We start from the raw sequence: 71,287 nt of genomic DNA on the forward strand, positions 1-71,287 counted from the left end.
GGACAGTCTCAGTTGCATCCTTGCTCTTGATGGCTGGAGAAATCCAACTGCTCTGCTCAGTGATACCATCTAGCTTTGGTAATTTGCTTTTCTTTTATTTATGCTTATTCACACTATCACAACTTCCAACAATCAAATCAGATTAACTGGGTTCAAACAATGCAGATTTCCACAGATCTTTTAAAAAGTGCTTCAAATTAAATAAAATGAATATTCAGTTTTCAACTACATGAGATTAATTTCTGTGTAAGCACCCTCATATCTGCAGTAATGGAGGGGAACTTGCAGAGAGAATAAATGGCAGAAAATCCTCAAGAGTTTTAGATAAGTTTTGGGATGCTGGTATATGTGTAAGAAGAGTGCAGAAACAAGGATGGAAGAGCTGGGAGGAGAGAAAAAGCTGTTTTGAAATCAACCAGTATCTTACAAGCTGCACCAGCCTAAACCATTCTGCAAAAAGGAAAGAGAGAGTCCTTGAGAGAGCTGCAAAAATGTCAGACTTTCACCTTTGGAGGTCCCATGGGGAGAAGCACATTTCCTCTGCTGCATATTTACTCTCTCTTCTGCAGCTCTTCTGTCCTCAAGGGAAGCTACCACCAATAGAAAGAACTTGTCAGAGGGAGCTGCATGCAATGAGGAGTGCATTGATCATGGAGGTGATGAGAAGAGAGAACATGTAGCAATTACTGATCTGTCAAATGCTTGCCTCTGCTCAGGAGAAGTGTGGGAGTGGGCTTGCAGGGGTGGGAGTAATCAAGACTGAAAAACTTGGACAGAACTGGTAGGAAGTGACAACTTTGTGCCTGTGGAATATTGGTCCTTCAGATGTGCTTTTATGGTGAAACTAAGACGCTCATAAGTTCTGAGGAGAGCCCCATGAGCCCATTCTTTTCTTTTAGCCATGCCCTTCTCCTTAACCACAAACAGCTGGGAATTTGCACATAACAGCAACAGTAGGAAGGAACTCACTTCAATGGAACGTCTGTGCTGCAGATTGGCAGAATGAGGCTGAAAATACAGAAAAGCCAGGTTGTCCAGATTGACCTCTGGTCATCAGGCTTCCTATGTGGTGCATTTCAGCATGAGATCACCCTGTACCAATGCTCACTGCCCCTGAAAAACAAGAACCTTTTCTAGTGCCTTCAGTTAGGCTCACTATGTACTATGGTATGTTGAAAAGTGGCAAGCAGTGCTTTCTGTGGTTTTCATAGGCATGACTTCAACAGCCCTGAATAAGCACATATGAAGGTTCAGATGTGGTGGTTGAAATGGAAAATTCTGATATGTACCACCAAAAGCTCACTCATAGGCAACAGATTTTTCTAATACAAGGACAAAAAAGTTCATCCCTGTGAAATGTGAGGTTTTGCCCATTTGAAACAGGATTGTTTATGATTCTGTTTTCAGATACTAGCTGAAATGGTTGTAGGGTGCATGATTTGTGGACCATTTGTGGGTAGCCTATTGTGGTTGGTTGAAGGCATAGTCTAAAACTACCACACCTATAGACCATTAACCTCCAGAGCACTGCTACATTACAAGAAACCTGAGGGATGCTCAGCCAAAGATTTTGCTTTAATGTAGAATCAATTTGGGAAAGAAAGGAGAAGTAATATGTCCAAGTGTTGTAACAGCCTCTGCAGGTATGAGCTTGTGGTGACAGCAGCAGTAACTATGGTTATATAAGATTTTCAAGACATATAATAGTATTAAATATTTATAAGATATCTAAAACTCCCTGTTGCAGTCTTACTATTCAAAACACTTGCAGTAGTATAAATATTCATGTTGTTTACCTCCTCAAATTGTCATATGAGGTAATCAGCAAAATACTGGCAAGAACTGAATACTGTTGCCAGACTTTATTTTGAAGGCATGTGACATGGTGAATTAAGACTCTCTAGGTTTAAGTTCTTTTACCAGAGATTTTTTCCCCCATAATTTTACCAAATGAAAAACTAAATGTAATAATATGAGCTGAAATTTTTCCATGCTATACCTCTGCAGGAAAAGCTTCAGTTTTTGAGATACTGTAGCTTCTGAAATGAGTGTTCATTTACAAGGTCTAGAGCTTCATCCTCTGGAACTGGATGATGAAAGTTAGCAGGAACACAGCTCTAATTTTGTCTTAGACAGCCCTGTGAATGCTTGCCTAATTTAAACAAGGTATAAGGCTTTGGGGGAAAGTGAAATACATTCTTATGGACAACCTGGAAGGAAAACTTGCCAAGTTCAGACCTCCAAAGACGCTTTCCTGCATTGCACAGACTCAGTTCCTTCACAAGAACCAACCTACAGCAAAATCCTGAAGGCTTCATCCTTACAGATGTTTCCAAATATAGTCAAGCCCTGCATAACTGCAACTTTGTTTCCTCAAAGATGTGGTGGCTCTAGGAGTTGGGAAGCTACTTTCCAAGGTCTCAGCATTCCCCTGCCCAGCCTGTTTAGATAAACACTTAGAGCTCATTTCATAGAATCATAGAATCAACCAGGTTGGAAGAGACCTCAAAGATCATCCAGTCCAACCTATCACCCAGCCTTATCCAATCAACCAGACCATGGCACCAAGTGCCTCATCAAGTCTCCTCTTGAACACCTCCAGGGTCAGCGACTCCACCACCTCCCTGGGCAGCACATCCCAATGGCAAATCTCTCTCTGTGAAGAACTTCCTCCTAACACCCAGCCTAGACCTCCCCTGGCACAACTTGAGACTGTGTCCCCTCCTTCTGCTGCTGGTTGCCTGGGAGAAGAGACCAACCCCCACCTGGCTGCAACCTTCCTTCAGGTAGTTGTAGACAGCAATGAGGTCTCCCCTGAGCCTCCTCTTCTCCAGGCTAAACACCCCCAGCTCCCTCAGCCTCTCCTCATAGGGTTTGTGTTCCAGAGCCTTCCCCAGCTCTGCTGCCCTTCTCTGGACACATTCCAGTACCTCAACATCTCTCTTGAACTGAGGAGCCCAGAACTGGACACAGGACTCAAGGTGTGGCCTGACCAGTGCTGATACACTGGTTTGATACAACTGCAAAAAGACTGAGCTGGGAAGATGAACAAAAAGAATTGTCAGGGGTGGAAACAGTGCTGTAGGGTGAACCTTTGTGGGAGGATGGGAGCTGAGGTTAAGAACTGATTTTTGAGGAATGTTGAGATATGAGAATAGAAGAGTGAAAAATAGTGTTTTAAAGATGTGCCACATCCTGCAGCTCTGATTTTGCAATAGTAACGTTCTGCCAATGTTGATACGAAATTCAAAGTCTTTCAAGATAGTATAACTTGACAGACAAGAATTCACACGTCCACAGCATGGCTGGAGTATAGAATCATAGAATCATAAAATCAGTCAGGGCTGGAAGGGACCACAAGGATCACCCAGTTCCAACCCCCCTGCCATGGGCAGGGACACCTCACACCACAGCAGGCTGGCCAGAGCCTCATCCAGCCTGGCCTTAAACACCTCCAGGGATGGGGCCTCAACCACCTCCCTGGACAACCCATTCCAGGCTCTCACCACTCTCATGGTGAAGAACTTCTTCCTCACATCCAGTCTGAATCTCCCTACTTCCAGCTTCATTCCATTCCCCCTAGTCCTATCACTACTTGATATCCTAAAAAGTCCCTCCCCAGTTTTCTTGTAGCCCCCTTCAGATACTGGAAGATGATTTTTATGATGTCTTGCTATTAGACATTTAGTTCAGAGTGAGATTAGGTATTTCCAGAGTGGGATTCATCTTGCCTGTTGGTAAAACTTAAGATGTAAGGAAATAAACTGAATGTAGATATTTCCACACTTTGACTAAGGAGTTTGGCTTGTTCAGATTGAGGCACTGACATTTCAGAAGTCTCAAGCAAAGTAAGAACAGTCTCTGGTGAATTTTGCCTTCAAACCAATTTGCAATAGGTACCCAGCAGAATTTGTGTTCACCTGCCTGTGAGTAGGTTTTGATCCTGCATTTTCAAATGCAGTACCATGGTCATTTATGCTTCATACAAACACATCCTCACACTGAAACCACACTACAAAATGTATTTTATTAGGATAAATCAGCATTAACATGAGCTGTTAAGAGAGGGTTTCTCTTGTGCCAGCCATTTTGCTTTAATACAGGATTAGCAACATTTAGTGTTGACCTTCCCTCCTAAAATCATTTTGCATTATAAAGAAGGCAATAGGGGTCGTGACAGGAAGTGCAGGAGTAATTTTGGGATCACTCACTCATTTCATCCAGGCTAGTCTGGAGCGTGCAACAAAGTCCAAAAGGTGGAGAAGAGGGTTAAATAGAGCTTAGAGAGTTGTTAATATTTATTTCCCACTGTACTGCTACGTCACATCTATGCAAAAAGATAAATGCTTCAAATCAGCAACTGACAGGAGAAGAGGGAGTCAAAAAGCAGGTGAAAGGTGTAGGGAAAGGCTGAGTGAAGTCTGGCTCTTGCTTAGCAACATGAACTCTAGTCTTTTACACCACTGTGCTCTGTACACCCTGAGTCTGGCAGTGCTTGTAAGTAATTGCATGAAAAAAAAAAAGCTTTTACTTCATTGTTTTTCAATAATTGTTCTTCTTTTTTTCTTGGAGCAGCTGGTCATATGCAGCTTTACTTTTTGCATGAGCCTCTTTATTTGGTTTGGATGCTATAAGAAGTGGTAGAAGGGACACACATTGCAGGATCTCTGTATCAATGCATTTCACTGCTTTCTTACCACTCACTCACTAAGGAGAAACAACATAACTGGCAGAATCCCAACCCCCCACCCCCCTTTTATTTTTCTCTGTGTTTAGCTTTAAAAGAAGAAAGTGGAGGAGAGCTGTTGTATCAGAGCAGCTGGGTTTTGATAGCTTTCTTAACTTTCACATAGTCTTATCAGTTACAATTCCATCTGCCTTGTTGGTAGCATTAATATTGTTTAATATGCGAGCAGCTGAGATGCTGCTGGTAACAACTGAGCTGAACCAGCAGGGATGCTTATGGCAGAGTTAGAAACAGCCAAATCCATTGCAAATCCTGGAGGTCTGGCTCATGTTTTTCTTTGGACAATGATTAGTAAACCAGCATTCAGGATCATGCAGATATCAGGAAAGGTCTTTGAAAAGGGAGGAGAGGATATTTTCTTTACTTTCGAGAGTAATTACATTTTCAGCACCTTCCATTTGTGACCCTTCTGCTATATTCTTTCCTCTCCTCTGGGAATCTCTACTCTGATGAAGCATTTCATCAGCTTGGTTTTTGTGGGTCAAGAGAAATAAGACAGTGTCGAATGACTGAAAATACTTGATGTGAAGCTATCAGTATTGGTGTCATCCATGTGACAAATTCCACTTTCCTTTACTGGGAAAAGGTAAAGATGATTTTGAATAAGTAGAGTACCAGGATGCAGTGCTAATACTTAAAAATTTTATTGGAGGAACTTTTCCCATTTACTTAAGAGAAATACCACTTAATTCTATAAAGCTGGGTTGGTTATCATATGATTATGCACTGATTACAAATGAGCTTATGTGTCAGTGTACAATAAATGATGTGTTGCTCATTTTATTAGACTAAAGGATAGGTAAAAAACTGTTTCTGGAATGGAAAATGGTTAAAAATCAGCCATCTGTTTTCTTTGGTGGTGTAACTTGATATCATACTTTCCCTGGAAAGGCTGAACTTAACTTTTGGAGGAGTTTTAAATGCTTAAGAGGCCAACTGTCAGCTTCCATAAAACAGATTTTTTGGCTGTCATTTCTTGCATGATGCCATTGTAATGTGAAAAGCTCTCCAGCTCCTGAGGCTGAGGCAATGGCTAGCCTCTGCTCCATCCACTCATAGTTACCTTCCTTTCACATACACCAAACTTCATTCAGCCTTGCACATGGGGTCCTCTTTTGCATTGCTACCTTAAACTCATCCATGACACTGCTATCTGTCAATTTGGCAGGAAAACTGCATCCTCCTAAAAGTGCAGGAAATGGAAAGACTACCTCCTTCTAGGGCATATATGTGGGTTTTCAACTGCCAGGGTCCAAACTCCAGAACAGCAAAAGCTATGCAATTAATTAATTCAGTATTCTCCAGCAGCCAGACAGCCCCAAGTTGATAGCCCATATGCAATTCAAATGCTCTGCAGATCCCCAAGGAAAGGAAACACCATCTTGTTGGAATGGATCTGTCCTCTGAATGAACTGAAAACCAGCTATTAATTTTCCAGATTCCCTGAATATTAATCTTCCCTGGGTGGAACAAAACTGAGCCATATGCCAGCCACCTGTTCCCCATGTGAGTCTCACCCTGAGTTTATTTTCTGTTGTGCACATCTGTGTCTTTTTATCTATCTTCACACATACAGAGCACACTGGCTCCTGTGGCCAGGGTGTAGAGCTAAGATGACAATGTCTCTGATGACAACTGACAGTCTGGGACTGGGAACAATGGATGTTGTTGGCCAAGGCATATATTGCTTTCTTAATGCAAAAGAGACATGTGTGCTTCAGGAAGCACAGGCAGTGCATCCACAGCAGTCGTGATATACAACAGCCTCTTGCAGATTCTGTTCTTTGGTGGCCAAGGTACTCTGGGTACCCTCTAATTCTGTTGTGGTGCCCATGAAAGCAAAAATCTAAATAAGGACTAAAAAAACTAAAGGTTCCTGTTGTTAGGACACTGGATGACTTTTGGTTTTTGTTTTGTTTTGTTTTGTTTTGTTTTGTTTTGTTTTTTACACTAACATACCAAACCAACAAATGCTTTCGAGCAGATGGTTTTGGTTTGGTTTGGTTTGTTTTTTTTTTTTTTTTTCCAGAGAAAGGAGTTTTGCCTCCCACCTTGTGTAAAGAAAGGCAGATGTCAGAAGAGAGAGAGCAGAGTCATTCCTTTTGGAGTGAAGAGCTCATGAAGACAGTTTTCAGTAATTGTATGTGGTTTCAAGTTGCTGTTTCTTTGGAGGTTGGCACAGGCATGTCTGTGCTGAGGAGCAAGTGGGCTCTGCAGCATGCCGTGATGTGCTGGGCCCTTCACTGTGAAGAAAAGGAGCTTGTCCAGGTGCAATCCACCTCCCTGGGCTCAGATGCAGCAAAGGCTGAAGCTAAGGTGGAAATGAGTCCTGCATTCAAACCCTGGCTCTAGCAAAGAGTTTTTAAATTATGAACATAGCCAGAGAAATCTTACAAACTTTTTGTTAGAAAGCTCTAGCTACCATCTTCCAACAGCTATATTGATGATCCACTCAATTGCCTTTGACAGGGACCAGCTGAGTTCATCTGCCAAAGGTATTTCAGCTTCTACAGTGATGGTGTCACCCTTTGACTGCTAAACCCCAAGCTGTTGTTCTGTGTCCTTAACCCAGCCATGTTAGTTGTAAAAGGAGATCTGGACTTAATGGATCATGAGATCCTACCCAACCTCTTCTTGCTAGTGATCAGAAACTCCTCTCCTTGTAGGTTGCTGGAATAGTCCATCCAGAATGTGATTTTATGACAGAGCTGAAGAAGAACGAGGCTGAGTGTCTGGAGGACTCAGAAGAGCGTGGAAACACAACTCCAGCAGGTATCTATGTGTGTGAAGTGAAATGAGTGAAAGAGAAGGAACACTTGAGCAGAATCAGAACACACCCATGCTGCCAATGGGTATGTTTCAGTGGTTTATTTATAGTCCCATATCCCAGTTCTCTGATCGACTCCTTTTCCATCTTATCCTTTAATTTCTTTTTATCACCACATTGAAATATGGATAGTTAACCTATCTGAAATCTGGATAGTTAATCTGTCTGAAATCTGGATAGTTAATGTGTCTGAAACATGGATAATTAATCTATCTGAGTGAATCCCTGTGTCCCTGGCTTGTTCTTTCCCCAACAGAATGCTGTTATGGTGTCGTGCTTGTTATGTGGGAATGTGTTCACCTTTAACAGGAAATTAAACTGGTGAAGGATCTGGAGAACAAGTCTTATGGGTAGCAGATGAGGAAATTAGGATTGTTTAGTCTCAGAAGAGGAGGCTCTCTACCTGAAAGGAGGTTGTAGTGAGATGGGAGTCCGTCTGTTCTTCCTAGCATCAAGTGATAGAATGAGAAGAACTGGCCTTAAATTTTCCAGGGGAGGTTTGGATTGGATATTAGGAAAAATTTCTTTACTGAAGGAGTGGTCAGGCATTGTGAAAGGCTGCCCAGGGAGGTGGAGAAGCCACTGTCCCTGGAGGTGTTTGAAAACCATGTAGATGTGGCACTCTATGATGTGGTTTAATGGCCATGGTGGAGTTAAGTTGATGGTTGGACTCAATCATCTTAGAGGTCTTTTCCAACTGAAACAATTATATGGTAACCCCTTAACAAGTATCATAAACTGATCTTCCTTTCAGAACTGGGTCTCCCTCCCATTCCACAATGTATCTTTTATTTATTGCATTGTGACTGAAACCCACCCTAGTTTAAAGATTAAATAGTCCTCTGGAGGTGTTTATTCCTCACTACAGAATAAAAAATATGGCTAAACTCCCTTTATAAGATATGTAGGGTGTGGAGTGGTAAAGTTTACAAAGATTTATTTCTTTTATTTTGCTCAAATACAGTTATGCTTAGAAACATATTTTACTTTCTGTCTGAGGTTGCAAGAGATCTTGGGACAAATTACTGTGCTGGCCAGAGGCAGATGCTGGAGAGACTCTTGCCTTGCCATGTCCAAACATCCTCTTTCACTTCATGAAGAAGCCAGGTGATACACTATCATGGTTTTACTCTCATTGTTGTGTTGCATGTCTGCAAAGAGCTTATGTAGAAATGGAAGGTGAAGACAGAACATTGCAAGTTCTTGCTCTCTACTTGGATCAGAGCATCACTACAGAGATTTCAGTAGGACCTAAGAGAGCTTAGCAGTTCTCTTCATCTTTTGAGCATTATTTATAACTCAATATAATCCCATACATAGCTGTAACAGTGTGAGAACTGAAATCTTCCTCCCACACCAACAATGACCAGGCTAGCTCAGTCTGGAAGCAAATGCAAGCTATATTTACAAGCAAATCTACAATCTCTGATGAAATGCAATGAATATGTACAAATAGACACAATTCACAACATTTACAAATATGTACAATCAACAAAAAAGCACAACCAAGCTCCCTTTGCTTCCCCCAAGAGGCCTCCCCCCCCAGCCAGAAGGAATCCCCCCAGAGCCCTTTGGAAGAAGGCAGAGAGTCAAGAAGCAGAGAGGCTGTTAGAGTTAGCTTGTCAAGGTCAGTGTAGTATCTTCAGCCAGAAAAGAAGAAGCAGCAGCCAGATAGACCAGCAAGCAAGCTGAGTCAGACTCAGACTGCCCGAACTCTGTTTTGAGATTCTTAAACATTTCTACCTCTCCAATGGAAGTGTTTAGAACAATCATTATTTTGCTTTCTTACACCCAACAGTGATTTATTTACATTCTTTCACTTTGTCTGCTTGAACTTTGTGAAGAAAAATAAAAAAGGCAGTTTTAAAAACATCACAATAGCCTATGATGAGGCCCTGAGCCAAAGAACACTGAAATCAATACAATGATTTCCAGTGGTTTCCACAAGCCTTGGGATCAGCTTGTGTGAGTTTTCTATGGAGCTTGAGTATGGGTTGTCTAGGTCAGAACTTAAGCGTGGAGTTTTATTAGATTTATGCTCTGATTAGTGTGGATTGAAATAAAAGGCAGAGGAATGAATAATGTAATTGTTCTTTAAATCCAGGCTGGACATACAGAGCAGAATTTTTGTCCTTGAAGTAGCATATGTGTTGGGTCAAAGGTAAGATCACGCAGACTAATGTCTTTGTGACTGCTTACTCTCTGGATGAATATGGCTAGGAATAAATTGAAAGTCCATAAAGAGGAAACACTCTTCCAGGAAAGACCTAGATTTGGCAGGTCCACAAGTAAAAGATACTGCAAAGCCCAACCTTTGCCTCACCCAACACATGCTAGTAATAAATGAGGCATAAGGAAAATCCTTTTCATCTGGGCAGATTCATTTCCTGCTCTGGGATTCTCTTACTTATCCTTCATCTGAATCAAAAATCTTTTTATGAAACAACCTGCTTCTTCCAGCCTGTGATCTGCAAAGACAGGGTAAACCTCAAGGAAGGTGAGTGTGTTGGTGTGAGCTGAAATTCCCCCCACCAACAATAACCAGGCTAGCTCAGTCTGGAAGCAAATGAAGGCTGTATTTACAAGCAGAGTCTAAAATCTACAATGAAATGCAACGAATATGTACAAATATACAAAATTCACAACATTCACAAATATATACAATCAACAGAAAAGCACAACCGATCTCCCTTTGCTTCCCCCCAAGGGGACCCTCCCAAAGGGGCCTCTCTCTCTCCCAAGAGCTTCCCCCCCAGACCCCCCTGGACAGAGAAGCAGAGTTAGTTAAGCAGAAAGTTGTTAACTTAGCTGCCAAGGTCAGTACGTGTTATCTTCAGCCAGAAGAGAAGAAGAAACAGCAGCCAGACAGCCCAGCAACTGCCCCCACTGCAGAATGCAGAATGTGCAGAATGCCTACTTTGTTTTGGGTAATAGTTCTTAAACATTTCTATCTATCCAATGGAAGTCTTTAGAACAATCAGTATTCTGCTTTCTTACACCCAATAGTGACTTATTTACATTCTTTCACTTTCTCTGTTCTGAACTTTGCAAGGAAAAATTAAAAAGACAGTTTCAAACCATCACAGTCCACCCCTTCTAAACAATTCCATTGGCTGCTACTATCATTTATCTAATCTTAACTAATATCTACAACACTAGGTGAATAAAGATCATAGTCCATTCCAGCTATCTCAGATGTAGATGATTCAAAAGAGTCAAATCACAGGAAAAACAGCAAACAGCTTGTTTCCTCGCAGATGGAGTGAAGGAAGGAACAGGGACTCTCAGGTGACTCAGGGCTCTCAGGGTTCGTGCACTGTAGATCTCATGGACTCTCCTCTTGGGCGCGATGCTATATCTGCGCAACACTCTGAATTTAACCTCTCTCAGCCAAAGTTAGATTTCTTTCTGGAATACACTGAATTTCACCATTTTCTTGCATCACCCAATAGGTGTGACCAGGACCTTCAGCACAAACCACCCCTCGGACAGGTTTGGCCTCTCCTGAAGGAGAAAATACCCAAACAGTTTTGCCTAACAGATTCTTTTCTCTGATAACAGGAACTCTATCACCTTCCTCCTTTCGCAACAAATCTGATTGGGCAGGTCCAGCTCGATTCACTGAACCTCTACTATTCACCAACCAGGTTGCTTGTGCTAAATGTTTCTCCCAGTTTTTCAAAGATCCACCCCCCATGGCTTTGAGAGTGGTTTTCAGCAAACCGTTGTAGCGTTCGATCTTCCCTGCAGCTGGGGCATAGTAGGGAATGTGGAATATCCACTCGATGCCGTGCTCTTTGGCCCAGTTGTTTACAAGATTGTTCTTGAAGTGAGTTCCATTGTCCGACTCAGTCCTCTCTGGAGTTCCATGTCTCCACAGGATTTGTCTTTCCAGACCAAGAATGGTGTTACGTGCAGTTGCATGAGGAACTGGATAAGTTTCCAGCCATCCAGTGCTCGCCTCTACCATAGTCAGCACATACTGCTTACCAGATCAAGAACGAGGTAGAGTGATGTAGTCAATCTGCCAGGCTTCACCATACTTGTACTTGGACCATCGGTCACCGTACCACAAGGGCTTGATCCGCTTTGCCTGCTCAATAGCAGCACAAATGTCACAGTCATGGATGACTTGTGTGATAGCATCCATGGAAATGTCAATGGATCTGTCACGAGCCCATCAGTAGGTTGCATCTCTGCCTTGATGTCCTGATGAGTCATGGGCCCACCGAGCTAAGAACAGCTCACCTCGGTGTTTCCAGTCAAGATCAGGATCGGGATCAGAGTTTGTGTCCACCTGGGAAACTCTTGCAGCTAGATCTGCCTGATGGTTGTGGTGTTGTTCCTCAGTAGCTCTGCTCTTAGGAATGTGAGCATCGATGTGTCTCACTTTCACTGGGATTCTCTCAATGCGAGCAGCAATGTCTTGCCACAGATCTGCAGCCCAGATTGGCTTTCCTTTCCTCTGCCAGCCATTCTTTTTCCAGTCTTTCAGCCAACCCCACAAGGCATTGGCTACCATCCATGAGTCGGTATAGAGATAAAGCTTTGGCCATCTCTCACGTTCACCTATGTTAAGAGCTAGCTGGACAGCTTTTACCTCTGCAAATTGACTGGATTCTCCTTCTCCATCTCTCACTTCTGCAACTCTGCGTGTTGGACTCCACACTGCAAATTTCCATCTCCGCTTGTTCCCAACAAGACGACAGGAACCGTCTGTGAACAAAGCATATCTCTTTTCATCATCAGACAGATCACTGTAAGGAGGAGCTTCCTCAGCACGAGTTACTCTCTCCTCTGGAGGTTTTGCACAGCTTGTGCCTTCTGGCCAGTTTGCGATCACCTTCACCAAACCAGGCCTTTCGAGATTTCCCATTCGAGCTCTCTGTGTTATTAGAGCCATCTACCTAGACCAGGTAGCATCTGTTGCATGATGTGGTGAAGAACCTTTGCCCTTGAACATCCAATTCAGAACTGGCAATCTAGGAGCTAGAAGAAGTTGTGACTCAGTTCCGATCACTTCAGAAGCAGCTTTCACTCCTTCATAAGCAGCTAAAATCTCTTTCTCTGTTGGAGTGTAGTTTGCCTCTGAGCCTCTGTAGCCACGACCCCAGAAACCAAGAGGACGTCCTCGTGTCTCCCCTGGAGCTCTTTGCCATAAGCACCAGGTTGGACCATTGTCACTCGCGGCCGTGTACAGAATGTTCTTAATGTCTGGACCAGTTCGGACAGGTCCCAGACCCATCGCTTGGACTACCTCTCGCTTGATCTGGTCAAAGGCTGCTTGTTACCCAGGGCCCCATTGGAAACTGTTTCTCTTTCGAGTCACATCATATAGAGGTTTCACAATCTGACTGTATCCAGGAATGTGCAGTCTCCAAAATCCCACTATGCCTAAGAAACGCAGAGTTTCTTTCTTGTTGGTGGGATTTGCCATGGTGAAGACTCTGTTTATCACATCCATGGGGATGTGACGGCGACCATCTTGCCACCGCACTCCCAGAAACTGGATTTTTCTGGCAGGTCCTTTCACCTTGTCTCGCTTGATAGCGAAACCAGCTTGCAAGAGAATGTCAATGATTTTGTTACCTTTCTCGAAGACTTCTTCAGCAGTCTCACCCCAGACGATGATGTCATCGATGAACTGAATGTGTTCTGGAGCTCCACCTTTCTCCAAAGCATCATGGATCACTGCATGGCAGATGGTTGAACTGTGAATCCACCCCTGGGGCAAACGATTGAATGTGTACTGAATGCCTCTCCAGGTGAAAGCAAACTGAGGCCTGCATTCCTCTGCTATGGGAATAGAGAAGAAAGCATTAGCAATGTCTATGGTAGCATACCATTTGGCCTGCTTGGATTCCAGCTCATATTGGAGTTCCATCATGTCTGGTACAGCTGCACTCATGGGTGGAGTTACTTCATTCAAGGCACGGAAATCAACTGTCAGACGCCACTCTCCATTCTGCTTTCGCACAGGCCACGTTGGACTGTTGAAAGGTGAATGAGTTTTGCTGATGACCTTCTGACTCTCCAACTGACGAATCAAGTTTTGAATGGGCACCAAAGAGTCACGGTTGGTTCTGTATTGTCTGTGATGCACAGTTTGAGAAGCAACCGGCAGCTTTACATCCTCTATCTCATGTTGTCCCACAACTGCAGATTCATCTGAAAGCTCAGGTCTAATAGACAACTTCAATTTTCCTCCATCAATTTCTACAGCTGCTATTCCAAAAGCCCATTTGTAACCCTTAGGGTCTTTAAAACGCCCTTCTCTCAGAAAATCAATTCCCAAAATACAAGGTGCATTAGGACCTGTTACAATAGTATGTTTCTTCCACTGCTTCCCAGTTAAACTTATGTCAACCTCTATCTTAAACAACTCTTGAGATCCACCAGTGACTCCCTGAATAGTTATAGATTCTCCCCCTTGATAATTTGATGATATGATGGTGCACTGAGCTCCTGTGCCAACCAAGGCCCTGTACTTCCGAAATTTTGAAGTGCCAGGCCACTGGATGTACACATCCCAATAGATTCTGTTATCTCCATTATCCCTTACCTCCCCCTGGCGGAAGGCAGGGCACCCCTAATGGTGGGGATTACCTCCACATGTACAGCTGGCACAATGTCCAGCACCAGAATTAGGATCACTGTTGGAGCTATCAGAGTTGTTCTGGGAAACTGAGGAAGTGACAGCTACCCTCCTGGTATTGCTACCTCGGGATCTGCCCCTCTGCAGCTCCCATAACCTCTTGAAAAGATCAGAAGTTGGTTGACCATCCCATCTGTTCATGTTCTCACCAAACTGATCACGCAGAGTTATTCAGATACTGCCACGTGATTGCCTCTGCTGTCTGTTTTGGTTTGACCTGTTCTGGAATGGCCTCCTTGGAGCACGTCTGTTCCTAACAGCTGAAACTTGTATCCATCTGGAGGAAGAGGAATCAGAATCATCCCCCTTCATCAAGTTGGATATGGAGGTTTTAAATTCCTCTTTCAGCTCTTTCACGCAATTCTCAATCTTTCCAGACAAAGTTTCAATGGCTGAAACCAAAGAAGTACGTGCAAGACTATCCTCCAATTGCCTCATTTGGTCAGTGAAATGGCCAACAGTAGGAGGCACTCCACCAGAATTTCTTGCCACAATCCTGCTTGCCAGAATATTAGCATAATTAGGAGGAGCAAGCTTAATGAGCTTTTTGGCAAGGCCTGTTCCAACAGGAATTTCATCAGGATTCAGAGTCTTATGATCTCCATACATTACTTCTCTCACAGCAAATTCTCTCAGACGCTTGATTCCCTCAGTTATTGTGGTCCAAGGCTTAGGGTTCCATGGTAAATCATCTCTGCTGGGGTACCTCAGCGAGACTGCCAGTAGGAGGCGTGCCCACAGAGAAACTTTACCAATGCACTTGCCTAGATGCCTGTCTATGCCTGTATCCTTTGAGAGCATCCCCAACTGAGAGGCCGACTTGTCACCTACCACCAATGCTGGGGCTCCCATATCAAAACACCTGGCTAGCCAAGACAGGACTGGCTCATTATCTCCTCTGATGTAATCCTTCCTCACATGTCTAATTTCCTGTCTGGGTGCATTAGCTGACTGTATGTCATCCTCATCATCATCATCATCATCATCCTGAGGTCGCTGTCCCCATAATCCTGTTGTAATCGTCCGTTGAATTTCCTTGAGTTCAGAGGCTCTGCCAGCAGTTGCTAATCTACCAGGGTCTACATCATGACCTACATCTCCATCATCCATGTGGGGTCTCAAGAGGTCTACCAGAGTTTTAAGGCTAACCCTCTCTTCCTCATCAGAAGGATCTTTCTTAACAGAGGGACCCTGAGTAGAAGGACCCTCATCTCCATCTGCACCATCTCCTGCAGCATCTGCATCTCCTCCTGCAGCTCCTTTACACTTTCTGGTTACAGTGGCCACCAAATTTACTGGCTTGGTTTTCACATTCACAGCAGAGTTGGAAGAGCAAGTAGCCTTATGTCTTTCTTGACACAGTGCTATCAGTAGCCATATGATTATTCCAAGAAGCAACAAAAGTAAGATTAAGGCTAGCACAAGATATCTAGGGTACCACTGGTTCCAAAGACCCTCTGTAGTTGTAAGAGGAGTAACAAACTCAAATGTGTCTGCTAGCACATCCATAGTTGAGTTACCATAGCTTCTTAGCCCAACAAGACCACAACAGAATTCACCAACATTCAGTAACTTGTTCTTAACCCAAAGAAATTACTTATATGCCACATATCTCACAATCTTGTCTATCATGCAGGAAACAGCCCATCTGTAAACAATCACACTGATAATAGATGAAATAGAATGACTCAGAATCCAAAACTGCTTCATTTTGCTTCCTAATCTGAGCAGAAATAAATCACAAGCAATCGAGCCCCACGTTGGGCGCCAAAAAATAAAAAGTGTGTTGGTGTGAGCTGAAATTCCCCCCCCCCCCAACAATAACCAGGCTAGCTCAGTCTGGAAGCAAATGAAAAGCTGTATTTACAAGCAAAGTCTAAAATCTACAATGAAATGCAATGAATATGTACAAATATACAAAATTCACAACATTCACAAATATATACAATCAACAGAAAAGCACAACCGATCTCCCTTTGCTTCCCCCCAAGGGGACCCTCCCAAAGGGGCCTCTCTCTCTCCCAAGAGCTTCCCCCCCAGACCCCCCTGGACAGAGAAGCAGAGTTAAGCAGAAAGTTGTTAACTTAGCTGCCAAGGTCAGTGTGTTATCTTCAGCCAGAAGAGAAGAAGAAACAGCAGCCAGACAGCCCAGCAACTGCCCCCACTGCCGAACGCAGAATGTGCAGAGTGCCTACTTTGTTTTGGGTAATAGTTCTTAAACATTTCTATCTATCCAATGGAAGTGTTTAGAACAATCGTTATTTTGCTTTCTTACACCCAATAGTGACTTATTCACATTCTTTCACTTTCTCTGTTCTGAACTTTGCAAGGAAAAATTAAAAAGACAGTTTCAAACCATCACAATGAGAATGAGGAAGGATATATTAGAGGGGTGAGTGCTGAACAAGGCAGAATTCTGATGGAGCAGTGTTTTCCAGTCTTCTTCAAAGGCCTTCCTTGTTCCTGATATGATTTCTTCCTAACTCCTTCCCACCTCTACCTCTGGCACCTCGGTTTATTTACTTTCTCACAATGTTTGTCTCCAGATAAAGTGAAAAGTTTTGTATAGAATCATAGAATGTTTGGGGTTATTATCTGACTGCCAAATATACATGTGAAAATGTCTAGTCAACTGTGTAAGAGAGACGATCCTCTCCTCCTGGCAGAACCCTCATACCGTCAGAGCTGTTCTTCTGATTGTTATTTTCTGTTCTGTGTCTCTTGAGGTCTTTTCCAACCTTATTGATTCTGTGATTCTGTGATTCTTCACTTATATATGTGTGTGTGTGTGTATATATATATATATATATAAGAAAAAAATAGTGCTTCTATTTCAGCTGGGACAGTAAAAAGGAACTGCACAAGGAAAGGCTGGTCTGACCCATTCCCTCCCTACCATATTGCTTGTCCAGTAGAAGATGAGATTCCACTTGAAGAAGTAAGTTTAATTAAATAAATACATGTGAGTGGTGTGCTGACATTATAGGATTCCTTTCTATTCCTGAAGAACACTGCAGAGGGAAACCCAACTTAGGCTGGGTTCTCAAATTCAAATTTTAGTCTAGTCACTTATTTTGGTGAATTGCTGAGGATGATTTATTATTCAAGTGTAAGAGTGTAATAAATATAAAACCACCATACAATTGTGCAGGTCTGTTGAGCTTGCTCACAGGTACAACAGCTAGAGATATATCATGATTTTGTCATAAAATATGAATGAAGATATTTCAGTAAAGTCAGGCAGTGAGATAATTTTGTGTCAGCACAGCATCAGCACAGCAAATGTGCTGGGATAGCACCACCATTCCAAACTCACCAAAATCTAGCGACAAGAGAGGTTTCTGGTTTCTCATTCTGTCTTTCCTAAAAGATCTCATTTAACAAGGCAAAACTGAAGTTTCAAAATCTGTATCTTGGTAATGGAGATCAGAATTTAACCTATTCTCCAGCTAGATTTGTATTTAGAGGTTACATGTACAGGGAAAATATAGTGCATGATTTCTAACAACACATTCTAGAGATATGTTTAACTTCTTCTAACTCCTCTTCCAGGGAAAAGGAGCCAGTCAAAATCCTATATCACATTTTGATAAAAAATATCACCATCATGCAAATTATCATGGTTACACAAAGCCTCTTTTGTGATTGATTTTTTTCTCTCTTGTTAGCTACTGTGGAGAAAATGAGGAGTAACTCAGTGAAAAGTATCTGAAGAAATGTACACTAAGTTAGAACTGATAGAAAGGAAGGAGAAATCACTTTAAGTAATTGAAAATTAGTTTCTAGTCTAACTTTAGGGTTCTGTTCTTCCTCTGTAAAGGCTGAACACTGCACTTTATTTGTAGAAGTTAGGTGAATATTATCCTTTTTTTGTTCACTATAGAGAGAATGAAAATGACATTTATATTGCAGCTAGTGAACTTTCAAGTTGATTCAACTAGCTGAAGAGAATTTACTTTACATTAGCACAGGAGGATTTCTCTTGTCTTCCTATTACTTTTTCTACTAACTAGTATCATGCTGTGTAATTCGAACATCCTTTCTAGCCTCTAAGTCACAGTACCTGCTGCTCTGCATAAACCAACACACTCAAATACAACTCTTCTCTTTCCTTCTTCTACTGCTTCCTTACATCTCTGCTGTAAAAGCAATCTTAAATGAGTCTGTGATTCTTTTTAGTGATAGCCCACATTTTACCTCAAGGTAAACTCCTTGGTTGTAGGTTTATCCACTTAAGGAACTGATTCTTTTCTGTGTTTTTTCAGCTCTGTTTTATAAGTGGAGGTTGCCAACTAAGGTCAGCCTAGCACAGCTTTGATGTGGTGCCTTCCAGACTTAGTGGCTAGCTTTGGAGTTCTGAGGAAGTTCTCTGGGCTCTGGCTGGAATTGTGCATAGTTAGGTACATGGCTAATCACAACTCCTCCACCAGACAGAAGAGGCAACTGTGCATGGCTTCCACATCATTTAGCATCATCAGCCTCAACAAATTATTGTGTAAGTCTAGGCTAAACAGTACACAGTGCCTCTGTATTAGTGCTTTGGTCAGGACTGGATGTGAACTTTTCAAGGAAGCTTCTTATTTATCCACACTCACTGCATTTACACTGAAGACTGTTCTTAGAAAGGATTCTTTGGCTTCCTATGGATTAAACTGATCTGGAAGACAAATGCAGGGTGCATCTAGGATGCTTTGACCAATAATAAAAATTCAGCCCACGGAATTAGACCATAGCTACTCTGAAATGGACACAATATGGGTGTAGCATCCTCAGCAGCAAAGATTTCACTCTACTAAACCAGACCTATAGACCTGCAATTGTTCAGGCAGGTGTAGTGACAGAACATTTTTCTTGCTGACAGAAAGTGATAAAATCTCCTCTTACAATGATTTAGATTGACTTCTGGGAGTGCTTGCTTCCTTTCATTAACTAGAAAAGAAACAAAATAAGCAGAAACAGGATTGTGTTGACAATTAAACAGTGCAGTCCTGTGGCCACGCTCCCACACTGCTGATTTTACTATAGACTCAGCTCCTCATACTTCGACAGTTTTTAAACACCTAAAATAAATGAAACAGATCCTACCCAGTGTCAGCCTTAAGTTATACTTAAGATTCAAAACAAGTATCTGCCCTTCTCCACTGTGATCTGTAGCAATGCACTGCACAGTTGTGTAGATTTCAGGATATAAAAGCATTGATACAGGACTCAAGAGACACATTACATTAGATGGAAGGGAAAAATTTGCAGCCCAGAGCTTATTAATTCTATTTTCTGCTTCTGTGTGCGATAGTTGAAGCCAGCTTGTCCTCACTTAGAGACCATGTCTGATAGTGGTGACATTTAAATTGGAATGGATTTTGATTGACGTTTTGACTAAGAAAGAATTGAGTTTGTCAGCAAGAAAAAAACAAATGCAGGAAGAAAACCCCAACACCCACAATACAATAAAAATGGAAAAGAATAGAAGGCAAAATTGTAAGTAAGGAAGCAGAGTGAAGGAAAGTGAAGGAAAGGCTGATAGAATTCTGTATTCATCATGCAGGCAGCTGCCAGTGGGATTGTTCAGGAAGAAAACACACTATAAAATGCAGTGCCTGTAGAAATACATCAGGGTTTTCACAATGCCTTTGTGGAAGTCTAGCTTGGGGTTTTGTGGGTGTATGATAGAGCTTGTCACCATCCTGGTCAATACATGTTTCTTTATCAGGCTGGGCTGTATCCACATAGCCATGGAAAGGTCTTCACAAAAGAAATGTAATGAGTGATTTCAGTCAAATGTTTTGAGATGAAAAGGGGGTTGGAGGGAAAGGCAGTCAGGGATGTGAACATATTGGAAGCACCAAACAAAGCCAAACTGCCAGAATCTGTAAACCAGCTGTCATGGAGTTGCAAGTTATGTGACAAAAAATTCTCTTTCCTTTTTTTTATTTTAACAGCAATCCTACTTTTCTACTATAAAGATCATTTACACTGTAGGATACAGTGTATCCATCACCTCACTCATCATTGCTGTGACAGTTCTTATTGCATTCAGGTGTGTACAGTCATCCTCCAAACTGAACTTTTTTTTTCTTTTTTGCAGTTCATTTGAAAGGAGGTCCTAGTGAGGTGGGGGGTTGGTCTCTTCAAGTGATAGGACAAGAGGAAATGGCCTCAGGTTTTGGCAGGGGAAGTGCTGGGGTTACCATCCCTGGAGGGTGTAACAGTGTGAGAGCTGAATCCCCATCCCGCACCAACAATAACCAGGCTAGCTCAGTCTGGAAGCAAATGCAAGCTGTATTTACAAGCAAATCTACAATCTCAGATGAAATGCAATGGATATGTACAAATAGACACAATTCACAACATTTACAAATATGTACAATCAACAGAAAAGCACAATCTTTGCTTCCCCCAAGGGGCCTTTCCCAAGGGGCCTCCCCCCTAACCAGAAGGAATCCCCCCCCAGACCCCCTGGCAGAAGGCAGAGAGTCAAAAAGCAGAGAGGCTGTTAGAGTTATCTTGTCAAGGTCAGTGTGTTATCTTCAGCCAGAAAAGTAGAAGCAGCAGCCAGGCAGACAGAAGCCCAGCAAGCAAGCAGAGTCCCCAACTCAGACTGCCCCAACTCAACAACCTTGTTTTGAGTAGAGATTCTTAAACATTTCTATCTCTCCAATGGAAGTGTTTAGAATAATCATTATTTGCTTTCTTACTAGTCAATAGTGACTTATTTACATTCCTTTGCCTTCTCTGCTTGAACTTGTGAAGAAAAATTTAAAAGATAGTCTTTAAAACCATGACAGAAGGACTTAAAAGACGTGTAGATGTAGTGCTGAGAGACAAGGGTTAGTGGTGGACTTGGCAGTGTTGGGCTAATGTTTGGACTCAGTGGTCATGAGGGTCTTTTCCAACCTAGATGATTCCATTGTTCTATGATCACCATGACACCACCTAACAAGAAAGGGGATTCAAATGTAGGCTGTGAGTGAAATGTCTTACATGAGGAAGTGTTCTGTCTCTGCCTGCCAGCAGAGAGAGCTCAGTGGATTAAAGTGCTCTTTCTATATGTGTCTGGAAGAACCTGAGATGAAGAACAGGAGCTTTTGGCATATTTTGATTACTGCAGGCTCAATTCCATTAATTACCTCAAAAAGACCTCTCTTATTTTCTTGCAGGAGGCTTCGCTGTCCCAGAAATTATATCCATGTACAGCTCTTTTCTACTTTTATCTTAAAAGCGATTGCCATTTTCATTAAGGATGCTGTCCTTTTCCAAGAGGAAGGCATTGACCATTGCAGCTTCTCCACAGTAAGCACATGAAAAGCAGAATATTGTGGTACCTGATGGTTTTGCATACCATCTATGTATAGCTTCACTTTTCATGGTTCTTTTTCACTACTTACTGGTTTTGATCCTTCTAGACTGGTAATGAAAATTCTATGACTCTTTTACTTATTAGGTTTTATTTCCATAACTGTGTACCTCATGCCCTTCTCTGCATGCATCTACTTGTGATCCTGTGGTACTCTAAATCAGATACAGATTTTGCTAGAGAAAAAAAAATATAAAAAATGTATCATTATACTGTCACATTTTTATAATCTGAAGTCTAATACTGAAGATCTCTGAGTACCTCATAACACACCTTTTAAAAGATGTTTCTTCTAGTAATGGTAGATTTAACATGCTGACTGGAAGCTCTGAATTGTAAATCACGAGACATGCAAGGTACTAAGAAATCAGTTTTGCTTCGACCCAACCACAAATATTGTCAACACAATAATGATTTCCAAAACCAAGATTCTGCTGCACTTCTCATGGCCACCCAAAGATGTAAAACTGGGCCTAAGGGGAAATGTGAGTCCTTGGACATTTTGGAAATGGCTGTGGAGCATTTGACTCTACTCATGTAAGGTACACTGAAGGCAGTGCATCTGTGGGAGAAATCATGTGTTTGAAAGACCAACTTATGTTTCTAACATAGGGATGAAAAGCAAACTACAGTCAAGATTCCAAGGTATTATGATGGTTAAAGCCTTACTGTTCAGAAAGCCAAAACTCATTTGAAACTCTCTCTTTAAACATGCAGGTAATTGTGAGATCTTGTTCTTTGTAGATCTCAGCCAGAATTACAAATGCCTGCTATATCTGCCAATCAAACACACGTAGCCACATCAATATATATATATATCTGCCAAACACATGTAGCCACAAGTAAGGCCTAAAATCTGTTTTTTTTTTCCTGTTCCCTAGACTGAATGCAAGATCTCAGTTGCTTTCTGTTACTACTTCATGATGACCAATTTCATGTGGCTACTAGTAGAGGCTCTTTACCTAAACTGCCTGCTTCTTTCATCCCTTTCTCATGGAAGAAGGTATTTTTGGTGGCTTGTTCTCTTTGGCTGGGGTAAGTAAGGCTTTTACATTAAATTGCTAAAAGGCAAGATAGTAAACAAGGCACTATCCACCCCATTAAACATACTGGTTTTCTTCTTGTTAGTAAGAGGTTGTAAGTCCAGACCTCTGTGGCAGAACTATGTGATGTGCAAAGTTGCTTCTGTGTCCCTTTATCTCTGTGGTCACCAGTCAGTGCCATGACTTGTGTCGTTCCATCATGGGTACGAGGGGATTTCTTTTTAGGTTTAGCCTATGAGCTTACAGCAACCCCTGCTAGAGGAACAGGCCACAAAGGGTAATTCCAGTGCTGAAAATGAACGTTCTGGGTTGTCATGGCAGAGTTTCAGTGAACAAGGTGTGGATTAATTGATGAAACTAGACAATCACAGGTTTTGTTTGTCTGGCAGGGTTCCCAACAGTTTTCACTCTTATATGGATATTAGCAAAACTCTACTTTGAAGACACTGCGTAAGTTATTGTTGCCTACATTATTCTATGTTCTTGAGTTATAATTTTAATAGTTCTTTTTTATTGCAGTGATTACATATATATATATCTTTTTCTATACTTCCTGCTATTTTCTCAGATGCTGGGATATTAATCAAGACTCTCCTTACTGGTGGCTAATCAAAGGACCTATTATAATTTCTGTTGGGGTAGGTACTTCTGAGTCTGACAACATTAAGTAGAAGAAAAAAATACTTAAATTTAAATTTGGCTACTCTTTGCTGAAATGTTGCCTGAAATAAGGAAGAGGGATGGTAGAATTTCACCTGTAAACTTGCCTACATTCACTGCAAACTGAAAATATGCAGAGAATTGCCACTCTCCCCAACAATCTCCCCCCCCCCAAAAAAAAAAAAAAGAAACAACAAACTAAAACAAAAAACCCCAAACTACCAAAACTCAGGCATCCTTCAAATAAATGTAAGCTTTCATAGAATTATCAGTTTGGTTGAAATTAATAGCGAGTAGCGAAACCATCACTGTCATATTTAAAAACAAATTTTAGTTTGTGAGTCCAGAATTAACCATTGATTTTAATACAAACTTTCAAGGGCAATAGGTGTCTGTTCATAGATGACAACAAAGATAATAACTCTTTACTGAATAAACTGATGGGCTTCATTATCATGTATGATTACTTCCACAAGCCACCAAACTCAAGCAGTGTTTCAGAGAGGAGATCATCTGGAGATCATCTCAGTGTTTGAGAAAGCAGCTAGGCAACAAGGCCAAGCTGGATGGGGCTTTGAGCAGCCTGCTATAGTGAAAGGTATCCCTGCCCATGCCAGAAGAGATGGAACTAGATCATCTTTAAGGTCCTTTCCAACTCAAACTGTTCTATGAATCTATAATAATGGATGACCTTAAAGCCATCTATTAAAAGCTTATATAATTGGAGGACAGAGGCTTGCAAATAAGATATATATCTGCAGAAAAAGTGAGTGATGAAGCTCAAGTTGAATTCTGCTCAGAGTTTGCCATGGTTCAATAAAATACATTTCTTTTTACCTCCATTATTTTTCCCCTTACTATTGCTCCTCTGACATTCACATCTGAAGTCAAGAGATTCAGAGGGTTGCAGTGATGATTTTTCTGCTGTAATGTGCTAAAGGCATCACTGACAGATAAAATGAGATTGGACTTTCTGGTAAAATGTGGATGTTCTTGGTCAAAATAAAGCTTTCATCCTCACTTAAAGAAGAGGTGGTGTGTACAGACATACAAAATATGCATAGGGAGAAACTCTGATTGCGGAAAATTGAGCAGCTTCCCAGACTTTCGTAAAGCTGTGACAAATTGTAGTTCACAATTGACCCTAGCTAGCTTTGGAGCTGAGCTAATGCTCCTCAGTTCTCTTTGGAGTTACCAAGAGGAAATATGCACTTTTGGTATGTGATCCATCTGACTTGTAATAGATGTTTACTTTTGGAGGAGATGACAACTGCAGAGCTCCACCTGAGGCTCCACGGACTATACTGGCTGGCTCTCCATTGACTGCAAAGGGAGAACAGGATGGTAGCTCAGATGCATGCATCTCGGTGCACATATCTATATTGAGGCAGATGAATCCTGCTAATAATATCTAAAAATACTGGTCAGAATTTAATCTAATAGCTGTCTCAAAAGAGAATGGCAATTACGTGAGCTACAGAAAAATAAAAAGAAGCACACAAACTTTGACAGAAAAAGGTTTGATCAACAAAGTCAGGTTGTTCATCTGTTTTCCTTCCTATTTAGATGCTTGAATGCTGCCAACAGAAATGTCATTAATAAGAATCATTGTATTGGTGTCACTGAAACTGCACAAATTGCATAATAACTGAAAAAAAAAGAAACCTCAGATTTTCATTGCAAGAATTACACTGACAAGTAACCTTTTTTTTTTTTTTTTCCCCCAAATGTTATGAACAGGTAAATTTTGTCCTATTTATCAACATCATCAGAATTTTGCTGAAAAAATTAGATCCCAGACAAATCAACTTCAATAACTCTTCTCAATACAGGTAGTGTGTGGAATAACCAAATTAAAATGAATGTGTCTTTTTTAAACTGGCAAACACTTGACCAGTGTCACAGATAACCTTGGTTTGGCTGGCATGAAATTTTAGAAATTCCTGACTTTGTTCTTTACCCAAGGAAGCTAGTCAAAGGATGAAACTCTCCTAATATTTACTATCTAAATATGATGGATTTGGATCAGTTCAGATGTTTACTTTCCATTTGCAGTCAATGGGATAATGGGAAAACATTCACTGAATCTATACTAGATCTCTTATTTTGGGGCAGGACAAATTGCTCTCTATAGATGCCTCTTCCTGTACATGGACTAGAAAGGGAACCTTATCTGTTGCTTTCTTTGTACTTAGTTACAGATAAATTTAGGCTTGAGGTGAGGAGAAAGTTCTCCACAGAAAGAATGATCTGCCATTGGAATGTGCTGCCCAGGGAGGTGGTGGAGTCACCGTCCCTGGAGGTGTTCAAAAAAGGATTGGACCTGGCACTTGAAGCCAGGCTTTAGTTAGTCATGAGGTGCTGGGTGATAGGTTGGACTTGATGATCTCTGAGGTCTTTTCCAACCTTGTTGATTCTATGATTCTAAGTGTCAATTTTTCAATGGCTCTGATGGGACAGACTACCCTTTGTGCTTTACTCAACTGTGATCTCATTCAGAAAGACAAAACACCAAAATATCATAAGAAAAGCCATGTACAGGTTATTGCCAATGAGGCAAAAAGCATCAGAGACCTCTTTCCAGCTTGTTCGTTACACTTTCTGCCTAGCACTGTAATCCCACGAGGTATGAACTTCACATGGAGATGTTTAGATCCTGTTTTTAACTTCTTTTCATTACTGTGGCATAGTGCATGCATTAGTCCACACTCAGGGAAATAATACTAACTTATTTCTTTTTGTGTCCTGTGCTAGACGTCTCTCAAGGTCAACTCTGCTTCTAATTCCATTATTTGGAACCCATTATATTGTCTTCAACTTCCTTCCTGACTATACCAGTCTAGGGGTTCGGCTTTACGTGGAGCTCTGCATTGGATCTTTTCAGGTACAATGACCACAGAGGCTTCAGTTACATGCTAGGAGAATTTCTGATTTAATCTTATGACCACAGGACAATTAGCATTGCTCAAAAAATCACTGGATCCTGAAACCAGTGTCTCCTCAAGTAATTCGTGGCTCTTTGCTGATTTACAATATCTGAAGAGCACTGGAACAGGCTGCTCAGAGAGGTTGTGGAGGCTCCCTCTCTGGAGGGATGTGATCCTTTGCATTCTGGTCTAGGTGAAACTGTTTTAGCAGTGGGGTTGGATTAGATGATTTCCAAAGGTCCCTTCCAACTCCTCCTTCCCCCCACCCTCCCCCCCCACCCCCCCCTCCAGTCTGTGGTTCAGTGAAGATGTGACCTACCTCGTTGTGAAGATGATCCTAGTGCATTATCTGGCTGATTAACATTATTGTAGATACATACAGAATTTTCCAGTTTATATCCATCCTCCAACCTACAGAGGTATGCATTAATTCATATGCACAGTGCCATCATGAAGTCAGTGCAGGTGGCTTTTTAAAACCATGTTATGACTCAACAGTTTTGGTTTTTTTGGTTTTTTTTTGGTCTTTTTCAGGGGTTTATTGTAGCAGTTCTCTACTGTTTCCTGAACCAAGAGGTAAGAAAAATGCATCCTTCATAATATCAGCAAATAACCAGTTTCATACAAGCAGATAACAAAATCTTCCAGGTTCTTAGGTTGTCTATTATCGTGGGAATCAACGAAGATGATTTTAATTTCAATTATCTCCATGGGAATGAAGCCATCTAGTGGAGAAAGGAGCTTGTGCACATATAAATAGGAACACAAGGCTGGGTGGATTCAGAAAACAAGTCCTTACATCTTTAAAGTAAGACTGTGCTTCACTTACTCTTTTAAATATGGGAGACTAACTCTGAACTGAGGTATTTTAGGAGTTTTCATCAGTGCAGAGGGCATGCTGAGACAGGCCAGGTGAAACACTCTCTGGAGGACTATCCTTCTCTCTACCAGCCAAGAGAAACTAACTTGAAATATCTAAATTTACCCTACTCTAGCTACTATTTCTGTCTTTTCCCTTTCCCGCTGGTCTACTCCCAATCAGTACTGGACCACAAAACAGCATTCTCATTTCTTTTCGAGGTGCAAACGGAAATTGGCCGGAGGTGGCATGGTAAGAGATACAGACTTATGCGAGTGTGGAGGAGGACAAGATGGACTATGCCATCTAGTTCTGGAGTAAAAATGACCACATCTGTGTGCTAAAGATGGCCTCAAGATCTGGAATAATGACATATGATAGCCTGATTAAGAAAAAAACCCAAACAACAAAGAAGTCAAAGACCTCACCAAATGTAACGATTGGAGTTTGTACTGAGCAAATCGGAGGAGGCGCCAGTTCTACAGCACTTCTGCCCACTGGATGTCCTGGAAAGGATATGATGTCAGAAGACACGATCCAACTATTTAGTTAGAATGCCAGTAGCAATGATGACTGTGCGTGGCATATTAAAGCTACATTACATTTTTAGCAGGTTCCATTTCAAATACAAAGTGTCAAGTGGAATTTACAAACACAAGCACAAGTTGTTCAGGAAGGGCACTGTGTTGAATTGAGATATTTTTTACCAGTCTTAGCACTACCTTAGGACCACGTGCACACTTAGCACATTCAGATTGTGTTTCTGCAAGTTCTTGTCTGTCACATGCAAAGTTTGATGAAACAAGTATGAAAAGTGTGAGTAGCAGAAACTCCTTACCCTTTGAAGAATAAATCTGGTTAAGTATGGTTTACTTTCACTTGGAGTAAGGCCAGAGCAATGGAAAATTGACCTGCAGATAGAGAACCATTCTCAAGGTGTGCAAATTGCAGCAGGGTTTACATTGCAATGAGTAAAGAGAGATTCCAGGCATGGTGGCTGAGCTGATCTCACTGCAGGCTGCTGAAGAAATGAAAAGATCAGCAGTTTAGGTGCAGCTGTCAGGTTTCTGCTAGCTTACGTGTGATTTCAGGCACTTTGACTTGGCTTTGATGTTGTATCACAATCGATTGTAGGACATGACACACACAAAGAACACAGAACAATAGGGGTTGGAAGGGACCTCTGGAGATCTTCTAGTCCAATACCTTTGCCAGAGCACGTTCACTTAGAGCAGACTGCACAAGTTGTGTCCAGGCAGGTTTTGAACTACTCCAGTGAGGTGGCCCTCAGGAGAGCCCCAGCATCTGCTGTGCCCTGGGAAGCTGATGGGCTTCTCCCGACTCCATCAGCATGAAGGGTTGGGGACAGGACAGAGAGGACACAACTGCTCAGAGAGCTGGAGTCCTTCAAGCTGGTACCCTGCTGCAAGGTGGTCACTGCTGGCTGCAGTGGCAGAGCTGGGGGAGCAGGACAGTGCTTGAGGGGGCTGGAGGGAAACTTGTATAAGAAAAGGCTGAGGGAGCTGGGGGTGTTCAGCCTGGAGAAGAGAAGACTTAGAGGGGACCTTATCACTCTCTACAACTACCTAGAAGGAAGTTGTAGTCAGGTGGGGGTCAGGCTCTTCTCCCAGGCAGGTTGTGAGAGGACAAGAGGGCATGGCCCAAAGCTGTGCCAGGGGAGGTTTAGGTTGGATATTGGGAAGCAATTCCTCACAGAGAGGCTGGTCAGGCCCTGGGATAGACTGCCCAGGGAGGTGGTGGAGTCACCAGCACTACAGGTCTTTAAGAAAAGCTTGGATGTGGCACTTGGTGGCAGGGTTTGGCTGATGTGGTGGTGTTAGGTCATAGGCTGGACTTGGTGATCTCAGAGGTCTTTTCCATCCTCAATAATTCTGTGTGTTTGTGTGTGATTCAGAGGTGGAGACTCTACCACCACTCAGAGTAGCCTGTTCCAGTGCTCTACCGCCCTCAAAGTAAGGAAGTTCCTCCTCATATCTAGATGGAAAATTGATTAACTTTTCTCCCTCTACCCTCCAAGACACCTGCCAGATTCCTAAAAATAAGTAATATTTCTAACAGCATGGCACCATAAAGATCCCATCTTCCATTTATTTTAATTTTTAATAATGGAAATATCTCACTGTGGAGTATCTGATTAGTTTCTTCTACACTGCACATTCAGGTAGCATTTCTTGTTAGCCTCCTGTCCATCAGTTTGGTTCTAAATTTTTTATCTTCTCTCAGTGCAGTAATCACCTTTTTATACCTTTTTTTTTCTGTTTATCTTAATGCCCTACATTGCTTCCCCACACATTAATAACTTCAATGGCAATCGAGCAATGGCAAAGCCTCTCCTAGTAGCAGTTAATCTTTTGTATTTTATATTAACAAAATAAAATGGTGCATAATATAAGGACTAACAGCGAACCCTTGTGGTTCCTCTGTCTTTATCTAGCATCAAAACAAGGTGGTTGTTATTATTTTTGCATTGTGAAATAATTTCAGGTTCGAGTGAAGCAAGGGCAAAAGTTCTTCACTTTGAGGTTGCCAGAGCACTGGAAAAGGCTGCTCATAGTGGTTGTGGAGTCTCCTTCTTTGGAGAGATTCAAAACCTACCTGGCCATGCTCCTGTGTGATCCTGCTCTGTCAGGTGGATTGGAATAGATGGTCTTCAGAGGTCTCTTCCAAGCCCCATTATTCTGTGATTCTCTGAAGGACAACTTTTCACTCTTTTGCTTTATTTAATACAGCAAACACTTGGTACCTCTACCAAGGGATGTCCTACAGTGATAATGACATCAACCTTATTCCAGGACACTAGAGAAGAGAAAACACAAAAATAATAGAAATTACCAAAGTGTTTAGTGAGCTTTAAACTGATCATTCTAATAAAAACTTTACTGGCAAAATCTAAAACCAACTTTTATCTGAAATCCTTCAGTTTGTTAAGATCCCAGACCTTCTGTGTTGCCTGTATGTATCTTCAGGAAAAGGGAGAAGTCCTTGTCTACCTATAATAGATTGGGAACAAGCATGAAGTACCTTGGAGGCCTGTGGCCAGTGGTGTCCCCCAGAGATCGGTACTGGGTCCAGTTTTGTTCAATATCTTTGTCAATGACCTGGCTGAGGGGATTGAGAGTACCCTCAGCAAATTCTGATGATACAAAACTGGGGGGGTTGGCTGACACCCCTCAGGCTGTGCTGCCATCCAACATGACCTGGACAGGCTGAGAGCTGACTGCAGGCAAACCTCATGAAGTTTAATAAGGACAAGTGCAGAATCCTACATCTGAGGAGGAATAACAACAGGCACCAGGACAGGATAGAGACTGCCCTGCTGGAGTGCAGCTCCACAGAGAAAGACCTTGGAGTGCTGGTGGGCAGCAAGTTCTCCATGGAACAACAATGTGCTTTGTGGCCAAGAGAGCCAATGGGATCCTGGGATGTATCAAGAAAGGTGTCCATCAGGGCTAGGGAAGTTCTTGTACCTCTCTACTCTGCCCTGGTGAGACCACAGCTGCGATACTGTGTCCATTTCTGGGCTCCCCAGTTCAAGAGGGACAAAGACCTGCTGGAGAGAATCCAAGGGAGAGCCAGGAGGATGAGTAGGGGACTTGAACATCTCCCCTGTGAAGAGAGACTGAGAGCCCTGGGGCTGTTTAGTCTGGAGAAGAGAAGGCTGAGAGGGATCTGATCAATGTCTATCAATATCTGAGGGGTGGGTGTCAGGAGGAGGGGGCCAGGCTCTTTTGGGTGGTTCACAGTCATAAGACAAGGAACAATGGGTTCAAACTTGAACAGAGAAGATTTCACCTCAACATGAGGAGAAACTTCTTTACAGTGAGGGTGGCAGAGCACTGGAACAGGCTGCCCAGGGGGGTTGTGGAGTCTCCTTCTCTGGAGACTTTCCAAACCCACCTGTATTCATTCCTGTGCAGACTACCCTGGGTGATGCTGCTCTGACAGGGGGGTTGGACCTGATGATCTCTTGAGGTCCCTTCCAACCTCTGATACACTCTGAGACTGTGATCTTTTAGTTATAATCACACTGTTCCCTGAGTCTGGAAATTGAAACTGAGATCAGACACGCATTAATCCACATCAGCTTTGATTGCAAGAGAGACAATTACTTCTACACAATCACTATCTAGAAAGAATTGCAACTTGTATGAATATTTCATGATTTGCATGCTTTAGTCATAAATAAAATTTATTTAGTCATAAATAAAAATACATAGTGTTCATATTTCATGACGATATTAAGCCACTGGATCTGTTTATTTCTACTATATTTTGGTTCAAATGCTATGAATTTTTAATAGATATATAAATATTTTACAGTGTGAGAAAAGAAAGTGAAAAGATTCCTTGTAAATCTCAGCAGGAATAGGATTTTCATGTCATTTAGGATGTGATTGAGCAAAATTGCTGTAGCAAAATGGAAAATAAATACCTTTCTCAAAGTGATAGAAGCATATACAAACATAGAATCATAGAATGGGTTGGGCTCGAAGGGACCTCCAAAGGTCATCTAATCCAACCCCCCTACAGTAAGCAGGGACATCCTCCATTAGATCAGGTTGCCCAAAGCCATATCCAGCCTGGCCTTGAATATCTCCTGGGCAACCTGTTTCAGTGTTCCACTACTTTCATAGTAAAGAACGTCCTAACATCCAACCTACATCTGCTCTTCTCTAATTTAAAACTATTAACCCCTTGTCCTATCACTGCAGGCCTTTGTAAATAGTCCCTTTCCAGCCTACTTGTAGGCCCCCTTCAGGTACTGGAAGGCTGCTATTAGGTCTCTCTGGAGTCTTCTCTTCTCCAGGCGAAGCTGACAGAAGAAACAAACTGTTTCAGAAATAGTGGTGTGGACAGCCTCAGTGCCCCTTTATCCCTGTTTCATGTGATTATGGTGTGGTATCTCAAGTAATCAGGCTGTTTAACCCACAGAACACAGTTTAGCTCTCGGGTTCTTCCCAGGTGTATCACTTACATTAGTTTAGTCTAAAGACACATCACAGCTCCGCTAGATGGCAGCCAGGACCTTCAGAGATCTCATCCCGCTGAAAGCAGCTGATCCTTTCGGTGGATTCCCTTGACACATAGCAATTAAGATGTTTTATTCAATGGATGAATTATTTGACTGTCTTTACAGCGAGATTCTCAGCATTCACTACAGTACTAGTAGCCATGCTACAGCCAGGCCACTGCCACTTTCTTTCCCTTTCTTGGGACTGATGAAATAACCATCAAGGCACCTGGAGGCCTCTCTGCAGAGTAGTGCCCTGTGTTTGCATGGGACATCCCTTAGTAGAGCCATGCCAAGGTGCCCTTGAGGCCAGTCTGTCAAGCCTTGTGTAGTTGTGAGACTGTGAGTGTGGATTCAGGCATGAACACAGCTCATACCCCTCCCTGAGCATGGTCTACAGGCTCCTGAATCAACAAACATGACTTGAGAGCAACCTGCAAGCTGTTTGCAAGGTCACTGTTGATTGACAGCTACATGGAATTTGTATCACTTCACTTTTACAGCTACACAAAGGACCTCTCAGGCCATAGTGACTTTCCATGATAGCGTATAGACATCTCCAAGTCTGAAGGGAATACTTTGCAGTTCCTCTGGGGACAGCCAAGACTCCTTGCATTGCTGGTAGGAGTGTCTGGGAGAAAATGGACTCCTCCAGGGATATCCCCCCCATTTGGATAGATGATGGGAAAGCAGGCAGATGGCAAAGTTTACAAAGCACAGGCTGAATCATTTGGATGTGTTGATCAGTGCCTCAGAACCAGTGTTTGAATGAAAACAGCTCCTGCCAGAAGCAGGGCTGTCTCAGGCTATATTCACCCAGCAGCAAGTGTGGATGTGGTGAAAAATCCTGCACCTCAGGTACAGGCAGCTGTGTCACTCTGGCTGTACACAGTCAGTTCAAGCTTTCAAATCTACCTGTGATGGCAAAGGGGAAAAAAATAATGAAGTAAGAACTGATATGGGGTCTGTGTCACAGCTGCTTGGCTGCCCACAGTTGTAGGAAACTCCTTCATGGGTGTCCCTATGGTGGCCCAGTCACTCAGTTGTGACAGCAGTGGATGCACTTGCAGTCAACTCTAACCATGTAGGGATGCTGCCTTCTAGTACTGTGTGTGGCAGTTCAGGCTGGGTGCCTCCTGTTCCTGCCATATCAGTTACACCTCTGGTGTGCTGAGCGTCCTACCCAGTAAGGTGGACACAGGACTCGATGTATTTCCACCCAGAAATCCTGCACCCTATCAATCCATCTGCAAAGTCACTCTCTTCCTCTTTATTCCTCTTTCTTCCCTCTCTGCTTCCCTATCAGGTAACGCTGGGGGAGTATCTCAAGGCCTCTTAGGTCTGTCTAGGCCTAATGCCAGGAGGAGAAGGGGGGGAGGGGAGGGCAGGCTCAGACCTGGCCAGCCTGAGACTAGCCGAGCAGTCGGAGGGGGGGAAGAAAGAGCCCTGGGGGGTTTGGGTAGACCCTCAGGTGGGGAGGAGGGAAGAGCTGGGAGGCCTTTGGGTGTTGTGTAAGGGACTCTGTATGCTTTGGGATATCCTTGCCACCATGCACTATGTAGTTTCTGTACTTCAACCAATTGCTTTTCCATTTAAACTTTCCATCACTCTCCAATCCCTTTGTGTGAGGCTCGTTCTTCCGTCCCACTCGGGGCAAGAGAGACTCCCCTCTCCATCTCTGCATGGCTTACAAAGGAAGCCCACATAGATCAGCTGTGGGCTGATATTTAACCAGACAATCCTGCCAAGCATGCTCTTCTACATACAGACAAGTGGCAGAAGGCTGTGAGCATTGCCTGCACTCACTGTGCTGACATTGTGTTCAAGGCCACCCTAGAGACTCCTCAAAGCTGGTTCCAATCAGGTGTGACCAGTTTTTCTATTATCTCACCAGTCAGCTGTTTAGTTTGGAATCCAGAGGGTACCTCATGCATTCACAAGCCCTTTTGTTGTCCTGCACTAGGATGTGTTAGGTCCTCACATCCAGGAGACTGCCAGAGACCTACAATGGTATAGAATCATGAAAATTGTTTTGGTTGAAAGAGACCTTTAAGATCATCGAGTCCAAGCAGCCCAGCACTGTCAGGTCACCATTTAAACATGTCCTTCAGTACCACATCCACACAGCTTTTAAATCCCTTCAGGGATGAGAACCACTTCTGCCCTGGGCAGTCTATTCCAGTGTTTGACACCTGCTTTCAGTGAAAAAAATTCTCCTAATGTCCAACCTAAACCTCCTATGAGACAACTTGAGGTCATTCCCTCTTTTCTTATTTGTTATTTGAGAGAAGAGACTGACCCTCACTTCATGCAGACCCCTGAACACATGCTAATCCATCTGCTCTGGTTCAACTCCTCTGCCTTTTCCAGCAGCTGTGTCTGCATGTGCTGGATCCATTGCCACTGAAGAATGTTTTTTTTGACCAGTTTTGACCAATTTTGTCACAGATCAGCAAAGCTATAGCCCAGCTCTCTCTGAAGTCTGCTCTTGATGTTGAAAAAGGTTTCCTGGGCATGTTGAAAATGAAGTTCTAGCCTGGCCTTTGTCACCAGTGCAATTGCAGGCAAAGTGAGTACACCAAATGCCTTTTCACACCTTGACTTCTGTCACTCAACTAACCAGAAAATCCCAAAGATTTTTCAGTACTCAAATTAAGCAGCTGCTTGCCTAGTTTGCTGCCATGTGGCATTCACTTTTCATTTTCTGGCATCTGCGTGGTCACAGGACAACATCTGGTGAAGCACCCAGGTGCAAGTGTTGTCTGACCTCATCCCTTAGCTTTTAATGCATGCGTCTTCCTGAGCATCCTTTCAGAAGCTCAGTAACAAAGGAAAGTAGCTTTTAACTACTGGTTGAATTTTAATCTCAGTCTGTCTCCTCTTTAAGAGCTTTGGAAAGAAAAATAGAGTGACTTTTAATAAAATAGCAACTAGTGGAACACCAGTAATTTTCTTTCCTTCCAGAGAAACAGTAGAAAATATAATTTGATTAATTTACAACTCACATTTAAAGCATTGGTTGTTTTTTTTTCCCTTTCTCATATGTTTTTTCTCTCCTTTTCCTTTTTCCCCCTACTTTCCTTTTGGCACTTGCATTTATCAGCTATTTGAAAACAATTCAGATGCTTTTAGCAGGAAGTGGTTACCTCTGTACCCAGCAAGAAACCTGCCAGAACATTGGTACGTTGACTTCTGATATGTAATGCAGAGGAATATTTGGTGAGTCATATAATGGCACATTGAGATAAAAGGACGCTAAAGTCCTCTCATTTTTCTGCTTTTTCACTTCACATGTCATTTGGTCATATACTAAATTTCTCTGTGTAACTATATATTTGAGCAAAGAAATAGTAGTTGCAGAAAGAAAAATACAGAACATTTCCATTACAGCTGGCTGGACCATTCTTTTAATGATCTCTTGGTTGGTTTTGGAGGTCAATCTGTGTATCAACATTTCTTCTTCAAGGAAAACAAGATGCTTTGCATAGATTATTGGTTTTGAAGGAGGATTATCAAGTTCACTCTGCAATGTTGGAAATGTCTGGAAAAGTAAAAGGCAGATCCAAATGCCAGATCTGACCATTTCAATGCAATTTAATTCCATCAAATAATTTTACAATTGTGTTTTTCCTTAGGGCTGATACGAGCTATGGGAACAGACATTCACTTAATATTGCTTTTGCTTGTGACATAATGACAATTCACAAAGACAGGCTGTCCTTAAACTATTCAAATTGTTTGAAAATGGGGGGAAAGTAGGGCTTTTTGGTTTTGCTAGTATGCAAACATATTCTGGAATACACACAGACAGACATGCATCCTTTTTCCAAAACTGCCTTGCTCAGTACCTATAAAGATGGATTTTTCCCCCTATATATTCATACAGCTATTTTTTTCCCTATGTGTTCATACAGCTCCACCTCTTCCAAATTACTGTTCCCTTACATATCTGTTCACTTGAGCACTTATAAAATAGTGGAAGTGTAACCACAGGAAATATCTCAGTAAAGGGATTCCAACCAGCACCTGTGGCAGTGTGTAGCATCAGCAAGAGGGGATACAGCAACACTGAAATATAGTCTGATAAAGGATTCTCATGCAAAACGTGTCCCCTCTAACAGGCTTTTGAGATTTGGAGTGCTGAAAAGCTTTTTTGATGAGAAAAACAAGGCTTTTAGCAGCAAAATTGGACTGACACCAAGCAGCTGATTTCATCCTGGGTAAACGTGCACAGGAGAGGGCAGCAGGGGAGCACTCTGCCTTGGCAGCTACTCTGTGTTCACCTTGTAACTGAAGGAGTTACAGAATTGACACGTGCCTGGTGAAAACCAAACCTGAGAGCCTACTGCTAGGGGTGTGGGCAGCAGGGCAGCCCAAATAATCAAGCAGGGTGAGTAGTCACAAACCGCTCTGCTGTAAATACTCAGCTGGAGAGCAGGTATAGGGCTGCTGCAGCAGAGATGTGGGCAAGGAAGGAATGTGGGCTGGAATCAGGCTGCTGGTTATCATGTCAGCCTTCTGACCAGACAGACTCGGGCAACCTGTGCCTTGCCTGGCCTTGGCCTGCACGCCCATGGCTGAACTCCCTCAAGAGGTCCCCCACTGCCTGCCTACCTCCAAACCAGCTCTGTGCCTTGCCTTGCTATTACACTGCCTCACCTCTTCTCCAGCAAATGGCAGGAGCAGAATAAGCTCTCTAAGCAGAGTCTGTGGCTCTTATACCCCAGGCCCCATCCATGACCCTTCTCACAATTCCCTGAGGGGTACCAGCACAAGGTATAAAGGCTGCCAAAGAAGCAGCAGCAAGGGTTGTTTCCTGTTTTAGGTTTCACGTTTGCAAAGTGATCAACTGAGACAGTGACACTTGCTGGCAATGCTAATGGCTGCTCTTTGCACCCATTTCCATTGTGTTGGCCGCATCATGGGGAACTATATAGACTTAACCAGGGTGTGTGTGACAGAACACAGGACTCACCACAGGCAGGAGACCTCCAGTGCCCTGATGCTACCCTCTGCTCCTTCCTCATCCTCTGCCTGACCCTTACCTACTCAGCAGCATACAGTGGAGGATGTGTCAACGCTCCTCATCCCTGAGGTTTCCTTGATACTGGGACTAAGGTAAAATTAATAGAATGTGAGCTTCCAGTTCTAACAAGCATCATCTCTTTATCTGGCAAGAGTGCCAAGACCTTCAGGAATATCTCTGAGGGATCAGTTTTAGCAATCCAGAAGAACATTGTGATGCTTAAATTGGCCGCTGCTTTGTATCCAGGAATTTCAAGACACTGAAAACTATAAATCCAGTTGTGGGGAGAGGGAGGATGCCGGCTTGAAAAGTGTAGCTAGAAAGGGAGCATCAATCTGGTTTTTTCCACATTTTTTTTCCTGCAGTTGCAGAGACAGGAAGCTTCTTGATAAGTTGTTTTTTTGAAAAACACCAAAGAGTTTTTTAAAAACATTGGAAAATAGCAACAACTTTGTGGTCATATCCTATACAGTGACAGTACTTCTACCTGCAAAGGGCCCAAAACACTTTGTTGAGAATTCACCTCTGGAATTATATAAATTAAAAACTAAAGGATTTACTCAAGAAATGCCAAGTAGATAAAAGAGAGAGAAGAAATTGTTTTTTCACTGTCTTGAGCTCTTTTCTTGAGCTCTCTTGAACAAGAAAGTACAAGTAGAGAGAGGAAAAAGAGAACGAGGAGAAATGTCTTGAAATGTCTTTCCTCTTCTTGGCCTTTCTTCAATATGCAAGACCAAGTAGAGTAAAGAAAGAGAAAAGAAGAAATGTCTTTAATTTATTGTTTCTTCTTGACCTTTCTTGGACAAGGAATGCAAGTAGAGAAAAGAGAGAAAAGTAGGTGAAGAAATGTCTTCCAATTCCTTTCTTGTTCAAGAATGGCTAAGTAGAGAAGAGCAAGAGAGGAAGGGAAGAAATATTTTCAAATATGTCTTTCTGGCCTTTCTTGAACATGAAACACCAAGCAAGGAAAAGAAAGAATGAGGAGAACAAATGTTTCCAGTTTTTAATTATTTTTAATTTGCTAATAGACAAATGAAAGCGAGGAGAAGAAATCTTTTCAAATTTGTTTTCTCTTAGTTGTTCTTGAACAAGAAATGACAAGAATAGAAATGAAAGAGAAGGTGAGTCCTTAGATTCACTTTTGGAAAAAAGGGGAGGTATGCCAGGAAGAGTTTATACACGAGATTGAACAAGCTAATTCAGAAGTCGTTTTGCCAACTTTGCACTTCAGAGGAAAGTGCAAAAAACTCTGTAGTGGGCAAATATGAGATAATCTGAATTGCATCTCAATGTAACAGTTAAAAGTTGGGTTAACTCTGTAGCTGTTTACTATTTTAACTCTGGGTATTTCTTGGTATTTCCACTCAAATTTCACTTTTATCTTCAGACCTTTCTGGCTTCTTGGCATTGTCAATGCATTGTTGAAATGAGAAACACAAATTAACCAGCTGTAGTTAAAACTTGGTCTGTTTGTAAAACTGTGAGTACCCAAACAAAGCCCACACATAAGCATGCAGGTGTTCAGGCAACTGGCTGCAATGAGTGTTGGAGCCTGGCACTTGAAGTTGAGGGTGGCGGAGACAATCCCTGCGTTAGGTGTGAGCAGATCAATGGTCTGCTTAACCTAGTGGCTGAGCTGAAGGATAAAGTAGAAAGACTAAGGACCATAAGGGAACGGGGAGGGAGTTAGATTTGTGGTACCAGGCTCTGCAGACCCCCTTAGCAGAGGGAAGTGACCCAAGAAACAGGGGGAATGGATGCAGGTGTCTGTCAGAAGGGGCAAGGGAAACCCCTTCCAGCCCTCGCCTCCTCAGATGCCCTTGCACAACAGATATGGGACACTAGAGGTCGAGGGTGAGGTGATTTTGGAAGCAAAATTAAAACCATCTGGGGGTTTGACTAAAGCAAATCAGTCCCCCCCTTGCATCAGAACTTGTACGCATAAAAAAAAAGAGGAGGGTCATTGTTATCAGTGATTCCCTTCTGAAAGGAACAGAGGGCCCCATATGTCGGCCAGACCCCTCCCACAGGGTAATCTGCTGCCTCCCTGGGGCCCGGGTCAGGGATGTTACCAGAAGGCTGCCTAATGTAGTACAGCCCTCTGATTACTATCCCTTGCTAGTTATGCAGGTGGGAAGTGATGAGGTCAATACCAGAAGTCTAAAGGCAATCAAAAGGGACTTCAAGGCATTGGGAAAACTAGTCGAGGGATCAGGGACACAGGTAATTTTTTTCATCTATACCCTTAGGTGGAGGCATGAATGCTGAAAGAAACAGGAAATCATGCCTGATTAACAAGTGGCTCAGAGGCCAAAATTTTGGGTTCTTTGATCTTGGGGAACTTTATATGGCCCCAGGTCTGCTAGCGAGAGATGGGATACAGCTGTCTCAGAGGGGAGGAAAGATCCTGGCACATGAGCTGGTGGGGCTTGTCGAAAGGGTTTTAAACTAGGCTTGAAGGGGGAGGGGGTTAAACATAGAAGTACTAGAGATGAACCAAAGGAGGCTGAGGGTGGTAAGCCACAGACAGGGATAAAACCAGCAGCCCAGCTGAAGTGTATGTACCCTAATGCATGCAGCATGGGTAACAAACAAGAGGAGCTGGAACCCTTGGTACAAGAGGAAAACTATGATGTTGTCATCATCACAGAAACATGGTGGGATGACTCATACAACTGGAGTGCTGTAATCAATGGCTACAGACTCTTCAGGAGAGACAGGAGAGGGAGAAGGGGTGGAGGAGTGGCCCTGTATATTAGGGAGGCTCTGAACATCATGGAAGTAGAGACTAAAGATAATCAGGTGGAGTCCCTATGGGTAAGAATTAGGGGGAAGGCCAACAAGGCTGATGTCCTGGTTGGAGTCTGTTATAGACCACCCAACCAGGAAGAAGAGGTTGATTTATTATTCTTCAAGCAGCTGGAGGCTGCCTCAAGATCACTTGCCCTCATTCTTGTGGGTGACTTTAACCTGCCAGACATCTGCTGGGAACTGAACACTGCAGAGAAGAGGCAGTCCAGAAGGTTTCTGGAGCGTATGGAGGATAGCTTCTTATCCCAGCTGGTACGTGAGCCTACCAGGGGTGCAGCCCTGCTCGACTTGCTGTTTACAACTAGAGAAGGGCTGGTGGGAGATGTGGTGGTGGGAGGCTGCCTGAGGTCCAGTGACCATGAGATAACAGAGTTTTCAATATATGGTGAAACCAGGAGGGGCAGCACCAAAACCTCTACCCTGCATCTCCAATGGGCAGACTTCAGCTTATTGAAGGAACTAACTCAGAAAGTTCCTTGGGAACAGCCCTTAAAAGCCAAGGGGTCCAGGAGGGCTGTACCTACTTCAGGAAAGAACTCTTGAAGGGGCAGGCACAGGCTGTGCCCGTGTGCTAGAAGAGGAGCTGACAAGGGAGACAGCCTGGATGGACAAGGAGCTTCTGAAGGAATTAAGGGGAAAAAAGAGGGGGTATCACCTTTGGAAAAAAGGGGAGGTATGCCAGGAAGAGTTTAAGGACATTGCTAGGTAGGAAAAAAATTAGAGAGGCAAAAGCCCCTTTAGAACTTAGACTGGCCACTGCTGGGAAGGAGAATAAAAATATTTCTATAAATATATTAATGGCAAAAGAAGAGGCAAGGACAACCTCCACTCCTTATTGGATGTGGAGGGGACTATAGTAACAAAAGATGAGGAAAGGCAGAGGTACTTAACACCTTCTTTGCCTCAATCTTCAATAGTGGGGCAGGTTGTCTGCAGGACAACTGGCCTCCTGGACTGGCAGATGGAGCCAGGGACCAGTACAGTCCCCCTGTAATCCAGGAGGAAGCAGTCAGGGACCTGCTGAGCCACTTGGATCCTCACAAGTCCATGGGACGGGATGGGATCCATCCTAGGGTGCTGAGAGAGCTGCCAGATGAGCTCACCAAGCCCCTCTCCATCATTGATCAGCAATCCTGGCTCTCTGGAGAGGTCCTGATGACTGGAAGCTGGCCAAGGTGATGCCCATCCACAAAAAGGGACAGGAGGAGCCAGGGAATTCCAGACCTGTCAGCCTGACCTCAGTGCCAGGCAAGGTTATGGAACAGGTCATCTGGAGTGCAATCACACTGCACCTGCAGGATGGCCAAGGGATCAGGCCCAGCCAGCATGGATTTAGGAGGGGCAGGTCCTGCCTGACCAACCTGATCTCCTTCTATGCTCAGGTGAGTGCCTGGTGGGTGTGAGGCAGGCTGTGGATGTAGTCTGCCTGGACTTCAGCAAAGCCTTTGACATCATCTGCCACAAGAAGCTCCTGGCAAAGCTGGCAGCTCGTGGCTTGGGCAGATTCACTCTGAAACGGGTCAAGAACTGGCTGGAGGGCCAAGCCCAGAGAGTGGTGGTGAATGGTGCCACTGCCAGCTGGCAGCCAGGCACTAGTGGTGACCCCAGGCATCAATGCTGGGCCCCATCCTGTTCAATATCTTTATTGATGATCTGGGTGAGGGGATTGAGTCCATCATCACTAAGTTTGCAGATGATACCAAGTTAGCAGCAGGAGTTGATCTGTTGGAGGGCAGAAGGGCCCTGCAGAGGGACCTTTCCAGGCTGGATGGGTGGGCAGAGGCCGATGGGATGAGATTGAACATGGCTGAGTGCAGGCTTCTACACTTTGGCCACAACAACCCCAAGCAGTGCTACAGGCTGGGGACAGAGTGGCTGAGAGCAGCCAGGCAGAGAGGGACCTGGGGGTGCTGGTTGATAGTAGGCTGAACATGAGCCAGCAGTGTGCCCAGGTGGCCAGGAGAGCCAATGGCATCCTGGCCTGGATCAGGAATAGTGTAGCCAGCAGGACAAGGGAGGTTATTCTTCCCCTGTACTCAGCACTGGTCAGGCCACACCTTGAGTCCTGTGTCCAGTTCTGGGCTCCTCAATTCAAGAGAGATGTTGAGGTACTGGAACGTGTCCAGAGAAGGGCAGCAGAGCTGGGGAGGGGTCTGGAGCACAGCCCTGTGAGGAGAGGCTGAGGGAGCTGGGGGTGTTTAGCCTGGAGAAGAGGAGGCTCAGGGGAGACCTCATTGCTGTCTACAACTACCTGAAGGGAGGTTGCAGCCAGGTGGGGGTTGATCTCTTCTCCCAGGCAATCAGCAGCAGAAGGAGGGGACACAGTCTCAAGCTGTGCCAGGGGAGGTCTAGGCTGGGTGTTAGGAGGAAGTTCTTCACAGAGAGAAAGATTTGCCATTGGGATGTGCTGCTCAGGGAGGTGGTGGAGTCTCCATCCTTGGAGATGTTCAAGAGAAGCCTGGATGAGGCACTTAGTGCCATGGTCTTGTTGATTGGATAGGGCTGGGTGATAGGTTGGACTGGAGGATCTTGGAGGTCTCTTCCAACCTGCTTCTATGACTCACAGAATGGTTTGGGTTGGAAAAGACTTTAAAGATCATGTAGTTTCAATTGCCCTGCCATGAACAGGGTGTCCTCCCACCAGCCCAGGTTGCTCAAGGCCTCATCTAACCTGGCCTTGAACACTTCCAGCGGGGGAGCACCCACAACCTCCCTGGGCAACCTGTTCCAGTGTCTCTGCAACACCACTCTAAATTTAGAGTTTCTTCCTAATCTGCAGTCTAAATCTGCCCTCAAGCTTCAATGTGTTACCCTTCATCCCATCTCCAAGCCCTTGTCAAAAGTCCCTCTCCAGCCCTCCTGCAGGCCCCTTCAGGTATGGGAAGGCTGCTCTAAAGTCTTACCAGAGCCTTCTCGTCTCCAGGCTGAACAGTCCCAACTCTGTCCCCGTAAGAGAGGTACTTTATCTTTATGGCCCTCTTCTGGAACCTCTCCAGCAATTCCATGTCCTTCTTACGCTGGGGGCACCAGAACTGGATGCAGTACTGCAGGTGGGGTCTCAGCAGAGCAGAGGGGGAGAGTCACCTCCCTGTCCTGCTGCTCACACTGGTTTGGATGCAGATAAACCACACTGATTTCTCATTGACAAGTAGCTGCCAGTGCTACCTGCACTTAAGCCCAGAGATCACCTCCACTGGCAACCACAGAAATGAGACCTCTGCACCACTCAGGTCAGTGTAAGAGGTCACACAGAGAATGCCACAGAAAACACCTGGTTGGAAAAAACCTCCAAGTTCATCCAGTCCAACCCTCCACCCAGCACTGCAGGCTCAACACTAACCCACATTCCCCAATCACCAGCTCCACACACTACTTAAACACCCCTGGGGATGGTGACTCCACCACTGCCCTGGGCAGAATATTTCACCCTTGCAGTGAAGAAATATTTCCTAACATCCAGCCTGAACCTGCCCTGGGAAAGCTTGGAACCATTTCCTCTGCTCCTGTCCCTTGTCACCAAGAAGAGGCTGCCCCCTCCTCACTCCAGCTTCCCTTCAGGGAGCTGTAGAGAGCAATGAGGTCTCCCTCAGCCTCCTCTTCTCTAGCCCGAACATCTCCAGGTCACTCAGCCCCTCCTCACAGGCCATGTTCTCCAGCCTTGTTGCCCTTCTCTGAACATGGTGCAGCCCCTCAATGTCCCTCTTGTAAGACTCAGCCTGCTTGTCTTGTAAGACAGGCTGCTGGGCCAGCTCATTTCAACTCCACTATCACGTAAAAAGGTTGGACTGGATGATCCTTGGGGTCCCTTCCAATCCAAGCCATTCTATGACCTCCAGTTCATTTCACATACTGCAAAGGACCAAGCATGCTCTACCTTGTGTGTCTGCCATCAGCAATGGAGGGATACATCCACAGCCATGTGAATTTCCTGTCCAGCTGCTTACTGCTCTGCACCCAGCTCCTCTGTTCTTCACCACCCCACTCTCATGATGTATTTCTTACCAGCCTGCAGCTTACAAATCTTGTTGGACAGCTGCACAGCCTGATAGGGTGTTAGCCACCCCCTCCCAGTTTTGCATCATCAGTAACTTGCTGAGGGCGCACTCAATCCCCTCCTCCAGGTTGTTGATAAAGATACTGAACAAAACTGGGCCCAGTACTGATCCCTGGGGAACAGCACTGGCCACAGGCGTCCCACTTGACTCTGTACCACTGATCACAACCCTCTGAACGCTGTTGTGGAGCCAGTTTGCAATCCACCTCACAGACTGATCACCTGTGCCACATTTCCTGAGGTGTTCCATGAGGATGTTATGGAGACAGTATCAAAAGCCTTACTGAATTCAACGTAGATGACATCCACTGCTCTTCCATTGCCTACCCATCTGGTCATGGTTTCACAGAAGGCTATCAGATTAGTCAAGCAGCATCTCCCCTTGGTAAATCCATGTTGGCTACTCCTGATAACGTTCTTGTTTTCCATGTAGTTAGAGATGACTACCAGGATGAGCTGCTCCATCATCTTTCCAGGGATGGAGGTGAGGCTGACTGCTCTGTAGTTGCCTGGGTCCTCCTCCTTGCCTTTTTTGAAGACTGGAGTGACATTTGCCTTCTTTCAGTCATCAGGCACCTGTCCACTGTAACACTCAGCAACAGCACTCCTGGATTCACGAGATGCATGGGCAGAGATGTTCCAGTCCTTTCATCGTCCTCATAGCTCTTTGTTGGACTCTCTGCAGTAGTTCCCTCTCTCTTGAACTGGGGAGACCAAAACTAGACACAGTACTGCAGATGTGGTCTCAGCCCGGTAGAGGGGAAGGAGAATCTCCCTAGACCTGCTGGCCACACTTTCCTTGATGCACTCCAGGATGCCACTGGATCAGTGCAGTGACAGCTCTGACAAGGTAGGAGAAGGCATCACTTTATAGAGTAGCTGGGATATGAGACACAATAATCTTTTCTGGTAAATGAAAAACAAAACCAACATGAAGCAATCCAGCTCCCAATTCCATTTTATCTGAACAATACATCTGAAAGGGAAAATACAGGATGCAAGAGGAATGCTAAGACTGACCCTAATATATCTAGTGATTTACTGCATCAGCTGCAGACAATGAAAACTGATTCCAAGTGCACTAAACAGGAGATAATTCAGAGCAGGGATGAAGGAAAATAAAAGCTGTCCACACTTTTTTGCCCTTTTTATTGTACTGGATTTAAGGTGCCACTGCATTTTAGCAAGTGGAGTTTGGTCCCAATGAACAAATGAAAGGTGACTTTCATTTTCTTAAAGATGGATAAATGCATCACTCGGAAAGCAGAGAAAGGTCAGTTACAGGTACGTTTTCAGTGTTCAGAGCAGAAACCAGGAACAAGCATTTCTGTGTCTTAAGGAGAGAAGACTGCACACATTTTAAAACCAAAGACTTAAATGAGTAACAAAAAGTGGGTTTGCTCAGTGACTTCTGTGTAGGGGTTCCACAGGTCTTTATTAGGGAACACGTGAAAACCTAAGGACAAAACCAACCAGTGTCAGCTAGCCTACTGTGATGCTCCAAGCTCTTCCTTGAATCAAGGCCTAAGTAAAAAGTTCTCTTCACTTTGGTGACAATGTCACGTTTTTAGCAGTGCCGTACTTCACACACCTTGTGTCTCTGATTTTGGAGTAAGGTACCTAAAGGCCACAGAGAGCATTATCCAAATGCTGCAACATGCCCTTGGGGAAGAAAATCACCTCTTCAATCTGCTAACAATGACCTGACACAAGATCTTGGGAATTTTTATTATTTATTTTATGTATTTCCTCTCCAATTTCACATAATTTTGTGATGACACAAAGTGCTGAAGTAATGACAGTTTGTGAGGGTGCTGAAGAGTTCTTGAGAAAAGCAACGTGTGAAAACCCACTATTAAAGCTCCTATCCAAATACCAGCTGGCTGACACATCCCTAACTGGAACACATCAGCTATGGGCACATTTTGTAAACAGCCTAGTTAGAAGTGAGGTGAAGCAGTCATCTGAAAGCAGTGCCAGGCAAACACCCGTGAGGCAAAGGCATGGCAGGTAGCTGTGACCAGACACAGGAGTGTGTGGGACAGCTGAGGCCAGCTTATTTTGCAGGGTACAGCTGCAAGAGTTCATTCCAAAAACACCACACTGCAATGCACTACACAAAAGCAAACAATCTCTGACATGGGCCCCAACAAGGCTGCAAACACAGACCTGGTGGTGAAGCCATTTAGGACTGCTCTGAGAGGAAGCAGAGTGGCTGGAGAAGATCAGAGGAAAGCAGGAAGCAACAGAGTGAGTATAAATACAAAGCAACAGCAGCCTTTGCACAAGGAACTCTACTTAAGCTGCCTTCCCTCACCATTTTCCTTTTGCAGCACCTCAGCCACAGAGGGAAAATTTCACACCTTAAAGAGCCACCTGGCTACATCCCTGCAGTGTGCAAGACTTTTGAAAAGCCTACCATGCTTCAGGAGAGAATTCAAATGGGAATGCAAGGAAGATGTCTTGTAAGCTATTCAGACTTTGGAAGGACTGAACAACTCAGACGGTATCAATGGAAGCTGGAACAGATGCTCAAGGCAGAAGTGTTTGTGTAAGAGTAAAGAGAACAAATTGCTAAGCAGGGCCACAAGAGAGAAAAGAAAGCCCTGAAGGTTTGTTCAGCCAAGCGATCTCAGTGTCCAGAACTGTCCAAGCTCTAATGAAGAGGACTTGACTGAAGCAGTGTTACTCATGGTGTGTGTTCCACCTCCAAACTCCATCGCTTTTCTCCCACCTCAATTCCCCTGTCCTTGGTGTAACCTCTGCCAACACACACAGAGCACAGTTTTGGTGCTCCCTGTACAAAGTAGCTTGAAAAGAATAAATTGCCTGCTTCTCATGATGAAATGCAAGACCCTGATCTGTTGCATGGTCCCATGATATGTTTAGCAGCCTCTGAATAGCAGTTTTAAGAATCATAATTTGCTGTTATTCCCCCAGATCACTTTCTAGTCACCTAGTCCTTTGGTAGAGAAGCCATCTAATGGTCAGGAGATATTTGTGAACAATGCAGGAAGGAATCCAACCTAGACTCAAGCAGTTTGTAAATTCACAGACAGACCTTTAGGTGAGTGTAACCATGATATGAAGAATTACTGCTCCTCCTGCACTGGAAAAAGACATCACAACTGTCATAAAACTCTGAAATATGGTTGTCAGTTTCTGATTCAAATAAAAGCAGTCAATTCTTTTGAAACCTTGTGTTAAATACATTCCCATGATCACCACAGCTCTAGGAAATGGCCACAATGGCAGTCACACACCCTACGGACATAACACAAATGCCACAACAGTCTGCAAGTGTTGAGTTCTCATAGAGCAGCCAATTTTACCAGACATAAATAATCTTGTACCAATTTTTAGGCATTTTCAAAGGAATCAAATGTCCCAAATAGATCTGTTCCTCTGCAACATTAAAAAAACAAACAAACAAACAAACAAAACCCCTATAAAGTCAGTGCAAATTGAACTTGTTCACCAGGATAGATTCTTAGTAAGCTGAGGATAAAGAACGTTGAAGGGATTAAAGGAAGAAACTCATACAACTACCAACTGCCTTTAGGAGAGGTTAAGGAAGATGAGGAATGGGAAGTCCTGGATCCTATAGCAGAGCCTTCTGTGAGTAACTCTGCTGGGGTTGCTGAGGTGGCAGAGGCTGTGGTTGTTGTGGAGGTGCTTGCTGGCTGCCTGCTGTCTGTGGCAGAGCTGTAGATGCTAAGCTATAGTTTGGCACCTGGGATAGATTAGTTCCAGCATTCTGATAAGCAGCAACATCAACAGCAGCAGGCGGGGGACTGTACATTGAGGCCTGGTTAGAGTAAGTGTGTCCAGCAACGGAGCCACCCATGGCACTGGAACAGAACAAAAGGACACTTGAGTTAACCAACAAGTTACCAACAGAGCAGCAACACCTTGTTCTGTCTTCAGCCCTGCCTCTGGACACCATCCAGATTTAAAACTGCAGACAGTGAACATTCCAATTAAAAGTCCAAATTAGATTTAAAGGCACCTAACACCCTCCCAGGGAGTTAAAGTGGACTGAGCCTATACTGCAGCTGGGTTATGGTTGGACTAGATGATCTCAGAGGTCTTTCCCAACTTCACTGATTCTATGGGATCCTGTCTATTGTCCATTTCACTCATCAGAACAGCAACCCCCAACCCTCTGAGACAACAGAATGAGTCAGGTGCAGCATGTAGAAACTCACTTCATCACTCCATGTTGTGCCTCCCCAGATCATCAGCTCTGGGGACAGAAACTCACAAATACTTTGGTAGCTCAGGATGGATGTTGGACCAATTGGTGGATAAGGAATTGGCTTGAAGATTGCACTCAAAGAGTGTCAGTCACTAGATCAATGTTGAAGTTGGAGACCTGTGACAAGTGGTCCTCCTCAGGGGTCAATACTGGGACCAGTGCTGTTTGACATCCGTCAGTGACATGGGCAGTGGGGTTGAGGCACCCTCAGCAAGTTTGCCAATGACACAAAGCTGTGTGGTGTGGTTGACAGGCTGGAGGGAAGGGATGGCATCCAGAGGGACTTGGACAGGCTGGAGAGGTGGATCAATGACAGTTTCATGAAGCTCAACAAGGCCATGGGCAAGGCCCTGAACCTGGGTTGGGGGAAGAGACCGACCCACACCTGGCTACAACCTCCCTTCAGGCAGTTGTAGACAGCAATGAAGTCACCCCTGAGCCTCCTCTTCTCAGGGGTGACCTCATTGCTGTCTACAACTGCCTGAAGGGAGGTTGTAGCCAGGTGGGGGTTGGTCTCTTCTCCCAGGCAATCAGCAGCAGAAGGAGGGGACAGTCTCAAGCTGTGCCAGGGGAGGTCTAGGCTGGGTGTTAGGAGGAAGTTCTTCACAGAGAAAGAGATTTGCCATTGGGATGTGCTGCCCAGGGAGGTGGTGGAGTCTCCGTCCCTGGAGATATTCAAGAAAAGCCTGGATGAGGCACTTAGTGCCATGGTCTGGTTGATTGGATAGGGCTGGGTGATAGGTTGGACTGGAGGATCTTGGAGGTCTCTTCCAGTCTGGTTGATTCTATGATTCTATGAATCCCAAGCACAAATCCAGGCTGGACAGAGAATGGCTGGAGAGCAGTGATGAGGAAAAGGACTTAGGAGTGCTGGGTGAGAAGCACAACCTGAGTTGGCAATGTGCACTCACAGCCCAGAAACGAATGCTGTCCTGGGCTGCAGGTCAAGGGAGAGGATTCTGCCACTCTGCTCTGCTAAGACCCCACCTGGATTCCTGTGTCCAGCTCTGGAGTCCCCAAAACAAGGAGAACATGGAACTGTTAAAGCAGGTACAGAGGAGGTGGAAGAGATGATCAGAGGGATAAAGCACCTCTGCTAAGGGACAGGCTGAGAAAGTTGGGGATCTTCAGCCTGGAGAAGAGAAAGCTCCTGCGAGACCTTAGAGAAGCCTTCCAGTACCTGCAGGGGGCTACAGGAGAGGTGGGGAGGGACTTTTGACAAAGGCCTGAAGTGATAAGAAGAGGTGGAAATTCTTCCCTGTAAGGGTGGTGAGACACTGGAACAGGCTGCCCAGGGAGGTTGTGGATGCCCCATCATTGAAAGTGTTGAAAGCCAGGTTGGATGGGGCCTTCAGCAACCTGGTCTAGTGGAAGGTGTCCCTGCTCACGGCAGCAGGGTTGAAACTGGATGATCTCCAAGGTCTCTTCCAACCCAAAGCATCCTAGAATTCTCTGTCTATACAAACTTACAAAAATAAAATCACTTTGTGCAGAGAGAAAAAAACCCAAACCAGAACCTTGCCCTAAGGTCTGTTCTAACCTTTTTCACAATATAGGTGCTTCAGCTGCAGCTGAGCATCTACTCAGACTAGAAAAGCAACTGGAGCTCCTTTGCCTGGGGAAGCTGTAGAAGCTGCAGTGAGTGTTTAAAGCCCATTTAATTGGTTCCAAAAATGAGCAGAATTCTCCCATGATCCACAGTGAGGTATTTGGGAAAAGGACAACACAATGGACACCAACTCAGGAATTATGCAAAAGCAGCGAGAGCAGCAGATCATTTTGATCATAAATGGATATATAAAGTTAGCTAAAGAAAAATAATTTAGAAAGAAAAATCAAGCTTCGTTTTCTACAATTTTCCTTTTCTAGAAAAGAAATCTCTATAGATGACAGATTTCCACTGGACAAAATTATCAACTAGAGAGAATCAGAGAAGCCTGAGGTTTGTCAGGAGTGTTTTCCATATACACGGCCCCAGTAAAAAACAGAGTTTAAATAATAGTACTGGATCTCTTTTAGTTGTGGTTAAAATTCTAACTTCTGTGGTTAATATTTTCTGTAGTCCTCTTGTTCAGAGAATCACAGAATGGTAGAGGTTGGAAGGGACCTCCAGAGATCATCCAGTCCAAACCCCCTGACAGAGCAGTCACTTAGGGCAGGTCACACAGGAACACATCCAGGTGGGTCTTAACAGTCTCCAGAGGAGACTCCACAATCTCTCTAGGCAGCCTACTTCAGGGCTTCAGCACCCTACACCAAACAGGTTTCTCCTCTTGCTGAGGTGGAGGAGAAACTCGAGTGATTCAGACACTTGAAAAGCAAAGCATTTAAAATTACTTTGTGTAAGAGGTCTGTACAGGCTGAGCAGGCAGCACTGAGCTGGCAGATGGAGTCCCTGTGCCTTGGCTGTGAGAAGAGAGCTGTTCAGGAGGAAGGTTGTAGCCTGGAACATGGCCCAGCTGTGCACTCCCTGCCACCAAGTAGGCACTGCTTTGAGGTTGCCCCGCATAAACCTGGGAAGGTAAAGAAAGGAATATTAAAAATAAAACACAAAACAGCTTGGTATTTAGGATCTGATTTGAGAACTTAAGAATCACCCTCTCATCCTTTTTCTGTTTTAACAGAACATAACAGACTGTCTTCTGTTAAGTGCTGCAGCAGAAAACATCACCACAGGTTCAAAGGACACTGAGCACACACTACCCTTAGGCTCCAGCCTCAAAAAGGTCAAAGAATTCACTGGAAACATTGTATTCCGAAGTTTAGTTTACTGACTCTCATTCATGCTCATGAAGAGCTTCTGCTTCTGCCAGAACACATGGACAGCTTTGAATCAAGTAACAAAGGGCAGCCCAGACTAGAGCACTTTGTGAGGCCCAGCTGTCGCCAAGCAGAAGGGCTGAACTGCAAAGCCTTTGTGTCAGAGGTACCTGAGTACTGCATGGAGCTGCTGGGACTGCAACTGGTGAACTGTCAGAGCAGGCCAGGAGGGAAAAAGAGCTAAGAAAACAGCAACTGAAAATAATGTTATGTTTTGCAACCAGCTAGGGGAAAACCTTGCCAGGAGATCACAGAATCACAGAGTGCTAGGGGCTGGAAGGGACCTCTGGAGCATCTGGTCCAACCCCCTGCCAGAACAGTATCACCCAGGGCAGGTCTCACAGGAACACATCCAGATGGGTTTGGAAAGTCTCCAGAGAAGGAGACTCCACAACCTCTCTGGGCAGCCTGCTCCAGGGCTCCAGCACCCTCACACCAAAGAAATTTCTCCTCATCTTGAGGTGGAACCACCTGGGTTCTAGCTTGTACCTGTTGTTCCTTGTCCTGTCACTGGGCACCACCAAAAGGAGCCTGGCACCTTCATCCTGACACCCACCCCTGAGATATTTATAGACACTGATCAGATCCCCACTCATCCTTGTTTTCTCCAGACTAAACAGCCCCAGGGCTCTCAGTCTTTTTTCATCACAGAGATGCTCCAGTCCCTTCATCATCCTTGAAGCCTCCTTTGGACTCTCTCCAGCAGGTCTCTGTCTCTCTTGAACTGGGGAGCCCAAAACTGGACACAGTATTGCAGGTGTTGTCTCAGCAGGACAGAACAGAGGAGGAGGAGAACTTCCCTAGCCCTGCTGGTGACACTTCTTGATGCACCCCAGGATGCCACTGACCCCTTGGCCACAAGGGCACATTGCTGTCCCATGGAGAACTTGCTGTGTCAACTCATGCTCAATCAAGACTATGCTTTGGTTTACTGATGAATTACTTGTTTCAACACAAATGACTAGAAGCAATGATCAGATCCATGCACAACTGAATTCATATCAAGTTGGTAATACACAGTTCTGTCTTGAGACCCCTGCATCTCAGGTGACACATACAGAGCAGGGTTATTGATGTAGCAGCAGAATTTTAAAAGGTAGCAAATGCACCAGACCTTCTAACTTCAGAACTTTGTCCTGACTTATTTTCCACCCAATATCCAGTTGTGTTATTTAAGAATCCCCCATCAGATGCCCATTTATAAAACACTTAAAATATCTGAGAGGGTCACAACATGGTTGCTTACCACACATGAACAGAAGCGTCTCAAGGACACAAAAGACAACCATCCCCTCTTGAAAAGACACTGAAAGGAAAGTGCACATTTGTAGGAAGCTGAAAGACCTACATCTGCTTCAATGCTTCTATAGCACTGCACAGGTACTAGTATGTTGTCTTCAATTTTTTTTTACTTGCTCGAAATCAAATGATTATTGAAAAACCATTTGGAAATGTTCTGTTTTCCAATCAAAGGAAAAAGAATACAGCAAGTGTCCATTAGACTGTGAGCAAGTGTTCACTAGACTATAGAATTAAACATGTACATGTTTACAAGACCTTTTAAAATACCATGGCACACAAATAAACCAGAAGAGCTCCTCAGAGCAACAGAGTGATGCTGCCATGAAAGAATCATGCTTTTTAACTGCAGCCATTTCAGTGCTAAATGTTCCTTATTGATATGTCACAAGAAAAATCCCAAAACAAAACACCAAAAGGAAACTGAAAGAAGATGATTCCAGAGTGGGGAAGGCATAATTTTGAACGGGAATTGTAATCCTTGGGGTTTTTTTCTTTCTTTGTCTCACTATGCATAGCCAGTGGCAGCTTTAAGGGTGGCAGCTGTAATTTTCTGTGCAACTCACAGCACAGAGTGGGTTTATTCCTTGATGAAAATCAATCGAACAGAAAAGAACCAAAAGTGTGAGAACCTGCAAAAGGAGACTCTCCAAGATAAACAAACTCTGCTTTGACACAGTTGTGAGATTAAATACTGCTCTTTTAGCAGAGATGACAACTGAGAAGCACAGAATCATAGAGTGGCTTAAGGTGGAAGGGACCTCAGAGATCATCTACTCCAACCTCTCTGCCTCTCAACTAGAGTTCGCTGTTCAAGGCCTCATCCAACCTGGCCTTGAACACCTCCAGGGAGGGGACATCCACAACCTCCCTGGGCAACCTGTTCCAGAGTCTTCACACTGAAGAACTTCTTCCTCAGCTCCAGTCTAATCCTCCTCTTCCTCAGCTTCAAACCATTTCCCCTTGTCCTGTTTCTAGACACCCTCAGGAAAAGTCCCTCTGCAGCCTTCCTGTAAGACCCTTCCAGGTATTGGAAGGCAGCTCTAAGATCCCCCAGTGCCTTCTCTTCTTCAGACTGAACACCCCCAGCTCCCTCAGCCTGTCCTCACAGCAGAGGTGCTCCAGACCTTAGATCATCTTTGTGGTCTCCTCTGGACTCACTCCAGCAGCTCTATGTCCTTCTTCTGCTGGGGACACCAGAACTGGACGTGATATTTGAGGTGGGGTCTCAACAGAGCACAGTAAAGGGACAGAATCCTCTTGCTTGCCCTGAGTAAGGTGATTTTAACCTAGCATCAAGGTAAGAAAGGTCACAAAAAGATGTTTCTGTTTCAGTGGTGGGGAACAGAAGAACCAAATGATGACCTGAAATCAAGGTGCTCCATCACACTTTATGTATCAGGCTCTATTTCTGTAAAAAAGTGTTTGAGCTCATGGGGAAAAGTGCTTCTCATTAATAATTCCCAAGAAACCAACTCCATCTTGGCATGTGTGACAACATCCATGGCTGCTGGGGGTTCCATACACACCTGGGAGCCAGAAACACCAGCTGGCTGCAGGTAGTACTGTTGGTTCTGTAGCTTTGCATACATGGAGCACATTGGGTCTTCATTCATCAATTTGTTATACAAAGAAAGAGCCTCCATTGCTTTAACATTGAGCTCTGAAAGTTCTGAATGTTTCCTAGAAAAGAGAGTTTACAGCTTATTCTGCAATTTCTACAACTTCAGTACACAACAAGACAACACAGGGCACTTCCATATGATAAGCAACACATTCTTACTGCCTGTGAAGTGAGGCCAGGGTGTCAAGTGGTGCAAAACTATCAAATATTACATGACTAGGCAAAACCACAACCTTTGGGTCGCCTCACAGATTCACAGAATGGGTTGGGTTGGAAGGGACTTTAAAGGTCATCCAGTTCCAACCCCCTACCATGGGAAGGACACCTCCCCCACTAGCCCAGGTTGCTCAAGCTTCATCCAGTCTGGTCTTGAACACCTCCAGGAAGACCTCCCTGAGCAACCGGTCCCAGTGTCTCACCACCCTCACTGGAAAGAATTTCTTCCTCATCTCCAGTCTAAATCTGCCCTCCTCAAGCTTCAGTACATTGCCTCTCATCCTACCACACCAAGCCTTTGTCAAAAGTCCCTCCCCAGCTCTCCTTAGCCCCTTCAAGTACTGGAAGGCTGCTTTAAGGACTCCCTGAAGCCTTCTCTTCTCCACGCTGAACAGCCCAAATTCTCTCCACCTGTCCCCATAAATGAGGTTCTCCAGCCCTCTGATCATCTTTGTGGTCCCCTCTGGGCCTGCTCTAGCAGCTCCATGCCCTTCTTATGCTGGGGGGCCCAGACTGGATGCAGTGCTGCAGGTGGGGTCTCATGAGATAAGCTCCCAATGCACCCCCCAGTTTTCTTTGCCAGTATTCACAGGGACAATTCAGAAATGAGTAAGCACCAAACACTGCTATTTCAACATAGAGGACGTTTTTTACCTGTCTATATCTTCCAACTTTTCATCTATGAGAGGTCCCATCTGGTGGCACATTGCTAGAACACAAAGACATTAAAACAGATCAGAGTAATAAAGATTTCCATACTGCACAGTCAGAAAGCAGCTTTAAAGAAAGAAATGATCAGACAGAGATTTGTAAATGATAGCCCAATTGTTTGAAAATAATTTCTGTGATCTGTGTGCCAAAAAAGGTTCTAGTGACAGAGGTGGTGTCATGGCAAACTGAAGTGATCAGTTTCAAAAGAAAATCAAAATGCAGCAAACCAAACCACATTTCAGTTGCCGAGTGTAGAGCTGGCACTATTTTGTGCACAGACGTTCAGGTCCATCTGAAAGGTGACCTCTTCTGCCAGGAAGGGAATGTTCCACCTGCATCACGTATTCAGCAAAGGGGACTACAAAGAGACTGTGAGAGCACGGCAATGGAAAACAGGCTGAAAAGATTCAAATCCCCTGCAGGTCAGAGGCACAAAGAGTTACTGCTCCTCACTGAGGTCCTCGTTTGGAGCAGGAGGCTTTGCAAACCTCTAACTTGTGCAAACACCACCTGCAAAGCTTAGCAGAACTAAGCTGAAAAAGCATTCCAATAAACAAAAATGCACCCTCTGTCAGCTTCCAGCTCATGGAGCTGCCAAGCAAACCACAGTTAACTAACAGAGACTGTGTCAAATGTAACATGGAAAGACAAGGCAGCTGGAAGGAGATACTGAAGTCCAACCCTACTCCAGAATCTAGAATGTGCCACTCAGCCAAGCAATAAGCTCTTTACTAACCAAGAGATGTGTTTATCTCAAGAGCCACTCAACATTCAGAGAGGAGAAAAACAAAGATTGAGGCAACAAAGATGATCTGAATGTATTATAAGCAGCTCTGGAACACTGTAGTCTCCCACATTTCCCAATTAGAGATGGAGAAGGCTCTGAAATCCTTGGGGCCATGATGGGTGAAAAGTCATCAGTGATGTGTTCCTTGGTGGCATTTCCAGGTAAGAGAGGCCTCCAGCTGCTTCTGTGAATTTGAGATCAGTAAAACCATGGCAGAAAAGATGGTGAAAGGTCTAAACCTGCTGGAGTTCTGCCAGTTTGACGTCCGGTAAAAGGCACAACAAAGATTGATGGAATGTCAGAATGCTAACAGGATGACTTCACTGCTGCCAGCCACAAACCCCAGGCTCCTGGAAGTGCTGGGCTGAGCTCTCCACTTTAAAGATCTTTGTGGCTGGACAGCTGGATGGCAGAAGAATCTGAAGTGTCTTTGTCTCAACTGTTGATCTGCACCTGGTAGGAACCCAAGATTCAAAACACCTCTGGAACAAAATTCCCAGAGCCTAGGCTAAAAACAGCAGCTCCCCAAGGCCTGCTTGAGTATAGACCACTGCATAACTGCACTGCAGAACTATCTGCAGCCATGTGTTTGGCAAGAGCTGTTGTAGGTGGCTGTAGAGGGAGCATCTGACTGCACCACAGCCTCCAGACTGTAGGAGCAGTCCCATGGTGCAGTATAAAGTTCAGCCTTTGTTCTAATAACCTTTCAAGGTGTTTAGAAAGGAGATTTTAAGGTAAGCCACATTGGCAATCATATCTTCATTGTACCATTGTACCAACCATCTATGGTTGGTACTTAGAAGAACAAAACAATTCCTGTTTCTTTTTCCCTGCTTTAGTCAACTAGAGCAGGTGTAGACATGTCACTGACATGCAGTTCCTAACACAGGATTCATATAAGGTGTAATGAACCAGATGAGTGTGGAAAGATGGCAGATACCCAAAATCTTACAACCTTATGCAACTCTCCTGATTAATTTCTATAGAGATCAGACAGCTGCCAAGTTCTTAGAGTCTGGTTCAGTCTGAATTGTAACCTTAAGGCCATCTTCTGTCTCATCAACCAGCTAATTAAGAGGTTTCTTCTCTTCCTTTTCCAGAAATCCCTTCCAAAATTTTAGTGCATCCATCAACTCAAGCAGAATCACAGAATGGTTTGGGTTGGAAGGAACCTTAAAGACTGTTAGCCTTGGGGCCTCCACAAGTTCTCTGGGCAACCTGTTCCAGTGCCTCACCACCCTCATGGGGAAAATTTCCTCCTAACATCTCATCTCAATCCAGCATCTTCCAGTTTGAAGCCATCACTCCTCATCCTGTCTCCACTCCACTCCAAGCCTTTGTCAAAAGTCCCTCCCCAGCTCTCCTGTAGTCCATTCAAGTACCGGAAGGCTGCTTTAAGGTCACCCAAAGCCTTCTCTTCTCCAGGCCAAACAGCCCCAACTCTTTCAGCCTGTCACCATAGCAGAGGTGCTCCAGTCCTCTGATCATCTTGGTGGCCTGCTCTGGAATCTCTCCAGCAGTTGTGTCTAGAACAGTCTGCAATGCCTCTTTGCAGAGGTGTTCTGAAGAACTGGAACCTGCAGGACTAGTCTGATGTGCAGCACCCCAAAAGGTATTTGTAAATATTGAAGTGAGGTAGAAGTGAGATACCTACAGGTCTGTTTTGAGCCTCTGCAGTATTTCTGCTTCCTCTCACAGAACCTTCCTTACACTCCTGCAATTCATTCTGTGCTACTCTAGGAAGGGGGGAAAGGATGAATAAGATTGAATTAGGCATTCCTGGATCTTGAAAAGGGAAAGGATGCAGAATATACTTCTCTTGAGAAAGAATTTGGCTTGTTTTAAGCTAAAATTTTGGTCTCTTAGATGTAGGAAAAAGAAAGTGAGAAGAAAATTACAACTCAGGCCTTTTCCTCATGCACGCTAGTAGCGCAGCCATAAAGCTCAAGCAGTTTCAGCCCAGTGCCAACTTGGTTTGACCGAAGTAATTTACTAGAGAGGAAAACAACAACAAAATCATGAGATTGTCTTACCCTCAAGGTGAAGAAGTTCTGGGATATCTGGCTGGTCATCAGATGGATCTGCACTTTGTAACATCTGCAAGAGTTGGTCCATTTTATCCTAGAACACAAATCCTGCAATCAGGGCGTGTGTGGGGGAAAGAATTAACCTTTCAAGGACAGCAAATGAAAGCAGCTATTTACAACAGCCATTTGGATCCCCTGGGACTTGGAAAACATCTAGACTAACAATATCTACATCTAAAATACATGCTACCTTAAAATAATAAAGATGCTTGAACAAGGAAATCCAAATGACATAAAACTATCAGCAGTAACAAGTGGAATGCACAGAATACTCTGTCATTCCTAGAAGTCCTTCTAAAAGGTCTTCTGAGCAGCTTCTTCCCCACTCCAGTTATGGCACAAGCAATATACCACCTAGTGGGTTTAGTGGCAATGTTGTGACAGAATACACAGAGAGCTTTGAAAAGAATCACAGAATGTTAGGGGCAGGAAGGGACCTCTGGAGATCATCCAGTCCAACCCCTGTGCCAGAACAGCATCAACCAGGGCAGGTCTCACAGGAACACATCCAGATGGGTTTGGAAAGTCTCCAGAGAAGGAGACTCCACAATCTCTCTGGGCAGCCTGCTCCAGGCCTCCAGCATCCTGACAGCAAGGAAGTTTTTCTCCTCATCTTGAAGTGGAACCTTCCGTTGTTCCTTGTCCTATCACTGGGCATCACAAAAAGGAGCCTGGCACCTTCATCCTGACACCCACCCCTCAGATATTTATAGACGTTTATCAGGTCTACTCTCAGCCTTTACTTCCCCTAACTAAACAGCCCCAAATCTCTCAGTCTTTCTTCATAGTAGGGGAGTTTCAGTCTCTTCATCATCCTTGTAGCCTCCTTTGGACTCTCTCCAGCAGATCCCTCTCTCTCTTGAATTGGGGAAATGAAAACTAAGAAACGGGACCTAAATTCACTGAAAAATGATGCTGGATTTTGTAAGCCCATGAGGCCTATCAGCACGTGAGCAAGGGCATTACTGACACAAAGAAAATGAGGTTTTTCAGATGATGTTTGGAGGGGTTGCATGGCTGCCTTCAGAGTAAGTCACCCTTGACTAATACCAGTTTAAGAGCAACCCATCTATAAAAACAGCAAAGGGAACTGTTTTTCATTTCAATAAACAGTTGCAGAACCCTAGATGAGAAAGAAATGGAAGGTCATGAAAGAAAGGGAAAAATTGTTAAGAAAACAAGGAGAGGAAAAAAATACAACAAACAGGAAGAGAAAACACAAAAGATTAATAAGGTGGCCTGGGAACCCTGCAGAATCACTATAGTAAGACAGTGTGGCTCTTCCTAAAGATTCTTTACAGAGCAACACAAAGCTCAGAGATTTCAGAGGAGGAAAGACAGCTTTCAGCCCAGGGCAAAGCAGTGGGAAGTATACTGGAAATAAATCTAAGACAGCATTCAAGATGGGTACCTCTGAGGTATCCATATAAAGCAAAACTTGAAAACAAACGTGTCACTTTACACCAAGCTTGCAGCATAGAAGTGAGCAGCTGTAGAACCCTGGAGTAAGGCCCTCAGTGGAATGCAGTTTCCAAATTCAGTTTCAGAAATCACAGAATCACAGAATGGCTCACATTGGAAGGGACTTCAGAGATGATCTACTCCAACCTCCCCAACACGGGCAGGGACACCTCTCAACTGGACTTAGTTGCTCAAGGCCTCATCCAGCCTGGCCTGGAACACCCCCAGGAGGGGGCATCCACAGATTCTCTGGACAGCCTGTTCCAAAGTCTCACCACCTTCACGCTGAAGAACTTCTTCCTCAGCTCCAGTCTAACCCTGCTCTCCTTCAGCTTCAAACCATTCCCTCTCATCCTGTCTCTAGACACCCTCATGAAAAGTCCCTCTCCAGCTTGCTTGTAGGATCCCTTCAGGTATTGGAAGGCATCTCTGAGGTACCCTGCTGGAGTCTTCTTGATTCTTAAGAATTTCAAGATACAGGAAACAATGAGAACACTGTAGCTTATTTTTTTGAGTCAAGTCCAGTTTTCCTTCCCATTCCCCTTTGATTATGTTCTCCCGATATTTCAAATTGGTTTTGAAGTACAGGTGAATGAGTTGAACTCCACATATTGCAAATGTACCCGCAGCTGGAATCAGTATGACATCAGGCTTACTTCATCAATATAAACTGGCTCAGGTTCAGGTTCTATTGTCTCCACTTGAACTTCATCACTGAACTGCACCGTTTTCTTCTCAGCTTTCACTGTAAGATAAAGGGGCAGGTTTTAATTTATCCAATAAACCCAAACAAAGCAAGGGGATAGGTGTTACACAGCGAGCGTGCTGCCTAAGTGCTTTGCATCTGACACGTCTACTGTGAAAACCCAAAGAAAAAGTAAATAAAAGAAACTCTGATTTGGTGACATGTGAAGGCCTCTGCACAGAGGGAAACTATTTCCTTAATTTGTAGAGTGCATCAAGAGGGATCAGTTCACACAAGGCCAATAAAACAGATTTTAGCAAACAAATGAAATGTCTTGATCATGGTGTCCCTGCACATAGCACACTTCTTAACGAACCAGGAAAATGGGGAGGGAGAGGGATTGGAAGCAATGGGGCTACTGAGTCAGGTTTAACAGAAAACCAGTGACAGCAGCTCTGACAAACTGAAGCCCTCTTGTCTGCAAAGGAAAGCATAAAACATAAAGTTCTCAAATTTTGATATTCGTTCTCCATCCTAGAATCATAGAACCATGAAGGTTGGAAAAGATCTTTAAGATCATTGAGTCCAACCATAACCAAACTACCATGACCACTAAACTATATCCTGAAGCACCACATCTACAGCTTCTTGAACACCTCCAGGGATGGGGATTCCACCACCTCCCTGGGCAGCCTGTCTCAACCCCTCACCACTCTTGCAGCAAAGAAATTGTTGCTAATCTCCATCCTAACCCTCCCCACGCACAACATGTTCTCACAACATGCATCTCACTCCTCAGTCACAAAGCAACAACAACCAACCTGCCCAATGCTACTCTTAGTACACCCCTCCTACCAGTTAGTCAGAACAGAAAGCAGATGACTACTACAGATGGAATCCTGCACATCCCCTTGGCACACTCCTACTGAGATCACAAGATACTGGTCTTGCAAACCCATCAGATTTAGAGATGGGTTCTAGGACCTTCAAACCTTGTCTAATCAGCCTTTCTGTAATGTATTTAGAGTGGGCTATGCTGATATAAAGAGGTGCAAGAAGACATCCAGCATGCAGGAAGCACCCCTCCTGCCATTATGCTCACATGTTCCCAGAAGGTCTCTGGAATTGTCTGAACAGTAGCAATCTGCCTCCCACTCCTGTCTGCCCAGGGGCCTTCTGTTTTACTTGATTAGGAAGAAGGCAATTTGGGAAAAACCACTGCTGCCTGCATTGATCTAGGTGTGGGTGCAGCTGTTTAAACGAGGCTCAAGGAAGCTACTGCCCAAACCACCAGTAGACGGCATCATATTTTCCAGCAGATGCCAGCTTGGGCAAACTTGGCTTGACACATAGAGAGATTTTTGACCTAAAGAAAAACAGGAAGAGCAATAGTACCTCCAAAGTGTGAGTAAAACCATTTAACATTCAAACTTGATCTCCACATCGACCACAAGACGCACCATAATCAAACACAAAGCTTCTTGTCAAGAGTCACTTTAGAAGGAACCAGGTCCCTGCATGCTGAAGTGACACTGTTGGCCAAGAAGCCACTTTCTAGCACAGTGCTATTTGTAGATGCTTTTACTTTCTCTGAGAGATTACAAATGATCAGATGCAGACATTAACACCTCGTACATGCACTGGACTTTCCATTTAGGTACACCTGTAGGTGAGGGTAGCAGCAAACAATCACTGAAGCTGAAAAAGCATTTTTAAAAGAAGTACCAAAGCCTCGAATTTGTTCTGGAACTGTTGGTTTGTTTGTTTTCTTTTCAGGGAATACTGTTTGATTTAATTGTATTAGCAGCAAGGGCTTCTGACTTTGAGTATTAACTTGCATCTGAACTCTGCCATCAGGGAAATGAAAGAAGGAAAATAAATCACTACAGAAATATCCCTTGGGCCACAGCAAGCTCAACACATACATAAATGTGATGTTACTTACTCATTTCTGGCTCAGCAGAAAGATCAGCTGTTACAAAATTTGATGGAAACAATCCTACACCCTGATGAGTTTCACCTTTCCACCAATTTGGATCACTAAAGATAATAAAAACAAATTAAAACCTTTATACATTTAAAAACCTCACAGTCAAATGGAATTCTCCTAAGAACTGCACAGCACAGGAATTTATATTCCTTGTACATAAATACAACTTGTACAGATACACACAGCTTCACACAATAATCCTTAAGCATGTAGAAAAAACTTTGCATGTAAAAAACCTAGGAGATCACTAAATTAAATATTTAACGTGTAAATAGATTTTACTGCCTGCTTCTACATGAAGATATCACACAATGGCCCTAAGAAGGGACCTCAGAAATCATCTACTCCAGGGACACCTTCCACTAGACCAGGTTGCTCAGACCTTGAACACCTCCAGGGAGGAGGCATCCACAATCTCTCTGGGAAATCTGTTCCAGAGTCTCACCACCCTTGTACCAAAGAAATTCCTCAGCTCCAGTCTAATCCTGCTCTCCTTCAGCTTCAAACCATACCCCCTTGTCCTGTCTCTAGACACCCTTTCCAGCCTTCCTGCAGGATCCCTTCAGCTATTGGATGGCAGCTCTAAGGTCCCCTCTTCTCCAGGCTGAACAACCCCAGCTCCCTCAGCCTGTCCTCACAGCAGAGATGCTCCAGCCCTTGGATCATCTCTGTGGCCTCCTCTGGACTCTCTCCAGCATCTGTGTGTCCTTCTCCTGCTGGGGACACCAGAATTGGAGGCAGGATTGGAGGTGGGGTCTCAACGTAGCAGAGTCGAGGGGCAGAATCCCCTCTCTTGCCCTGCTGTCCACACTCCTCTGGCTGCAGCCCAGTACACAGCTGCCTGCTGGACTGCATGAGGGCACTGCTGGCTCCTAGGGAGCTACTCAGCAACCAACACCCCCAGGTTTCTTTCTTCAGACATGATAATTATCATGCCAAAAGATAGGATTCTCCACTGATTTCTGCAGCCTAACAGGCCTCTAGCAGATAGTCTCTAAAAATTACCTGTCATCAAGGATAGTTATGAGCTCTCCAGCTTTAAAGGTCAGCTCGTTGTCTTCGGCAGCCTCAAAGTCATAGATGGCACGAACCTTTCGGCCCTCATGCTTGTGACTTGTGAGCAGGCTGGAGGTGCTTGGGTACAGACTAGAAAGAGCTGTTTGCTGCTGCCTTTGCTCTTTCAGTGACAGCTCAATAGCTGCAAAAGAAGAGTTACTCACATGAGCACTTCCTAGGGAAAGGGGCTGAACCACAGGACAATTTAACTGCAGCAGCAGAAACTTCTGCCTTTAACTTTGAAACAACAGCAGGAAACAAAGCGATGTTTTGACAGCTAGAGAGCAGGGCTCTCCCAGAGGCTTACTGAACCTTTCAGCATGAGTAGCAGAGCTAAACAGCACATGCAACCTGATGGGATACCACACTGCATCCAGCCATTCACTGTTCTATGATTGCTATGGTGCTCAGTCACCCCCACAGTAAAAAAACCTGCCTCATTAATTCATAATTAAGAAAAAGATTTTTGCTTAGACAAGCCAAATTTTGTCCATTTGCATCTCCCCATAATTCCTTGAATAATTTTACATCTCTTGGTGATTGTCAATAAACTTGACTGAGCAGAAAGGCTTCACTCATATTAAACTCCTCCAAGTTTATGAAAAAATGGTTGTGTTTAAGAAGGGACAAAACGGGACACAAAAACCACTTGGGAGGCCACACCTTGAATACTGGGTTCAGTTCTGGGGTCCTCACTCCAAGAGAACAAACATTAGAGAACCTACCCTTTTAAAAGCAGATTTTGGTAGGTCACTTGTTGAAGAAACTATTAGTAATATGTACAGGTGGGCTGCTGGTGTTTGAAACAATTCAATGTTGCATTACACAATAGCTAACCAACAACAAATTGTACCAGAGAGAGAAACTGTAAACATTCAAAACTGCCAGCACAAGAACTTCACTCATGTTGTCAGCAGGCATTGTCACAGCTTTAAACCCAAGGCCATAGTATCATGGAATCACAAAGCCAGAGCAGGGCAGGTCTCACAGGAACACATCCAGGTGGCAGTGGAACATCTCCTGTGAGGCCAGGCTGAGGGAGCTGGGGCTTGGAGCCTGGAGCAGAGGGACCTGAGGGCTGCCCTCATTCATGTTGATAAAGATGTGCAGGGCTGGAGCCAGGCACTGCTCAAGGATGTCCAAAGATAGGACAAGGGGCACTGGGGGCAAGCTGGAACAGAGGAGGTGCCATGGCAACAGAATGGAAAACTTTGTCCCTGTGAGTGATGGTGCTGGAGGCCTGGAGCAGGCTGCCCAGAGAGGTAGTGGAGTCTGGAGTCTCTGGAGACTTTCCAAACTCACCTGGATGTGTTCCTGTGTGAGCTGCCCTGGGTGATCCTGCTCAGGCAGCGGGGCTGGGCTGAGCTGAATGATCTCTAGAGCTCCCTTCCAACCCCTAACATTCTGTGATTCTGTGCCATAGCAAGGTGAAGAAAGACAAAGTTCCTCAGTGACAAGTTTGAAACCAATATGCCACAATGTCTGAAGGTCTCCTGTGACAGAGGTGCTAGGCTTCTTAACTGGGATCTGCTTTCATCTCTTAACCAGTTCTGGTCCAGACCAGAGAAGCTGCCTGTTACTGTTTTAGGCAGCGGTTTAGAGTAGAAAATCTCTGGTTCATAGGTTTTCTTTGCACCAGTCTGTGAGCTCCACTGCATGCCTGCAGCATTTCTGATGTAGATCCTCTGACGCCTGAAGCCAGACTAGGGCTGCTCTCATTCCAGTCACAGGTTTTGTCTCTTAGTGTTACGTGACACAGTCTCTCCTTTAGGTCTGCCAGCCACTTGTTTGCATCCAGAGTCCTTGTTGGAAACTTGTCATGCTTCAAAGATGCTGCGTTTTCTCTTCAGATAAATTAGTTACAGTTCAGTAACAGAATTGCTCCTGTTCATCCTTACACTGAAATACTTTGGTTACGGAGAATCTCCAAAATTTTCTTTCTTCACTTCAGCCAACCAACTAAATCAGGTTTTACCAAGTTAGGATTAATCTAAAGTCTAATGATAGTGGTTGGAAGAGACCTCCAGAGATCATCCAGTCCAAGCCCCCTGCCAGAGCAGCATCACCCAGGGCAGATCACCCAGGAACACATCCAGGTGGATTTGGAAAGTCTCCAGAGAAGGAGACTCCACAACCTCTCTGAGCAGCCTGCTCCAGGCCTCCAGCACCCTCACACCAAAGAAGTTTCTCCTCATCTTGAGGTGGAACCTCCTCTGCTCCAGCTTGCACCCATTGTTCTTTGTCTTGTCACTGGGCACCACTGAGCAGAGCCTGGACACCCACCCCTCAGATATTGATAGCCATTGGTCAGACCTCCTGTCAGCCTTCTCTTCTCCAGACTAAACAGCCCCAGTGTATAGTTTTAATCTCCAACCCTCCAGGAAGTGGAGGAACAGAAATGACTACCACAATCCACAAACACAGCAGGCACATGGAGAAAGGAAGGGAAGCATTTGTTCTCCTGCTTTATTTCATCTCAAGAATCAAGAATCAAGAAGGTTGGAAGAGACCTCAAGGATCATCGAGTCCAACCTGTCACCCTACACCTCATGCCTATCTAAACCATGGCACCAAGTGCCACTTCCAATCCCCTCTTGAACACCTCCAGGGATGGTGACTCCACCACCTCCCTGGGCAGCACATTCCAATGGCCAACCACTCTCTCTGTGAAGAACTTTCTCCTCACCTCCAGCCTAAACCTCCCCTGGCGCAGCTTGAGACTGTGTCCTCTTGTTCTGGTGCTGGTTGCCTGGGAGAAGAGACCAACCCCCTCCTGGCTACAACCTCCCTTCAGGTAGTTGTAGACAGCAATGAGGTCTCCCCTGAGCCTTCTCTTCTCCAGGCTAAACAGTCCCAGCTCCCTCAGCCTCTCCTCATAGGACTTGTGCTCAAGGCCTCTCACCAGCCTCGTGGCCCTTCTCCGGACATGCTCCAGCAGTTCAACATCTTTCCTAAACTGAGGGGCCCAGAACTGGAAACAGTACTCAAGGTGTGGCCTAACCAGTGCTGTGTACAGGGGTACAATGACCTCCCTGCTCCTGCTGGCCACACTATGCCTGATGCAGGCCAGGATGCCATTGGCTCTCTTGGCCACCTGGGCACACTGCTGGCTCATGTTCAGGCGCCTGTCAACCAGTACCCCCAGGTCCCTTTCCACCTGGCTGCTCTCCAGCCACTCTGACCCCAGCCTGTAGCTCTGCATGGGGTTGTTGTGGCCAAAGTGCAGCACCTGGCACTTGGACTTGTTGAATGCCATCCTGTTGGGCTCTGCCCATCTGTCCAGCCTGTCAAGGTCCCTCTGCAGAGCCCTTCTACCTTCTAACAGATCAACACCTGCTCCCAGCTTGGTGTCATCTGCAAATTTACTGATGATGGACTCAATCCCCTCATCCAGATCATCAATAAAGATATTGAACAGGATGGGGCCCAGCACTGATCCCTGGGGGACACCACTAGTGACAGGCTGCCAGCTGGATGTGGCACCATTCACCATCACTCTCTGGGCTCGGGCCTCCAGCCAGTTCCTAACCCAGCAGAGTGCTGCTGTCCAAGCCATGGGCTGACAGCTTGGCCAAGAGTTTGCTGTGGGGGACAGTGTCAAAGGCCTTGCTGAAGTCCAGGTAGACTACATCCACAGCCTTTCCCACGTCCACCAGGCGGGTCACCTGATCATAGAAGGAGATCAGGTTGGTCAGGCAGGACCTGCCCTTCTTAAATCCATGTTGGCTGGGCCTGATTCCTTGGCTATCCTTCAGGTATGCAGTGATTACCCCCAAGACAATTTGCTCCATGATTTTCCCTGGCACTGAGGTCAGGCTGACAGGCCTGGAGTTCCCAGGTTCTTCTGTTCGTCCCTTCTTGTGGATGGCTGTCACATTGGCCAGTTTCCAGTCTTCTGGGACCTCTCCAGTGAGCCAGGACTGGTGGAAAATGATGGACAGAGGCTTGGCCAGCTCATCTGCCAGCTCTTTCAGCACCCTAGGATGAATCCCATCAGGTCCCATGGACTTGTGAATATCCAAGTGACTCAACAAGTCTCGAACTAATTCCACATGGATTTCAGGAGTACAGCACTGCTCCTTGGCCCCATCAACCAGCTCAGGAGGCCAGTTATCCTGAAGTCCTCCTGCCTTACTGTTGAAAATGGAGGCAAAGAAGGTATTTAGAATCTCAGCCTTCTCCTCATCCTTAGTCACAATGTTACCCTCCACGTCCAATAGAGAGTGGAGGCTCCTCCTGCCCCTCTTTTTAGCATTAATATATTTATAAAAATACTTTTTGTTATCCTTCACAGAAGCGGCCAGTTTAATTTCTAACTGTGCTTTTGCCTCTCTAATTTTTCTTCTACATGATCTAACAACATCCTTAAACATATCACTAGTTGCCTCCCCCCCTTTCCAAAGGCAATAAACCCTCTTTTTTTCCCTTAAATCCTTCAGGAGCTCCTTGCTCATCCAGGCCGGTCGTCTTCCCCGCCGGCTCGTCTTACGGCATGTGGGAACTGCCAGTTCCTGTGCCTTTAGGAGCTCCTGTTTGAAGTAGGTCCAACCATCCTGGACCCCTTTCTTCTTAAGGGCTGTTACCCAGGGAACTTTCTGAATAAGTTGCCTGAACAACCTGAAGTTTGCCCTCCGAAAGTCCAAAGTGAGGGTTCTGTTACTGCTCCTCCCTATTTCCCTGCATATTGAAAACTCCACTATCTCATGGTCGCTGCACCCTAGACAGCCTCCAACCATCACATCTCCCACCAGCCCTTCTCTATTTGAGAACAGCAGATCAAGCAGAGCCTTGCCCCTGGTAGGTTCACCTAAGAGCTGCATCAGGAAGTTGTCATCCATGCACTCTAGGAACCTTCTGGACTGTCTCCTCTCTGCTGAATTTCCTATTGCCCAATGTGCTCCTCTGGTCAGCAACTAAATGCACTCACCTTTAGCTAAATCCTCCTCTTCCTTTTTGTTGGCCACTGTACCAGGATCTTTGGCAACCAGAGCTGGACTTGCTTTTGCCTGTTCTGCAGCCTAGGCAAAGTGAAAGGTGTAAAAATGAATTCAGCAACAAATTGGCAGCAACTGGATCTGTATTCATCTCTAACATAAACATCTGAAGTACATCAGAGCGAGCATCCTGCATCTCATCATCCTGGCATGGATCAGCAATTGTGTGACCAGCAGGACCAGGGAAGTGATTGTCCCCCTGGACTCAGCACTTGGGAGGTCACACCTTGAGTACTGGGTTCAGTTTTGGGGCTCTTGCTCCAAGAAAGGCATTGAGGTGCTGGAGCACGTGCAGAGAAGGGCAGCAAAGCTGGGGAAGGGTTGAGGAGCAGCAGGATTGGTTAGTCTGGAGACCTTCTTGCTCTCCACAACTCCCTGAAAGGAGGCTGGAGCCAGGTAGGGGTTGGTCTCTTTTCCCTAGTAACAAGTGATGGGACCAGAGGAAATGGCCTCAAGTTGCCCCAGAGGAGGTTTAGGTTTGATCTTAGAGGAAACTTCTTCCCTAAGGGTTCTCAAGCACTGGAACAGGCTCCTCCGGAAGGTGCTTGAATCCGCATCCCTGAAGGTGTTTCAAAGAGGGAGAGATGATAGACATGGGATAGCACCAGCCTTGGTAGAGGTAGAGAATGGTCCAGGGAATCATAAATCATCTAGCTCCACTCCCCCCACCATGGCACAGACACATTCCACTAAACACTCAATCATCTTAAAGGTCTTTTCCAAACAAAATGATTTTGTGATTCAACTGTCAAAGGAAAGCTTCATTGAGACAAGAGAGATTTAATTTTCTTTGCTAAACACATTCTAGAACTCAAGACTCCAAACTGTAAAAAGTAGAACTCCAAACTGTAAAAAGCAGATTGATGACAAAAAAATCAATCAACAATTGTGATACCTTCTAAGAACAACCCATCAGCGAACATACCTGGGAACCAATAGCTGGGAAAGTAACTCCTTGCTCCTTCAGGTTTTTAATCATAGCAGATATTAAACTGAGCTGTGGGTCATTCTTGAATTCATCAGTCCATTCCACCATGAGGGCCTTCAGCTTTTCACAAACCTTTGGATGACCCTGCAAGAACAGCAGAAAGTATGTGGGAATTTGTGTTGAACCTTCTGCTACAAATCCTTGCACTTTAGGTTGAAGTCTGTTGTATTCCTAAGGGATAACTTTATTAGAAAGGGAGCACAGTGCCTTAGCCTTGTGTTTTGGGATAAGCACTGGACCCAAAATCAAGTAAAGCAAGGCTACAGAGAATCCCTGTGGTATCTCCAGTTCACCACACTTGTCTCCAGTGTTTCATTTCTACTATTGAAGGTTAAAATTAATTGCTATATTTATAAATTAAGATCCCGCCTCCCCCAAACAGAACACATAAATAAACGCAGTAGGATGTGGCTTTCAGGAAAATCTTTGCCACAGTCTTCCCAGTTTTCCTGTACCCTTCCCCTCTCCCCAAATTCCAGCCTCCTGAAGGCAGACTCCATTCCACTTCCACCCCAGCCCATTTGTGTCTGAGTTTACTCTCCTGTTAGCTGCAGATACCTTACCTTATTCAACACATTGCTTACTTCACTGGCAAAATCTCTTGAACAGACTTCTAAATGGAAGATTTTCCCACAGTTGGATACACAGGCTCCTAGAAGCTGAAGAAACAAAGATTCCAACTCAGAGCAAACTTCTTGCAGCAGAACTCTGCAGGAAGGAGAAGCACAAGGTTCAAAAGAGCTTACTGTTAATGCCTGCATAGCAACATGAGGATCTTTGTGGTTCACTCTCTTCATAATAGAACGGAGACAGTCCTTAGGCCTAAAAAAACACAAGGGAGGGATCAAAAAAAAAAACCACAATGAAGTGACAGCAAGTTCTCCCAAACATCATCAGGGAAATATCTAGTAATTTGAATATAACATTAAACAAAACAAACCAACACAATTAAGGAAAAAAAAATCTTCACTTTGAGGCTGGCAGAGCACTGGTACAGAGAGGTTGTGGAGTCTCCATCTCTAGAGGCATTCAAAACCCACCTGGATGTATTCCTGAGTGATTTACTCTGTGTGATCCTGTGGACTGGGCTGCAGCCAGAGGAGTGTGGACAGCAGGGCAAGAGAGGGGATTCTGCCCCTTCCTTCTGCTCTGTGGAGACCCCACCTCCAATCCTGCCTCCAATTCTGGTGTCCCCAGCAGGAGAAGGACACAGAACTGTTGGACAGAGTCCAGAGGAGGCCACAAAGATGATACAAGGACTGGAGCACCTCTGCTATGAGGACACGCTGAGGGAGCTGGGGGTGTTCAGCCTGGAGAAGACTCTGTAGGGACCTTAGAGCTGCCTTCCGATAGCAGAATAGATCCTACAGGAAGGCTGCAGAGAGTGTCTAGAGACAGGACAAGAAGGAATGGTTTGAAGCTGAGGCAGAGCAGGGTTACACTGGTTCTTAGGAAGAAGTTCTTCAGTATGAAGGTGGTGAGTCACTAGAACAGGTTGCCCAGAAAGGCTGTGGATGCCTTCTCTCTGGGGGTGTTCAAGGTCAAGTTGGATGAGGCCTTGAGCAGCTGAGTCTAGTTGAGAGGTGTCCCTGCCCATTACAGGGGGTTTGGAGTAGACGAGCTCTGAGGTACCTTCCAACATGAGCCATTCTTGGATTCTACAAATATCCCTCAAAAGATGTCCCTGAAAGAGGGTAAATAGGGAAAGAGGAAAAGAGAAGACAAAATGGAACTAATAGATTTTCTGCATTTCTGGACTACTTACAGTAACTGTTTTATTTTTAGTACTATCGTTTCTCTCCTGATCTGATATAAAAGAACTAACATGAGCCCCAGCTGCACCCCTGCTTGGCTGCACTACATTTGGCTATACCACATTTGGCAGTGTCTACATGTGATTGCAATGGCCACCTCATGCTAGTAGTAGCAACTACAGAGACTGCTGTCACAGAGCAAAACTCCCTGTCTATCAGTGCATCCCCTCCTAGGACCAACTGTTCCCACTGAAGGCCACAAGGCAAGCACTGCCTTTCACCTATTATTGATTCAAGACTTCTCCTTTGTTCACATTACCTGAGAAAGAACCCATGCCAAAAAGTTCAGAAATCCCTGCTTTTCTGTCCAGGAATTTCTGAGCAGTGCCTGAAGGGTGCACATCCATCAACTGTTAAGTCACAACTGGGTGCAGGATCAAGAGCTTTGCAGTTCTGGAACAGGATCATGAGCCTAAGATTTCTTTTATCAAGGAATCCAAAGGCTTAGTAAAAATTAATAAAGTAACAAGAAAGCCTCAAAGCCAGACGATCTTCACAGAAT

The 71,287-nt window shown here is 44.5% G+C and overlaps 2 protein-coding genes across 2 annotated transcripts; one reads left to right on the forward strand and one right to left on the reverse strand.

The window, feature by feature from the left end:
• The first annotated feature begins 4,440 nt into the window (after window positions 1-4,440).
• GHRHR (growth hormone releasing hormone receptor) lies at window positions 4,441-27,416 on the forward strand. Its single transcript, XM_054390191.1, has 13 exons — window positions 4,441-4,497; window positions 7,414-7,519; window positions 8,574-8,681; window positions 17,067-17,167; window positions 20,169-20,266; window positions 21,387-21,519; window positions 22,465-22,618; window positions 23,016-23,076; window positions 23,195-23,264; window positions 25,027-25,118; window positions 26,041-26,170; window positions 26,748-26,789; window positions 27,294-27,416. Exons 1-13 carry the CDS (start codon window positions 4,441-4,443, stop codon window positions 27,414-27,416), a joined length of 1,275 nt encoding a protein of 424 aa, XP_054246166.1.
• Window positions 27,417-47,596: 20,180 nt separating this feature from the next.
• STAM (signal transducing adaptor molecule) lies at window positions 47,597-69,783 on the reverse strand. The gene is made up of 12 exons (XM_054390072.1): window positions 69,718-69,783; window positions 69,535-69,630; window positions 68,909-69,055; window positions 67,917-68,007; window positions 62,939-63,131; window positions 61,889-61,983; window positions 59,915-60,003; window positions 57,744-57,831; window positions 54,867-54,921; window positions 53,902-54,055; window positions 50,591-50,766; window positions 47,597-47,846 (listed from the first exon to the last, which is right to left on the reverse strand). The coding sequence occupies exons 1-12, from the start codon at window positions 69,766-69,768 to the stop codon at window positions 47,597-47,599; spliced, it is 1,485 nt and encodes a 494-aa protein (XP_054246047.1). The 5' UTR covers window positions 69,769-69,783.
• Window positions 69,784-71,287: the final 1,504 nt, after the last annotated feature.

Source organism: Indicator indicator, chromosome 20, assembly GCF_027791375.1.
Source record: "Indicator indicator isolate 239-I01 chromosome 20, UM_Iind_1.1, whole genome shotgun sequence".
NCBI lineage: Eukaryota > Metazoa > Chordata > Aves > Piciformes > Indicatoridae > Indicator > Indicator indicator.

What these genes read in the sequence shown, in the direction of transcription:
- STAM (XM_054390072.1), bottom strand. Translation starts at nt 69,768, where the DNA reads ATGAAGAGAGTGAACCACAAAGATCCTCATGTTGCTATGCAGGCATTA. An exon ending in AAGTTGGAAGATATAGACAG is followed by an intron (nt 54,056 to 54,866) that starts GTAAAAAACGTC and finishes TCTCTTTTCTAG; the next exon opens with GAAACATTCAGAACTTTCAG. An exon ending in GTACAGACCTCTTACACAAA is followed by an intron (nt 47,847 to 50,590) that starts GTAATTTTAAAT and finishes GTTCTGTTCCAG; the next exon opens with TGCCATGGGTGGCTCCGTTG.
- GHRHR (XM_054390191.1), top strand. Translation starts at nt 4,441, where the DNA reads ATGAACTCTAGTCTTTTACACCACTGTGCTCTGTACACCCTGAGTCTG. An exon ending in ACCATTGCAGCTTCTCCACA is followed by an intron (nt 21,520 to 22,464) that starts GTAAGCACATGA and finishes CCTGTTCCCTAG; the next exon opens with ACTGAATGCAAGATCTCAGT. An exon ending in ACTGTTTCCTGAACCAAGAG is followed by an intron (nt 26,790 to 27,293) that starts GTAAGAAAAATG and finishes TTTCTTTTCGAG; the next exon opens with GTGCAAACGGAAATTGGCCG.